General features: G+C 34.1%; 2 pseudogenes; one reads left to right on the forward strand and one right to left on the reverse strand.

Annotated features, from left to right (window-relative positions):
- Positions 1–7,152: 7,152 nt before the first annotated feature.
- LOC149576953 (putative anthocyanidin reductase) lies at positions 7,153–9,014 on the reverse strand (annotated as a pseudogene).
- A 34,543-nt stretch (positions 9,015–43,557) lies between these two features.
- LOC149576954 (allene oxide synthase, chloroplastic-like) lies at positions 43,558–45,098 on the forward strand (annotated as a pseudogene).
- Positions 45,099–72,089: the final 26,991 nt, after the last annotated feature.

A 72,089-nucleotide genomic window follows, 5' to 3' on the forward strand; every position in this document is an offset into this window, starting at 1 on the left:
ATAAATTTTGTAGAATTCTTACCAACTATTGGAAATCTCCCAAAGGCCGCTAGGACGGTTCTTAGAATGTTGTTAATTAAATCCTTGTTGCCTAAAATGTAATTAACAAAACATACAATCATTTACTATAGAGAAAAGATGGGCCTAAAATTTAATTAAGAAAGCATACAACCATTTACTATAGAGAAGAGATAGTTAAGTGTTGGGTGAACATTAGGGTGAGAAAGACCTAGTAGAAACCGTAAGAGTGAGTGAATGCTGCCGGGAATGTAAGGAGTGAGGAAAGGTCCTCCCACAGCAATTGGCCCAATTGTTACAAGATCTAAATTATTCTTGCCAGCGAATCTCCAAGCTGTCTTCTCTGCTAGTGTCTTTGACACGACGTAGGACTGTTGTGTTCAATGCATTAAAGAACCCACATTAGAAAACCTCTTCCGAGATTTATATTTCAATTAAGGAAACCTACGAATTAGGGTGTGGTCCCATGAGGGGGGCTTAAGCTCTATTTTCTAGGAAGTGGGTGGTCTCATGAGGAAAATATAATTTTTGCTACGAGATTATTTAGAATCTTCTCCTAAAAAGTAGAAGCCCCACATTTTTATGAACCAAGTGACAAAGGGGTGGGGCTGGAAATAGCCCCACCAGCATAGGAATGCTTTTTGTTGTTTGTCAATAATCTAAATTTTAGATTTTAATTAAAATGTAATTTTGGAGGGAATTTAAATTTTCAACTTATTTTAAATGCATATCTTCCTTAAATTTCGGAGCGATAATTTTGAGCAGCATAAATCATGGGACCGCTAGCTTTAAAATATTTCCTAAAAAATAGCAAGCAGCTTCTGCTCTATTTTATAAAAAGCCCCCTTCCATAGAACCCCAGCCTTAGGCCATTCAAGCTATACCCAAATTTGGATTCGTTGTGTTGAAATCCAATTAAATGCGGGCACTACCATATTTGTAAGTATTGTAATGAGATCAAATAAAGAACTAGAGGCAATATCCAAATAAGATCGAATGAGACTACTCTTTTAAATATCAGCATATAAAGTTAACAATCGACTTTGATGCAGTCTATACCTCGGGATCTTTGGAGGCATGGTTCACAGGAGTTGCAACGAAGAAGACGCCTTGGCAGCCCAAAATGGGCGAGTCAAAGCTACCTTCCACTCGCAGATCTGCATTGAAGGGTTTGAGCCTTTCATGCGCACCAGGAATTTGTCGTAGATAGGACATGTCCTCATTCCCTGTGAATGCTCCAATTTGATATTTCAAAGTCTAACGTTTGTAATATACCATTTACCCTAATCATGAACATGTAATCGTTAGAAAAACGGGGGTAATGGGTATGCCTGATGTAGGAAGAATGGTTGCGTGGACAGAAAAGTCTCTGTTGAGAAGCGATTTGACAAGTGAGGAGCCGATGAAGCCGTCTCCGCGCACTACGCAATACCTTGCTTCCATTTCTTATTCGAGTAACTCAGTATTCCAGTCAATGGGTGACCTGGTTTATATCTCTTTGTTCGTTAGGAAACTACAGGGAGCCTCTCAGGATATAATTAAACAGAATTGCCGGCACGACATATTTAAAACCGATAATCGGCAGAAAAGGACATATAGATAGCTGAAAAGCATATTTAGATGCAGTTCAGAAAAGGCGTAATTGAATTCGCTGCCGCCCGAGGGTTTTGTCAGCTAGAGAAGGGAGCGTCCGAGCGAGCATCCAATTCCAAAAAGATACTCGGAAGGATATTTGAAATGGAAAGTCTTTTTTGAAAGTACATAAGTTATTTGTGTTTTTGGGTCTATAAATATGGTGATATCGATATAGGATAATAGAACACCCTGGTTTGAGGGGGGCATCTAATTCAGCTACGAAGTATGAGCAAAGTGAGTGTTGTAAATTCGTGTGTACAAAAGTACGAAGTGTTTTATATTAGAACGCTTTTTATGATCTGTATGTATTTTTAACTTGATTTCAATTTTGTACAACAATTTATTTATAATTTTCTTATTTGCATATATTTGCATTAGACAGTAAAATTTGGTTTTCTTGCTTTTTAATTGAAGTATATAGAGTAATAAAAAAATATAAGAATAATAATTTTGTACTGGATCAATAATTATGCACCCACTTGTATTATTTAGTGTGCTGATCTGATACTAGATAATTGATCGCTTTTTCAGATTTAAGGAAATTGATTTCTATTAGCCTTGTTTCATTATGGACCCCCCTCAAATAGTGCTTTCAATAATTTGAAGGTTTTTGGGATGCAATGATGTTGAGTTTTTATGTTGCATGAGAAAGAACAAGAAGTTGTAAACAAAAAAAATTATGATCCTTCCATAAGATGACCAATTGGGTAATTTGTGTTCATGTTTGCCACTATTTTCACCATTGCATTTGTTATGCCTCTTTCATTTTTCTTTTAATTTTATTTTTTGTAATCATTGGACAACAAGACATTAAGAAACACCAAAATTGAAAATGGAATCAAAGGGAAGTAGGAAAGAAAAAATGTGAACATCAAATGAGAGGATTTATTAAAACAAACTATTTAGGGTGGGTAAAATATAGAACCTTAATAAAAAAAGGAGACAAAAAATGAATTAAGGTACATGTCATTATTTTTGTTGTTTTCGATATTAAAAAAGCTATTAAAGTGGGGGATGACCCAAAGACAAAGCTTAGCTCAAGATCTATTGTAAGTTATTACCAGTACACTTAACTTGATGGGGACACAACCCAAGCACTGAATGGACACAATAGGAAAAGGAAAATTGTATGAACTGTGAAAATAAGTTAGTACATTCAGTACAAAGAAAATAGACTTCAAAACATGCCCTAAGGGCTTACAATAGCATAAAACTGGAGATCATTTCTCCTTTTGGTACCTCCTCTCAAATTTCACTCCAAACTGCCTTTTACAATGCCAGTAATGTCCTTAAATAGACCCCAGAGGGTTAAGGACTAGAAGTACATTCTAGAAAGTTCTAGTAGGCATCCACCAACCAAGTAGAAGGCTCTAGAAGCCGCGTTAGGAGTTGGTGCAAATCTAGAAGAATCCAAAAATGGTAACCAAACTTCTGGGAGGCATAACTTTTGAACATAACTTCTAGGACGAATCGTTTACATTTTCGAAAATCTCTTGAAGCACTCTATAGCCCTATGGACCAGTTGTGCTCATCCTCCATTTTTTGGCCCTTTTTGAGGTCATTTAATGCCCCTAACCTGACTTTGAAGCATTCTTATGAGGTCTCCAGAAACTGAAAAACTGCAATTACTTTCAAACCGTGGGACCTTTTGACCTGATTCTTTTTCTGGAATGCTCTAAATTACAATTACATTCATCCAGCCAATTTACACCTTCTAGTTCACCAAAATGATGGCTTGATTACATACTCCTATTTTTTTGGCATTTACACATATCCCAAGGTGTTCAGATACTCTATCCTAGAACACTGATAGTGGAACTGTGAGAGTTGGAACCTTTATTTGACCCAAATGGGTATCCATAAATGAAAACACATATAACAGAAACTAAGTCTAAGTACATTTTTTTTCGGGTGACACAAGATTGCCCTTATACCTCTGGATGCTCCTGCATCATAACTACTGCCTTCTTTAATATAAAAAATTCCCACACTAACATATTACTATATCTATATATTTTGCAATATAAAATTAACATATTAACATAATAACATATAAACCTTGCCCAATTTAAATTATAGGGCATAACTAAGGTCCAAAAAGTATTAACCAAAAAATCACTACGAGCACAACAAATAACCTTAAACATTAAAACACAAAAAAATAGAAGTTTGATGTCTAGGAGAAGTCACAACCAATCATCAATAGGAAAACCATAGAGTGATTGATTAGTCTCCATATCCTTGGCATTATTAAGCTCCTCTTTATCACCCTGCATGAGGTAGAGAGCCATGGTTGTTAAATGCATGACACACATCGATAAATTCTCCACTAAATCAAATTCATCCTCTAGATCATCATTCTTCTTAATTAGGATAGTAATAAGCTCCTCTAGCTTGATATTATCTTCTTTTATAGTGGGATTTTTACCAATAGAACTTGGGCTTAGTGTTCCTTTCCTTTTATTTTTTTCCATCCTTAGGATCCTACTACTAATTATCACCAAGATTCCCAATCTCCTTTTTTATAAGGTTCTATATTCAAGTTTTATGACTAGGAAGGGGATTGTCCCCCATATCATATCCCAGCTTATATTCTTGTGTCTTGGCTTCTGTCTTGGAGGTGTTTGAAACATGGGCTTTGAGAATAAAAAATCTTGGGCTTAGGGTTTGTAAAATAGCTCCCCATATCTTGGGCTTAGGGTTTGTAAAATGAGCTAAAACCCATGTCTTTACAAATTATGAATTATAAGGATACTATTATGCATAATTGACCACCAAATGAAATTAATCTTTGACAGAAAATAAAAGTTCCAAACATACCTCCATATTTTTTAGGAACACCCTATACTAATGATGTTTTTATAGGTCAATTTCACACTAAAATCTCCCCATGAATTTTTGTACCAAATAAGTATAACCCTATTAGGAAAAGTAGGGATGTGAATTTCATTCAAGAGATTTCTAATTTCTTTATATAGCATTCCCTCCATCAGATTTAAATTACCAAGATTCAATCTTTTCTAATTTCCATTCTCAATATAATTTGCCACCTTAAGACTATAGTTGACCACACTACAGTCCTTTGATGGGGAAAACTTGGTGCGAATAAGTGGGGAATTCTCAATCCACCTATCCTCACATAATCTAACACTATTCCCATCTTGAATACTATATCTCACCCCACCTCTTAAGAAATTTCTACATTTAACAATAGTTAGCCAATTTCTAGATCTAGTTGGGAGGTCAATTGGTTACAACCATTGGTTAAAATATACACTCATTTTTGTTAACAATGACAAAAAAAAGTATTGTTGTTGTTAACATATAGAATTTTTGGTTTCAAATAGGAACAATTAAAAAGAAAAAGATTTGAATACATTATAAACTAGTTACCTGCCACATCCATCACCAGTTGGAAGGATACACAAAGATCTTCTTGGGATGACTTGGTTTCCTATATAGAGCAAGATTGGTTATTGTCTTCAATATAGAGATAAGGATATTAGCTTCTAAGATGTTAAGTCACAGTGCATATCAAGATTACTTGTTAATTTAACAAGTCATTATTGTAAGAAAGAATGGGATTCCTTGTATTGGATGATTGCAAGGTAAACATTGCAAACATATGTTGTTCCTTTGTCATCGCTAGGTAGCCCTTTAGCCATTAGTTTAGAGAATCACTCTATCTCGCATATATATACATTGTAAGTGGAAGACAACTAGTAGACACATAGATCGTATTATATTGTGACTATTAGTGCTAAGGATGAATGAATCTATGTTATTTGACCTATCTACAATTGTTACCATTGCACTTCTCTTTGGCTTTATTCTTGGCTTTCTTGATTACATTCTTGATAGTTTAAGTCATATGTGGAGAAGATTCAACTATGTAAAACAACATAGATATATCTCTTACTTGATCTTGAAGTCTTATCTATCTTGAAAGTTGTAGAACTCTTATGTTTTAATCTTACATGATTTTTTAAGGTTGGAAGAAACCAATGGGAACTAGAAAAATATGTGAGACTAACTCAAATTAATGAAATAAAAATAAAGGTGTATCCTCATTTTAGAAGGATAAGCCATTCACAATGATGTGTGTGTGTGTGTGTGTGTGTGTGTGTGTGTGTGTGTGTGTGTGTGTGTGTGTGTGTGTGTGTAGGTTCAATATTGATTGAAATACAAAATCATATAACAATTTTTATGTTGTTTTTCTCCAAAGGTATAAAGAAATTACAAAGCTAATAGTATACATATAAAATTCTCTTATGAATAGTAGAATACTATGGGTAATTAAGAATAATAATTATATAAAGAATGCATTATACATAGAAAATAATTAGAAGAATAACTTGGATTTAAAAAAAAAAAAATGTTTCTGAGACATAATTGATGGACTTAAAAGCTCTAAGACCAATCACAACATGTGTAGCTAATTAAAGTAATCAATTTTTCTTTAGCCAAAGATGCTACTGTAAATTGCATAATACAATGATGAGATCTTCATTGCATGGTGACAAAATCGCATGGATGATTTTTAAGAATCAAGGCATTAATCATCTTCACAATATTAGATAATATAAAAATTATAATTATATAATGTACAACCTCTTCTTACCTACTCATAGATTAATCTCAATAATACCCATTTTGCACATTAGTGACACCATGTAATTGTGTATTAGAAAAGTGTTATATTAGTTAAGTTATTATCAAACACATTTCTTACAAAATCTTTACATACTTTTGACATTATTATTATGACAAAGGTGCTCCGCCCCCAATTATTATCTATATTTATCAGTTATTATTCATAAGATAGTTTTTGTTCAAATAAGATTATAAATGAATAGTCAAATTCAAAATAAAATAATTGATATTATTGATTTGTATTATATGACATTCAACTTAAATTATGTTCTATTACTTTCCAACTTCAACAAAATATAACGAATTATTATAATTAGAATTCAAACAATTTTAAAATATTCTTTTATAAAAGTAATATATATTATATAATTTAAAAAAAAATCTTTTACAAAAATAATATATTATATAATTTATAAAACAACTTATTACACCATTTTTTAATATAGAATACCAATCCATAGATTATATTTATTGAAATACAATAAATATTTACTATAACACAATGAATTTTTACAACAATTTAAGTGTAATATGTGATTTTTTGTTGATTTCAATAATACATGGTAGAAAAAATATAATATGCGAAAAAAATCGTTAAATTTTAAGAAATCTGAAGAAAAAACTTAAAAACTTTGAAATGCATTTTGTAGAGAAAATAATCTGCACCTATTAAGAGAAGCCATAAAGCTTAATATTAAACAAACCAATCCAACATAAAAGCTTATTAAACTTTTAGAATGCATAAGCTTATTAAACTTTTAGAATGCATTTTATAGAGAAAATAACCCGCACCTAATAATATAAAACAAACCAATCCCACATGAATGCTTATTAAACAAATGCTAATCACTGCGTAGTTAACAAGCCTAGCTTTTTGTAAGACCCGATGCGATCGTCATAAATGTCCTCAATCCCGTGCCCCAAAGTGAAGCCCAAGTCTTTGAGCCTATCAGACTTGAAATGGGTATTTTGAACCACCCTCAAATTCATATCCTGCGACCTGAATTGAAGGGTGAAGCATGTCAAATCATAAGCTACATAAATAGATTAAAGCATAAGCTACATGATTGTGAAAAACACAAATATAGAGCTAGTTAAAAAACATAAGCTATGAATGCAAAAACGTAATAATAGAGCTTATTGAATCCCTACCTGTCTACAATCTTCAGATCTGGATAACGTTTTATGAAGAATTCCCAACACTCTTTAATAGAAAGTGCGTCCGCAGAGCATAAATATCTGCCATGAGCTGCGGGCTGCTCCATCAAAAATATGTTGGTGTTGCAAACGTCATTTATATGGACTACTGCAAATGTCCCAAAGGCCGCCGTGACGGATCCTAGAATGCTGTTAAGTAGATCCTTGTTGCCTAAAATGTATTTAACAAAACATATGATCATCTACTGTAGATAAAAGATAGGCCTAAAATGTAATTAAGAAAGCATACAATCATTTACTATAGAGAAAAGATAAGTGTTGGGTGAACATTAGGGTGAGAAAGACCTGGTAGAAACCATAAGAGTGCGTGAATGCTGCCGGGAATGTAAGGAGTGATGAAAGGTCCTCCCACAGCAGCTGGCCCAATTGTTACAAGATCTAAATTATTCTCGCCAGCGAATCTCCAAGTAGTCTGCTCTGCTAGTGTCTTTGACACGATGTAGGACTGTAATTGTGTTCAATACATTAAAAAACCCACATTAGAAAACCTCTTCGAGATTTATAATTCAATTAAGGAAACCTGCAAATTTGGGTTTGTTGTGTTGAGATCCAATTTAATGCGGGCAAATAGCAAATTAGATTTTATTTTTTTGTAACGAGACCAAATAAAAAGCTTAAGGCAATACTCAAATTGGGAAATGTTGTAGGAAGATTATGAGATGAGTGAGGGCCACTCTTAAACATCAGATATTAAAGAAGAAGTTAAGCTTAAAAAGGTAAGTATATTTTCATTATTTAATACTTTTAGCCTATGAATCAAGCCTTAATATATGATATTTAGATCGTTCGTCGAATGAAACACAATGAAACAAAGTACCCAAATTAGAAATTGTTCTTTGTTGGAGCGAAAGTAATTGACAGGGCTCCAAAGAGACTTGACAGAGCATGGATTGTTGTTGAGCTTTCCTTCCTCATCCAGTGGTGTCATGGCCCATAATGAGGTAGTGAAAACTACACGCTTCACTGTTTTTTATTTCAGACAGGATTTCAATACATTGATTGTCCCCTGAACTGCAACTCCCACAAACTCCGTCTGCACAATAATACATTGCCGGAATAAGAAGAAACCCGTACACTAATAATCAGCACTTTGATTCAGTCCATACCTCGGGATCTTTGGAGGTAAGATCTACGGGAGATGCAACGAAGAAGACACCTTGGCAGCCCAAAATGGGCGAGTCAAAGCTACCTCCCACTCGCAGATCTGCATTGAAGAGTTTGAGCCTTTCATGCGCACCAGGGATTTGTCGTAGATAGGACATGTCCTCATTCCCTGTGAATGCTCCAATTTGATATTTCAAAGTCTAACGTTTGTAATATACCATTTACCCTAATCATGAACATATAATCTTTTGAAAAATGGGGGTAATGGGTATACCTGATGTGGGAAGAATGGTTGCATGGACAGAAAAGCCTCTGTTGAGAAGCCATTTGACAAGTGAGGAGCCGATGAAGCCATCTCCGCCCACTACGCAATACCTTGCTTCCATTTCTTATTCCAGTAACTCAATATTCCAGTCAATGGGTGAGCTGGTTTATATCTCTTTGTGCGTTAGGAAACTACAGGGAGCCTCTCGGGATTTAATTAAACACAATTGCCGGCATGACATATTTAAAACGAATAACCGGCAGAAAAGGACATAGAGATAACAGAGAAGCATATTTATATGCAGTTCAGAAAGGGCATAATTGAATTCGCTGCCGGCCGAGGTTTTGTTTGGTAGAGAAGGGAGCGAAGGGAGCGAGGATCAAATTTCAAAAAGATAGTCGAAGGATATTTGAAAGGGAAAGTTTTGTTTGAAAGTACGAAGTTATTTGTTTTTTATGGGTCTATGGATATGGTGATATCTATATTGTATCCGTATTTAAACATCATACTAGGGAAATATTAAGTTCGGGAAAAATAAGTCAACTTTGCCTATTTAAAACTTAGTATAGGAATGAATCTTAGGGTGTGGTCCCATGAGGGGATCTATTTTTATGGACTGGGTGGTCCTACGAAATAAAATAACAGTTTGCTACGGGATTAATTGGAATCTTCAACTCAAAAGTAGTAGCCTCTACTTTTTAGGGTGCATATTTAAGCAAGTGGAAAAGATGGGGACTAGAAATTGTCCCACCAACTTAAGCTTTTCTTGTGCCACTTGTCAATCATATACTATTTTCTAATTTTTATTAATAAATTTTTTAACCATATTTATTTATTTAGTAAGTGAATTGAATATGTTAAAATTAAAAAAATAATGAAACCCCCTGCTTCCATAAAGTATGGGGCTTAAACTTCTTAAGAATAACTCCAATACAAAAATTCATGGGACCTCCCACTTTAAAATAATCCTAAAAAATCTCTAGAGTATTCGTTGAATTTTTTTAAGAAGCCCCCTCCATGAGACCACACCATTAGTGTGTGATGTTTAAGTCATTTGTAGGTATACGATGGTTTGAGGGAGGCATATAACTGAGTTGCAAAGTATGAGTAAAGAGAGGGTTGTAAATTCATGTGTAGAAAAGTAGGAATTGTTTTATATTAGAACGTTTAAATTTGACACTCTTCAATGATGTGTGTGTATTTTCAAATTAGTTTCAATTTTGTACAACAATTTATTTATAATTTTCTAATTTGCATACTTTTTTTTCTTTTTAACTGAGGTGTATAGAGTAATCTAAAAAATACAAGACCAATAATTCTATACTAGACCAATAATGGTGCACTCACTTGAACTAATTTTGTTGATGTGATATTAGATAATTGATCACTTTTTCAAATTTAAGGAAATTGATTTAGAGTTAATTTTTTTCATGACACTTTTAATCTCAGACTAAAGGTTCATTTTTCTCAACTACTATTCCTGCTATTAGACCTCGTTACATTATGGATCCCTTTCAAATAGTTCTTTCTATAATTTGGAGGATTTTGGGATGCAATGAGATTAAGTTTTTATGTAGCAAGAGAGAGAACAAGAAATTGTAAACAAAAAAGTTTATCATCTCTTCGTGAGGTGACCAATTTTTGGCAATGTGTGTTCATGTCTGCCCACTATTTTTGTCATTGCATTTGTTATGCCTTTTTCATTTTAATTTTTCTTTTAATTTAATTTTTTGTAATAGTTGAAAAATAGGACATTAGGAAACACCAAAAATTATAATGGAATCAAAGGGAACTAGGAATAAAAAAATGTGAACATTAACAATTAGAGGATTTATTAAAACAAACTATTTAGGGTGGGTAAAACATCGAACCTTAAAAATAGAAGAGACAAAAATGAATAAAGGTACATGTTATTTTTTTTGTTATTTTCGATATTAAAAAGATGCCAAAATGGGGGATCACCCAAAGAAAAAACTTAGTTCAAAATCAATCCTAAGTAATTACGAGCATACTAACCTACCCCTTCTTTAATATCAAAACTCACAAGTTAACCTATTACTATATCTATATCTATTGTAGTCTAGAATGAACATATTAACATAATTACATATAAACCTTGTCCAATTTAAATTCCTGAGCATAACTTAGTTCCAACAAGTATTAACCAAAAAATCCCTATGGTCACAATAAATAACTATCAACCAGAGAATGAACCTAAAGAAGATCATGTGCATGTTATGATGGTTTGATGGTGTTGATTATGAATTTTCTTAAATCCAAAAAAGTGGATGGACCCCACTTAAGAAAAAAGACTATGGAATATGATATAGAGGGGAGTGATTTAGATGAAGCATATGAATATAAAATTGAGGATGAAGAAGCTAAGTTGATGGATAATAAGAGAAAAAATATTTCCCTGGGGGATCGTCATCAATGAAAAGGAAAATAAATGAAGTGGATTATGAGATAGAGATTGGGACAAATGAGGATTTTGAAGAGGAAAAAGGGAAGAAGACTAAGGGAAAAATTGGTAATAGAATTCAAACTAGATGTTTGAAGAAGAATGAAAAATGTGTGAAAATCCCCTCAGATGATGATCTCCTGATCCAAAAAAAATGAGAAGAATGTGAAAGGTAAGAATATTTTAACTCAAGGGAAGGTGGACAATAAAGGCATTAAGGATGCTAATGTTGGGAAAGATAAGATGATAAATGATGATGAAAATCTAAATCCTAGTAGAGCCTAGGATGATCAAAGTTATATGAAGGGTGTCTTTGGCAACCTTGGTGAAATGAGAAGGGACATTAGCTTTATGAAGAACAAATGCAGGATATCAGAAGGGAGTTTGAACATCTTAGCAAGACTAATAGAGGTGAGATGGCTTTAGGTGAGCATTTGGATAGGCTCTTAGATGTGATTATCTTCATGTTGAAGAAGTTAAGAGCTTGATCAAGAGAGTCCCACCTCTTGAAGCCAAAAATAGAGCTATGGAGAAAATGGTGAAGGACATGCAAAAGAAGATTGATATAGTGGAGAAAAGAGTTGACAGTGCTAAGAATGGGTTAAAGAAATTTGCAGATCAAAGTTTCTCCATACTAAAAGTTTTCCCAGAGAATATTAATAATTTTTTGGATATGCTGGAACATGGGAGAAGCTAGGGTACAAAGGATATGAAAGATGATCAAGGCCCTAGCAAAAACACAAGGGAAAATTCTAAGACAAAGGTTACGGATGACAAAGAGATTGATGAGCTGAAGACCTCCGTTGTGAACATGAAAATCCTAGTTGATCAGGTTGTTGATTTACTGAAGACCTTATAGCTATCTCGATATTGTCTTTATGCTATCTTTTTCCTATCATTTTTCCTATATGATGTTTTTGGTTTTTTTTTTTTTTCTAGCTTGTCTAGTGTTTTAGTGCTAATGCACAATTTCTTATGGGCTTTCATTTCTTATCTACTTGGTACTTTGTAAAAGGTTTTGGTTCCTTTCAAAACCTATTTTTACTTAATCAAAACAAATAATGATAAACATTAAAAGATAAAAAATAGAAACCAGATGTCTAGGATCTAATTATCCTTCTTTTTCTTATCCTGATTCTCCAATAGAAGCTGAAACCAACCATGAACAAGAAAGTCATAGGGTGATTGATTAGTCTCCAAATTATTTCCATCCTTAAGATCGTTTGTATCACTATGCATAAGGTAGAGATTCATGGTCTCTAAATGCATGACGTGCACCTAAAAGTTTGACACTCGATCAAATTCATTCTCTAGGTATTCTTGGTAATTAGGGAAATAATAGTATCCTCCAGTCTGGCATTATCTTCTTTCACAACGAGATTTTTACCAATAGAATTCTAGGGCTCAGTGTTCCTTTCCTTCCATTTTCGTCCATCCTTAGGGTCCTTCTAGTGATTGACATAAGGATTCATAGTCTCCTTGTTCTAAGGTTCCATATTGAGGTTTCTTATTAGGGAGGTGATCATTTCTTGATCCCCCATACCATACCCCACCTTAGAATCTAGGATGTTAGCTTTAGTCTTGAAGGTGTCTGACATATGAGATGGCATACGATTTTACTAGCTAGTCATAGTAGTATCCTCACCTCTTTCTTTACTAGTAGCTTCCTCCTCATCATGTTCTCTATAGTTCATCCTCATAGCTTTCCTCTTACACCTAGGTTATTTTTTCTTCTTTAAAGTATTCTCAGTTGTGTTGTAACTAGGCAAACTCTCCTTACCGGGGGGTAAAGGGTTTCTTCTCTCTTAATCTCTTGCTATCCCTAGGGGTTTTCTTTCTACCCATTTCTCTAGCATTATCCACATCTATAAGCTATATTTTTTCCATTTTAATCTTCCTCATAGTGGAAGAGGGGGGCTTATTTCCAAGGATTGACCATAAGGGGTCAAGGTATGAGGGGTAAAAATTATTTTTGGTTGGGAAGGAGCCATGACTTTTACTTGAGGTTTAAGGCCCTTATCAAACCTAAAGAGACAAAATATTAGTTCTTGATGATAAATAGTGTAACTTTGACCCTCATCCCTCTTCTTACAAACATTCCAAATAGAGTCCTCTATGGAGTGCAATAATAGGTAAGGAAAGGAAATGATCTCTCTAATCCTAAAGTGATTAAGAATTGGAAAGAGGTAATAATATAAAATGTTGAACCTATATTCCAACATAATCTACCTCATTATAGCATGACAGATGACATCCCATGGTTCAAGAGTTTATCATGTGCAAATCCTCCACACAAAAGAAGAAGAGCCTCATCAGGTCTAAAGAGCATCCTTAGTCTAGTCTCATCTGCTATGCTTGGTTGCTTCTTCCATTTCTTCCCTCCTAATGCAAGAATCGTGACCATAACATAGAAATCCTTAGCAATTTCAAGAAAGAGCTCATTAATATTAACCATTCGTTCTTTCCAAGTACCAAAAAACTAGCTTGAAGCCCTCTTGTCATGACCTTCTACATATTCCATGAACGAAATCAACCCACTTTGACATAGGTAAGTCTAAGAAGCTTTGTCCCTTCTAATAACTTCCTTAATCCTTGGTAACTCAATATGGGAAACATTACTCTTCATAGTCTCGTCATCTCTCAACTCCACCAATAGATCCTTTAAGGCTTCTGACATGCCCATAGCTAAGAAAACCCTTCAATTAGAGGTCAAAAAATCAAATAGACTCTACTGCTTCAGAATTACAATAACATTAGGGATTTAAACAATTTGGTAAGAGTTGTAACTCTAGTATCACAAGTAAAAGTGGCATAAATGATATTCCTAACATACCACTTTCCACCTTTTCTATATTTGTTCTTTAAATGATACTCAAAAGTGCTTTTAAAATTAGAAAGTCTTGACCTTTGGGTTTGGGTATGTGCAAGATCATGGTGTACCAAACTATGGCCTTAAGTGGCAATGAAAAATCAACAAATCAGGTTTATGTCAACTTGACACATAATTTTGAAGTGGTTATGGACTTTATATCAAAAAGTTGTAAGAAAATAATTTGTAGAAAATTGAATGTAGTTTCTAAACTACTAGGCCTTATCAGGAGAAAAAAATAATTGATTGGTCAAAAGTTTGAATTTTAATGCAGTACTAAGAAAATTTCAGGGCAAAAATAAAAAGTAGGTGTATGTCTGACCACCTTAATCAAAATCAAATCATAATATTTTTTTAATATAATTATAGATATGAAAACTAGACTCATGCATGGATGTGACGCATATTTTTTGATATTTTTATTCCAAATAAATAATTAAATATGAATTTTCTACCAAAACTTTTTCGGATTAAAAAAAGTCCCGTGTCTGACCACCCTAACTAATAGAAAATTTTATCAAATTTTTCTTTTTTTGTTTTATTCTTATACTAGGAAAAGTATAGAATGTGACGCAACTTCTAGATTTAAAAAATGTTATACCGTTTGAAAGTTATAGCTATTTTTCATTCAGTATGTCAATCAACACTTTACAATAATCTTCATTGATAATTAACTAATAAATACTTATCGAAATCAGAATTTGATAGAAATTATATTGATGGAATCTAGAGAGCGATATTAAAAAACCCATTTCGTTTCATTCAATTTCAATCAAAATAACATTGTCAGACGGCTACCCGAAGTCTGAGTATCACTAAAACTCTCTATAAACACGTCTTTGGGGTTGACCGGGCAGGCTTGGTAAATACCAAGCCTGATCGGATATCCGATTCAAAATCGGATATCCAATTTCAAATTAGATATCTGATTTGACATCGGATATCCAATATGGCTCGGTAGTCAAATTCTAAAAATCTTCAAATTTTGGAGGGAAATTCGATTTAAACGTTCTAGTTTTTTATTTTTAAATTATTTCACTTATATTAATATGTAAAGGCATATTTTAATATATTATATATATATATATATATATATAATAACGTAATGTAAACATACAAGATATAATCTAGTAATCTATAATAATATCTTATGTTAATCTTATTACAATCTATAAATATAATATATATTATTATTATTTTTACTAAATATAATAACGTAATTTATATATATATATATATAAAATACGTATTATATATTATTATATTAATTTTATGTTATTAATATATACAATAACGTAATATTTTCATTAAATGTAATATAGATTATATATTATTATATTAATATGTATAATAATACAATATTTATATAACAACGTAATATTTTTATTAAATATAATATATATTATAAATTTTATTATATTAATATGTATGTTATTAATATATTTATATAATAACGTAATATTTTCATTAAATATAATAATGTAATATGTATATGTATATATGTATATATGTACATCTATATATATATATATATATATATATATATTATTATATTGATATGTATATTATTAATATATATGTATATTGTTAATATGTATATTATTAATATATAAGAGTCAAAGGTGGTCATAGGGTGACCTATAACCCTCTTTGACCCATTAAACGACAATATATGTCTCTAGGGGTCCTAGGACCCCTAGGGACAAATGTCGTCCTTTAATGGGTCAAAGGGGGTCCCTTTGACCCATTGAATGACGACATATGTCCCTAGGACCCCCAGGGACATAGCTGAATCATTCATATCGGTCAAAGGGGGTCATAGGGTGACCTATGACCCCCTTTGACCCATTAAACGATGACATATGTCTCTAGGGTTCCTAGGACCCCTAGGGACATATTCGAATGCGTATTATGGGTCAAAGGGGGTCATAGGGTGACCTATGACCCTCTTTGACCCATTAAATGATGACATATGTCCCTAGGGGTCCTAGGACCCCTAGGGACATAGTCGAATAGTTCATATGGGTCAAAGGGGGTCATAGGGTGACCGATGACCCCCTTTGACCCATTAAATGACGACATATGTCCCTAGGGGTCCTAGGACCCCTAGGGACATATTCGAATGGGTAATATGGGTCAAATGGGGTCATAGGTTACATTAAACAACGACATATGTCCCTAGGGGTCCTCAGACCCCTAGGGACATATTCGAATCGTTCATATGGGTCAAAGGGGGTCATAGGTCACCCTATGACCCTCTTTGACCCATTAAATGACGACATATGTCCCTAGGGGTCCTAGGACCCCTAAGGACATATTTGAATTGTACATATGGGTCAAAGGGGGTCATAGGGTGACCTATGACCCCCTTTGACCCATTAAACGATGACATATGTCTCTAGGGGTCCTAGGACCCCTACGGACATATTCGAGTGGGTATTATGGGTCAAAGGGGGTCATAGCGTGACCTATGACCCTCTTTAACCCATTAAACGATGACATATGTCCCTAGGGGTCCTTGGACCCCAAGAGACATATTCGAATGGGTAATATGGGTCAAAGGGGGTCATAGGGTGACCTATGACTCTCTTTGACCCATTAAACGACGACATATGTCCCTAGGGGTCTTAGGACCCTAGGGACATATTCGAATTGTTCATATGGGTCAAAGGGGGTCATAGGGTGACCTATAACCCCCTTTGACCCATTAAATGATGACATATGTCCCTAGGGGTCCTAGGACCCCTAGGGACATATTCGAATGGGTAATATGGGTCAAATGGGGTCATAGGGTAACCTATGACCCTCTTTGACCCATTAAATGATGACATATGTCTCTAGAGGTCCTAGGACCCCTAGGGACATATTCGAATTGTTCATATGGGTCAAAGGGGGTCATAGGGTGACCTATGACCCTCTTGACCCATTAAACGACAATATATGTCTCTAGGGGTCCTAGGAACCTTAGTGACATATTCGAATGGGTAATATGGGTCAAAGCGGGTCATAGGGTGACCTATGACCCTCTTTGACCCATTAAACGACAACATATGTCCCTAGGGGTCCTCGGACCCTAAGGGACATATTCGAATGGGTAATATGGGTCAAAGGGGGTCATAGGGTGACCTATGACCCTCTTTATCCCATTAAACGATGACATATGTTCCTAGGGGTCCTAAGACCCTATGGACATATTCGAATTGTTCATATGGGTCAAAGGGGTCATAGGGTGACCTATGACCCCCTTTGACTCATTAAACGATGACATATGTCCCTAGGGGTCCTAGGACCCCTAGGGACATATTTGAATCGTTCATATGAGTCAAAGGGGGTCGTAGGGTGACCTATGACCCCCTTTGACCCATTAAACGACGACATATGTCCCTAGGGGTCCTAGGACCCCTAAGGACATATTCATATGGGTAATATGGGTCAAATTGGATCATAGGGTAACCTATGACCCTCTTTGACCCATTAAATGACGACATATGTCTCTAGGGGTCCTAGGACCCCTAGGGACATATTTGAATCTTTCATATGGGTCAAAGGGGGTCATAGGGTGACCTATGACCCTCTTTGACCCATTAAATGGAGACATATGTCCCTAGGGGTCCTAGGACCCTAGGGACATATTCAAATGGTTCATATGGGTCAAAGGGGGTCATAGGGTGACCTATGACCCCTTTTGACCCATTAAACGATGACATATGTTCCTAAGGGTCCTAGGACCCCTAGGGACATATTTGAATCATTCATATGAGTCAAAGGGGGTCATAGGTCACCCTATGACCCCCTTTGACCCATTAAACGATGACATATGTCCCTAGGGGTCCTAGGACCCTAGGGACATATTTGAATGGTTCATATGGTTCAGAGGGGGTCATAGGGTGACCCTATGATCCCCTTTGATCCATTAAACGATGACATATGTCCCTAGGGGTCCTAGGACCCCTAAAGACATATTTGAATCATTCATATGAGTCAAACGGGGTCATAGGGTGACCTATGACCCCCTTTGACTCATTAAACAACAACATATGTCCCTAGGGGTCCTAGGACCCCTAGGGACATATTCGAATGGGTAATATGGGTCAAATAGGGTCATAGGGTAACCTATGACCCTCTTTGACCCATTAAACGATGACATATGTCTCTAGGGGTCCTAGGACCCCTAGGGACATATTCGAATCGTTCATATGGGTCAAAGGGGGTCATAGTGTTGACCCTTTAAACGATGATATATGTCTCTAGGGGTCCTCGGACCCCTAGGGACATATTCGAATGGGTAATATGGGTCAAAGGGGTTCATACGGTGACCTATGACCCTCTTTGACCCATTAAACGACGACATATGTCCCTAAGTGTCCTAGGACCCCTAGGGACATATTCAAATGGGTAATATGGGTCAAATGGGGTCATAGGGTAACCTATGACCCTCTTTGACCCATTAAACAATGACATATCTCTCTAGGGGTCGTAGGACCCCTAGGGACATATTTGAATCGTTCATATGAGTCAAAGGGGGTCATAGGGTGACCTATGACCCCCTTTGATGCATTAAACGACGACATATGTTCCTAGGGGTCCTAGGACCCCTAGGGACATATTCGAATGGGTAATATGGGTTAAATGTGGTCATAGGGTAACTTATGACCCTCTTTGACCCTTTAAATGATGACATATGTCTCTAGGGGTCCTAGGACCCCTAGGGACATATTCGAATCGTACATATGGGTCAAAGGGGGTCATAGGGTGACCTATGACCCTTTGACCCATTAAACGACGATATATGTCTCTAGGGGCCCTAGGACCCCTAGGGACATATTCGAATGGGTAATATGGGTCAAAGGGGGTCATAGGGTGACCTATGACCCTCTTTGACCCATTAAATGACGATATATGTCTTTAGGGGTCCTAGGACCCCTAGGGACATATTCGAATGGGTAATATGGGTCAAAGGGGGTCATAGGGTGACCTATGACCCTCTCTGACCCATTAAATGACGAGATATGTCACTAGGGGTCCTAGGAGCCCTAGGGACATATTCGAATGGGTAATATGGGTCAAAGGGGGTCATAGGGTGCCCTATGACCCCCTTTGACCCATTAAATGATGACATATGTCTCTAGGGGTCCTAGGACCCCTAGGGACATATTCGAATGGGTATTATGGGTCAAAGGGGGTCATAGGGTGACCTATGACCCTCTTTGACCCATTAAACGATGACATATGTCCCTAGGGGTCCTTGGACCCCAAGGGACATATTTGAATGGGTAATATGGGTCAAAGGGGGTCATGTGGTGACCTATGACCCTCTTTGACCCATTAAATGATGATAGATGTCCCTAGGGGTCCTAGGACCCCTAGGGACATATTTGAATGATTCATATGAGTCAAAGGGGCTCATAGGGTGACCTATGACCCTCTTTGATCCATTAAACGACAACGTATGTCCCTAGGGGTCCTAGGACGCCTAGGGACATAGTCGAGTCGTTCATATGGGTCAAAGGGGGTCATAGGGTGACCTATGACCCCCTTTGACCCATTAAATGACGAACCTCTTTGTATTATATATTATTATATTAATATGTATAATAATATAATATATATATATATAACAACGTAATATTAATGTTTATGCATTGAAAGATTGTATGTGTATCCCAGTTTGAGCCTTGTTCCCTAGCGTGAGGGTGGTCTCTTTGAGGCCTATGGTTGGGTGGAAAGCACCCATGGTCCTTGTTATTTTGTTGTGTTGCATATGCAGATTTGTGTCCAAGGGAGAAATGGAAATGGCTTGGAATGATCATCTTGCAGATTGATGTTGGATGAGAAAACTTGACATTGTGCCCTCATTTGTGAAGGAGGATTCACCAGCTTATTCATGTTCTCAACGATCATGTTGGAAAATGTTCATGCTACTCATTGTCCATATCTTTCAATGTCCATGTTCCTTATGATTTTGAAAAGTCCCTTATGTTGCCCCATTGTGATGGAAGGAGATTGTATCATTGTTACCTAATGTACGTGTAGAAGAAAATATTGATAAGGTTGTATATGCATGTTTCATTTGGAGTTTATATTGTTATGAAAGCATTGGTACGAGTCACATATTTGATTTGACATCATTGTTATCATTTGAAAATGTGAAAGAAAGTTTTCTCCTTGTGGTATTGTAAATGACTAGTTGATAATAACAATCCATAGATGTTATGTGATACCATTGATTGTATAAATTTAAAACTTAGTAGATTGCTTACAATCTTGTTGTGCACTCAATAATTTGGTGAGGAAGCAATGTTGATAGATAATGAGGATATAGTAATATACTAATTGTCACATTAATATATATTGTAATGATTAATGAATGTGTGTGCATTGGTAATGAGGATAATAAGTAATTCTGATCCCCTTCCCTTACATGTTAGAATCACGACCTAGTCCATATGATACAACTGACAGACCCTAATAGAATATTAGTATCAGAGGCTTGTTAGGATATGAATTACCTCACTAATTTATGAGTGTTGTATCTTGAACTTGCTCATTTGACTCGTGACGCTAACTTGAACTAGACTGTCATCCAATCTATTTGAAAACCACCTGTGACTAAAATGTTAACACCTTCACACTATTCACATGAGTCTTGAACTCCTATTCAATGATAACCTTGTTTTACAATATGTAATTTCTTATGCGACTTCATAAGCTAAAAAAAAAAAAAGAATTGTTGTGTTCTTACTAGTAAAATTTAGGGCATGACACATGATCCACGATAAATTGAACAATACTAGATACTAAATTAATATGTATATCATTGTGCACGTAAATGATAAAAATATATATCAAAATACATGTATCCATAGACAAAATTTTACACAAATATATATCAAAGATCATGTATCCATAGACAAAGTACTCAAATATATATATATCAAAATACATAGATCCATATACAAAATGTGGCTGATCCTGCCATCAGAATGTGTATAATATCAATGTTTCTATATACAATGTGGCATATGCCATCTCAAATTGTCTCATGATGCATCCTACGAAAACTATACTATCCTAGGGTGCTGGTGGATGATCAAAATGCAGCCTCTTCGCTGCACTAGGTGGATCGGATGCCTCCTACATAAACAAAAAAGGAAAACCCAAAGTTAGACTACTAAATTTATATGATTCTACGTATCTAACATTGAATTACTCAAATGCATAATGATCTTTTCCATATTGGAGATTAATACTATCAAAATTTCATAATAAATACCTCTCTCATCGACCTCCTGCGCTTGTCAGGAGTCCTCTCGTATGCCCTCGGCAATGCTGGTACCTCTGTGATTGTGGGATGTATATGTTCAAATAACTTTGTCAGATGAATCTACAATTTAAAATATAACATTATAATTCATAGCGTGCTAAATTTATAACATATTTAATCATGAATTCAAACTACAACTTACTATTGTAGGCTCCTCCTCAGGAGTGAGTGGCCGCGTCATCAAATCTACATAACTATCCCGTCGAACCTCATGTGCACTAGGAGTCTCCTATGAGATACAAAATAGTAGTTGTTAATATCATGGAAATTAGTTTTGAATTTATTTATGAAGATAAGTGATGCAAGAGCATCCCATGCTCATCAGGGGAACATTGAAGATCCAAGGCATTACAGAGGTAATGGAACATCTCTTGAAGTCAATTGGGCAATCCTTGCACCAATTATGGCTCATGGAAGCATACAAAGTTATAATGTTGGACTCATATGTGGAAGAAAGTTGTAATTGGGCATGAGATAGGATTTTAGGATTTCATATGGTAGATGTGTCATTTGATAGGTTCATGTAGGTTGTCATGATCATATCTTGTCATTAGACAAGTCAAAACGTTCTAGAATTGAGTTTTGGGGTTTGAACAAGCAGGCCCTGGTTTTTAAGCCATTTTAAGGAGGGTTTTGAAGTTTGGGTGTTTAGGAGTGTGACCAAGACCTATAATCTTGAAAATCCTTATTGTGTTGGTCCCTTTGTTGAAGCCTTGGTGTCTCTAATTCCTCCTTGTGTGTCCCAGAGTTGAAAGGTACATAAGTGGTGTCCAGAGATTTCTTGGTGAGGAAAGAAAGAGAATCAGTGAGTTGGCCCTTGGGAAGGAAGAAAACTTGTTGTGAAAATGCCTCCTAAAAATCAAATGGCTAGAGAACTTGAAGAATTGAGAGAAGAGTTGGCAAAAGAGAAAAGAGAGAGGAGAGAACTTGAAGCATCTAGAGTGAGGGAAGAAAGATAGATGAGAAGAGAGAGGCTAAAGCTTATTGCAAGGATAGAATCCTTAGAAAAGGAAAGGCAAGAACCTAGAGGAGAAGAGGTTAGAGGAAGAAATCATGGAGAGAACCATGAAGAAGAAGAAGTTGGTAATGCAAGGCAAGAGCATGAGACAATAGATGATCCTGAAGAAAGGAGATTTATGAGAATCATTAAGGCAGTACAAGGTAATGGTGGGAAGAACCATATTGATTTTCCAATATACCAGGGTAAAATGGATAGTGAAGAAGTGCTAGGGTGGATAGAGGCCCTTGAGAACTACTTTGATCTTGAAGACATAGAGGCAGATAAGAAGGTAAAAGTAGCAACAACAAGACTGAGAGGAACATCACTCACTTGGTGGACTAGTGTTCAGAATGAGAGAGAGGAAAGGTGGTGCAGGGCACCTAACCTATGTGGAAGGGGAGAACAAGTATCTCTGTTGCCGGACACCTTGCCACTCCATGAAAGCGAGGATTCAAGTAGATTAGGAAGTTGGAATAAAGGTTTGGTCCATATTTTACAAGTTGGTCTATGTTTTGTAATAAAGGCACATGTAAGGCCCACAAGCATTTTGGTGTGGTTATAAACCAAGTGACTCCATGGGACCAAAAGGCTTTAGAATAGGGTATTTAGAGTCTAAACAATATTAGCAAAAAGTGGTTGTTTGTTTGTTTTATGGTTGGGAATGCCTATATGGTTGTTCCAACGGTCATGTAGACCTTTATATATGTCATATGTGATCTCAGTTGAAAGGGGGAGATCAGAGTGTATGGTGGTTTGGAGAAAAAATAATAAAAACTTCAATTTTCTAGAAATTTACTTAGTTGCATTTAATAAATCCATATGACCAATTTTGAGTCAATGGAATAGTTTAGAAAGTTAGGGAATGCATAAAAACTATAGTTTGAAATTTGAATTTCAAATTCAAATGGTCATATTAGTTTTGAAGGGAAAGTAGTAATTTGGTATTTGTTTGATTAAATAAACCTTTGTAACCAACTTGGTCGGTTGGACAGGTGCATATAAGCCTATTTAAGTTGTAATGACCATATGCAAGACATGAATCATTATTGGTACAGAAAAAATCATAGAAATTGTATAGAACAACAATCATACTTTCCTCTGCATCAATTAAAAAAATAAAAATAAATGATACTTATACATACAATGGGGCTCTCTGTGCGAATGAAAATCCCTGATGATCTAGGACGCTGAATCTGTACAGGCTCATCGCCAGTAGCCACACCCTATATACAATAAATAATGTAATTAAATGAGATTACCACAAACATTTTACAGGAATGCATCAATATTTAATCAATTAGAAAACATCTAATTACCTTTCCTTTGTCAATGCATGCTGGCTCACCCCCCGCACTTTGTCCCCCCGGGGCAGGTGGTATCTGCAAGATAAAAGAAAGATTAGCAACCATATATGCTACAATATCAAATAGAAAAAAGAAATGCGAACACAACATAATGTACTGTAGATGTCTCAAGGCCAAATGAAATGGCCGAGAGTGTAGCATCATCTATCTGTCTGAGCTCCTCCTTGGTCATCAACTAAACATGAATGAAGATCACATACATGTAAAAGTCAGTATGGCTTAAAAATTAAAATTACTCTATTATAAAAATTAACTTTAAATCACATATGTCATAACAAAAAAATGTATACACGTATCGACACCGAAGGAGTCCATGCCTCTACATTCCCCTCCTCTCTCGCATCAGGGTCTGTAGCCTCTGCACGTGTGTTTGGTGTATCCTCATCTAATACAAAATGATACTCAGGAAGATCACCTATGGGACCCAGGCAAATATTCTTGCATGTAATGCAAGTGTGAGGCACACAAACATGTGATGAGCTAGCCGATGATGAACTGGCACCAACATCATCAACACGAGGAGGCAAGACTGACCTAGCCTGAGATATCATTAGGCTACTCAGCCTATGAATAGCTCTGATGGTCTGAGAGCTAGCCTCTGCCATAATATCTGGATGCTGCACTCGAGGAGGGGGGGAGATATCAGGGGGGGGGACAAAAGTGCCAAGTTTCAACACAAATTCTGCATATAATTTTTTAAGGAAATAAAATGGTATGTCTAAATTTCCATGTGGAGGGATATCAAAGACCATCCACCAACGGTCCCAAAAATTTGCACGGATGGCGTCATTTGTGCACCATTTAATCGATAGTTTGGTTTTTTTCGGGTCAACTGGTATACCCGTTTTTGGGTTAGCAGAAAGGCTTGCCAAATTGTCTTTGGTTATGTTGAGGGCCACGACCTCATCATAATCCAAACCATCATCAAACATCTGGTTCATTTCATCATGCCAACGAAGAGCGACATTTTTTTGGTTTGTAAGAGTTTCAATGTTATCCACTATGGTGTTTAATGTGGATAACATAGGAGCCAGTGCAGGTACATTATTGTATGTTCTATGCAAACCTCTCAACTCAGTGAGATTTTCATTTATCAAATCCTCGATTCGAGGAGGGTTTTGAGGAGGTAGAGGATCATTTGGTGGACGGTTTTGTGGGGATATTGGATCGTTTGGTGGTGGGTTACGAGGAATATTATTCCCTGCCTCAGTGTCATCATTTTGATCAGCCATTCCTATTGAATTGCAAAACGTAATATATATTAAAAAAAATCTAAATTTTAACCATTTTTTGTCAAAAAAACCCTAGATTCAACTAAAACAAACAAAATCTTGATAAAATCTATTAAATTTAGGTTAAAAATGAGTCGGGGGGGGGGGGGGGGGGGGGGAACATACCTGATATCTGATATTCGATTTGCTATCTGATATCCGATTTATTATCTGATATCCAATCTGACTGGCCCAAATTCGCATGAAAATAAGGGCCACGGGTCTGTGATTTTGTGTTTAATCCATGCACAGGTATCGGATATCCGATATTATAATATATATAATATAACATATATATTACATTTTATATTTATTATATTAATTTACTATATATTATAATATAAAATATTATTATTATACTATATTATTATAATTTATAATATATTATACTTTTTTATTATATATTATATTATTATAATATAATATGTTATTATAATATTATTATTATAGTATAATATTATACGATTATAATATAATAATAATAATATTATAATATTATAGTATAATAATTATTATTATAATAATATTATTATATTATAGTATAATAATTATTATAATAATATTATTATTATAATATAATAGTATGATATATTATTTAATATTATTATTATTATTTTATATCAATAATAATAATATTAAATAATATATCATACTATTATATGATTTTGATTATTAGTTGGATATTGGATTTAAAATCAGATATCCGATATCAAATTGGATATCCGATATGATATCAGATATCCGATATGATATCGGATATCTGATAAGGCTCGGCTTAACCTTCCAAGTTTGGTTCCTGGATAGGTAAAAAAAAGTCAGAGCGGATTTTGAAGCGCTTTTAGGCGTCTTCAAACTCTTTTTTTTTCACATCGCCACTTTTTGGCACACCATGATCTTGCACATACCCGTTTCTTAAAAATCTCCCTATATCTTTCGTTTGGTATCAAATACACTCTCATTTTAATCAGTAATATAATGTACTTTTTGAAAAAATCTAGACTAAACACATCATTAATTGATCATCTACCATAATAGGGACCAACTCATCTCCATTCTCTTTCTTCCACAATTTTTAAAAGGTCATCATGAAAAAGCCTTCTTTATTTTCCACAAGCAATAAAATCACCAACGGAAGGTCACATTCCATTTCCCAATTACATTTATTTATGAATCCATACCTATATGCTTCTAGGTCATCTACCCTCTTACTAATCATGAAGAATTGTGGTGTTAGCTAATATAGTCAGCAACATTTGTGCATCCCTAATTATTGTCACTAACTACCAACTTGCCTTTCTAGCCCCTTTAATTGTCTCAATAAAAAACATTGAATCTCCCTGAATTACCAATTTAGAAATACTCATACTAATAGCTATTTCCAAACCTCAATGGATGCCCGTGGTCTCTACCACATTTCTTTATGTCTTATCATGGTTCTCTACATAACCCTTAATAACATTACCATAGTCACACCTTAAAACACCTCCAACTATTGCAGTACCATTTCTGCTAAATCCTTCAAAGTTAAGTTTCCACCAATTTGTTGGAGGTGATTTCCATTATGTGCCTTTCCTTTCTAGAGCCTTACTATTATCTATTTTTAAATTAAATTGGAGGTATTCAAAACTTGTTCCCATTTCTTATCTAATTATGTTAGAGGAAGAGGGGGTGTGGGGGGTTCCAATTCTAGTTGAAAGAAAATTGGACCTTATAAGTTCCATAGGTATGTGTTGGAATTCTTTAGAATAACTGAGAGGGTGCATGAATTAATTATCCAAGGTCCATATGTACAAATAAAACTTTTCGTAGCTTAGTGAACCTATAAACATTTATCATCATGCATGCATCCATAAGATTATGTAATCACTTAAAACTTGTAGGTTACTGTCAAATCAATTTGCAGAAATGTAAACATGAAAAATAACAGATTCAGTAACACACTTGACACAATGATTTATGTGGAAACCCAATTTGAGAAAAACCACCAGTAACATGATAGTCTTTCTCACTCCTCTGAAGTGATGCCCTGTAAAAGGCCAACCCTATTTAAGGTTACAATGCACACTATTAAATGTGACCAAGTTAAAGGATTTCAATCACCCTATTAGGATGAGCCTTGTTAGAGGACTTTAGACCATTCATTTAGAATGTCATTTAGTTAAAGGATTTACAAATGACTTTTAGGTCAACCTTAATCCAAATTATTTACCCTAGACTGATATATTATTAGAGAGTAAAAATAAGGCTTGATCTAATAACAACTTATAACTCCATTTGCATATTACAGATCTCTATACTAGTGCTCCATTCTACTTGGCTTTCACACACTTCAACTTTGATAGCTTATTCACCCTTCAAGAATCTATACCAATAAGCCTTCTTGCTTAAGTTGCCAATGCAAACTCTTCGCTTAGGTTATTAAATGAAGTAATATCCTAGACTCCTTGTCTTCCATAGGTTCTTGCACATAACAACCTTTTCTTATTACTAGCCATCCCTATAAATAGAGAATTAAGATGCTAAATTTTGTTCACTCTCCATTGTCCAATTTAGGGTTAGGTTAGATTAGGTAGGATTCAATGAATCTACCCCTTATTTTATTTTGTCCCTTTCTAGAAACTTCTCCTTCAATTCTCTTTAAATTCATCTCAAAATGGTTTACCATAGATTTTGTGCCACTAGCTCATCAACCTTATCTTCCACATGGTTCACACAATCCAAGAAAACAAATTTGTCGACTCAAATCTATCAAATTCATGATCTTTTAAATAATGCTGATACTCAACATTAACCTACTTCTGATGGTTGGTACATACTGCATTGTTCGACATCCTCTGTAAGATTACTTGGCACAAACTAAAGTATATTAGCACTTGCATCAACTAAACTTTACTTAGCATCAACTGTTTTACTTGGCATACACTAAAATAGATTTTTACTCAGCTAAATTTGATTTTCGGCTTGACCTACACTAATTTTTCTTGGCACCTACTGTCCATTCAGTCAAACTTGGTAGACAAACTTTCTTTAACTTGTTCTTCTGAACTTGCTTAGTGTAACAAGCCTTTGCAACCTTAAGTAGATTACCAATGCACTATGATATCACTGTCTTAGCTTATTCTTATACTCCTTTTCATATCATAACTCAACCTTTCCTCTAGGTGCTATTATTACATCTTTTGATCAAATCCTCTTCATCAATCAAATAAGTGATAGTACTTAAATCATACAAGCAATTGTCTTACCAACAAATAGTAAGTTTGACATCAATGACAAAACAATTATTGAAACACATTTATCATATTTGTATGAATTTGTTTTCAATAATCTCCCTCTTTGGCATTGATGGCAAACCAAACTAATCAACCAAAGTAACTCGGTTAAAATTGTAAGACCAACAAAATACCAAAAAGAAAATAATTCCTTGTATTGAAATCTCTCCCTCTATCAGCAAATTTCATCTTCTGAATAAGTTACAAAACTCTATTGTGTCATCCTTATGACTCCCTCTGAATTACTTCTTGTATCTTTCCTCTTACTAGATAGATGTAATCAAAAAATACACTTTCTTAGTAGTCAAAATTTCTCCCTCATATTGTGTGTTAGGATTTCTCCCTCTTTGTTCAATGTCTATCATCAATATCTTTGTTTTGATCAATATCTATCTCTCTCATATCTCTCAATCTCTTCTATTTTTTCCTCTTTGACAAAAATGCCAAAGACTTGTGATCCTAATATGCAGATATGAAGTTCGTTAATTTCTCCCTTTGTAACTTTACTTGTACTAATTTGTAGTTTTAGCCCTATGATTGCTTTAGGCAGCTCCTAAAGTAAGATCCACTTTATCAATTTGTAACATATGGCAATCAACTTCTTTGATGTAGGGCACTCCTCTCATTTTCTTAGATAGCCTTTGATAGGGGTATCACCCTTAGTTTACCTCTTAGACACTCATGAGCATCCTTAGGTAATGCCTTTGTGAAGATATCAACAATTTTTTCTTTTGAGTAAACATATTCCATCTTCACCTTTTTATCTTGAACTAATTCTCTCAAGTAATGATACTTGATTGCAATGTGCTTAGTCTTTGTGTGCATGATAGGATTCTCTTATACATTTTAAAACTTTTATTATCACAATAAAGTATTACTAGTTCAATAATCTCTTCCTTTATACTTTTGAGTAGTTTTTTGATCTATACAATGTTTGTACAATTTATAGTAGCAACAACATATTCAGCTTCAGTAGTAGATTGTGAAATGCAATTTTGTTTCTTGCTAGTCCATGTAACCAGCCTCTTACCTAAGAAAAATGCTCCTCCATTGGTGCTCTTTCTATTATCAATATTTCCAGCCCAATCAACATCAGTATAGACTTTTAATTCGAATTTCTCATTTTTCTTATAGTATAGACCATATTCTTTACTTCCTTTCAAATATCTCATTATTCTCTTCACAAACATCAAATGATTCTCCCTGAGATTAGTAGAGAATCTTGCAACTATCCCTATAGATAAAGCAATATTAGTTTTTCTATGTACTACATATTACAATTTGCCAATCATAGACCTGTATAATGTTTGATTCACCTCAACTGAATCATCATTCTTTGACAACTTATGTTTTGTCACCATAGGTGTACTTACTAACTTGGAATCCTCCAATCCAAATGTTTTTAGTATCTCCTTTACATACTTTGACTGAGTGATGTATATACCATATTTCATCTATTGTACTTGCAAACCCACAAGGAAGTTGATCTCTCCAAACATAGACATATCAAATAATTGCTTCATTTCATTTGTAAAAGCCTTACATAAAGAATCTTGACCTCCAAATATGATATCATGAGTCAAAACTTTTAGATAAAAAAATACCTTTTCCTTTCTTTGTCTTCAAGCATAGATTGCTATTATCATCAGTCCTTTCAAATCTTATCTTCACAAGATAATTATGAAGTCTTTCATATCATGCTCTTGGTGCTTGCTTCAAACCATATAAAACTTTTTGTAATCTACATACCATGTTTTTATTATTAACATCAAAAAATACTTCTAGTTGCTCTATATAAACTTCTTCCTCTAATATACTATTCAAAAATGTAGATTTAACATCCATTTGATAAACTTTAAAACTTTTGTATGCAAAATAAGCCAGTAGAGTTCTTACTCCTTCCAATCTAGCAATAGGGGCAAATGTTTCTCCATAGTCAGTTCCTTGTTCTTGTGCATATCCTTTGCAGACTAATCTTTCCTTGTTCCTTATGACTTCACCACTTTCATCTATCTTGTTTCTGTATACCCACTTGGTGCCAATCACATTTTTTTCTTCTAGTCTAGGAACTAGACTCCATGTTTTATTTTTCTCAATTTTTTCAATTGCTTCTTCCATGGCTTTACTCCAGTCCACATCTTCTAAGGCATCTTTCACTATTTTGGGTTCTTTCATGCTTACCAAATATGTATCATTTCTAAACTTGTTCTTTGTCATTGTTCTAACATTTTTATCTCCAATGATTTGTGTAGTAGGATGATGTCTCTTTACATATTTAGACAATCTTGGTTCAACTCTAGTTTCTTCATTTGGTCTTTCAATTTTTGAATCAATATGTACATCTCTATTAGGTATTTTAGCATTTCTTTCATGTAGACTAATCTCAAAATCAGAATGTGCCTCAATTTCATTCTGTAACTTGACACTTGAATGTAGCTCAATTATTGAATGCAACTCAACATTCATAGTATGTGATTCAGCAGTCACTGAAACTTGATGTTGGTTTGTAACTTGATTTGTTGCATCTTCTTTAGCTTTAGTAGGCATACCTTCATAAAAGTATACAAATGATTTTTTATTCTTGTGGTTTCTTCATAGGTTTAGCCTCATATACTTTTGTATATTTATCAAATTTCATATTTTCACATTCCACAACTTTTTTAGTGTTAGTATTTAAGCACTTATAAGCTTTACTTCTTATGGAATAACCTAGGAATATAGCTTCTTCACTTTTTGCACCTAGTTTACCATTCCTGAAATCTTTGAGAATAAAGTATTTTCTTCAAGATACCTTAAAATAATTTACATTGTGTGAGTATCTATAGAATATTTCAAAAGGTGTTGAATGAGTACCTTTCTTGACTTGTAAACAGGGTAAGTGGAAGAAGTTGAGTCTCACTTTTGGGCAAAAAGTGGAAGTGTGTTTCCTATTTTTGAAATTTCTTGTCAATTGATGTCAAAATTTGATGCATTTAGGGATTGAATACAAAAGACTTAAGAAATAAAAATTGAAGTTTTTAGAATCTACTTTTTGAATATGTAATTTATTTGTGTACCCATATGATAATTTTTTTTTGGTGTGGATCTTTAAAAACCACTATTTTCAAAATGTATATTTTAGGACCATACCACACTCGTGTACAAACACCATAATTTGACACAATTAAATTATTTTTTGTAAATCTTTTTAAACAAAGTTACCTAACACACCAAAGATTGATGATAATATTTTTTCTTAATTTATCATTGATTAATTTTATTATTATTGATTTTTAATTAGCTATAAAGGAAAACTTTAAAACCTCTCATCTATAGACAGCATAATTTGATCAAAATGTTACTTTTTTCAAAGGTTCTTTTTTTGACATCAAAATAATTATATGTAGATTGATGACATATAAATTAATTTAAGAAATATCATAAAATAAAAAAGTTATCAAAGTTTTAGTGAACCTCACTATTTTACATTTGAGTACCACCTTTGATTAAAAAATAATTCAAAAATAGTAAATAAAATCATAACACTAAAAAATTTATATTTCTGAACTCATGACAGTGAGAGCTTTAATGGATTTTTGTTTTGTAAAAAAAATTGACCTGGAAGACCCTCTAAAAATTATGGTAGGGCATGAATTTGTTAGTTCAATGCCTTAGACAAATCTTGAGAGGTCAAGGTATAGGCTTGATCTCACCAAGCCTATCCTAAACCAAAATCAGAGGGAAGGAAAAAAATCTCGCCCCATGTTGTAAAAAATGGGCCCCTGTTATTTGAAATTAAGAAAATGGGTATCCGTTTTGAAAAATTAAAAAGGACATTTAAAATGCATTCAAAACCTCAAAAATAATTTTAAAAAACATTTTAAAAATGGTTACCAATTTTTTAAAGAAAATGGGTACCCATTTTGAAAAATTAAAAGAGACATTTAAAATGCATTCAAAACCCCAAAAATAATTAAATTTTTTTTTTTAGAAATGGGTACCCATTTTTTAAAAGTAAAAAATGGATAACCATTTTTTAAAAGTAAAAAATGAGTACCCATTTTTTTTTAAAGTTAAAAATGGGTACTCAATTTTTTAAAAAATGGGTACACATATTTTACTTTTAAAAAATGGGTACCCATTTCTAAATTTATTTATTTATTTATTTTTTTTAAATGGGTACCCATTTTTTGAAAATAAAAAATAGGTACCCAATTTAAGAAAAATAGGTGGCCATTTTTTAAATCTAGGATCAAGAACCCAAGCCTAAAACATGTACCTATTTTCAAAAATAGTTATCTATTTCTAAAAAGGCACGATCTCAATCCATATACTTCTGCGGATTTGAGACCCAACTTCTTGCTTCTACCCCACAGTTCAAGGTATAGACAACTATACTTACGACTTCTCTCCAATATTTCAAAGCAACATTTTTCTCCATCATGAGTGTCCTAGCACAGTCCATTGTAGACATGTTCCTCCTTTCAATAATTCCATTTTGTGGAGGGGTTCTAGGAGTAGATGTTTGTCTTTTGATTCCTTTGTGATTAAAAACATCTCAAACTCATTTGATGTAAATTCTCCTCCTCTGTCAGATCTCAAACATTTTAGACTTTTACTTTTTTCCTTCTCAACTCTTGCTAAGTACTATATAAAAATTTGGAAAGCATCTAATCTATTTTAGAAACATAAAATAAAATAATTCTAGAATAATCATCAACAAGTAGAAAAATGTACTTATCTCCTTTGTAGCTTTGCATTTCAATTGGTCCACACAAGTCAATATGAACAATCTCTAGTATTCCTTTAGAGGTATGAGTTTTAGTCTTCAAAATTGACTTTGTCATTTTTCCTAACTGATATTGTTTTCACATTATATTATCAGGCTTCTTTAACTTAGGCAGACCTCTAACTTTTCTCATGTTACTAATACTAACCAAGTTATCAAAATTAACATGACATAACCTTTTGTGCCATAGCCACACATCATCAAATTTTATAAATATACAAGTAACATCCTCTATATCAAGGTAGGATAGATTATTCCTAGTTTGATCACCCTTTTCAATAAATTTTCCATTAGAATCAAATATCTTGGCAATCTTGTTTTCAAACTGAACCTTACATCTTGAATTATTTAGTTGTGACACACTCAACAAATTATAGTTAAATCCTTCAACATAGTAAGAATTTTCACATAAAATCTTTTCTGCGAGTATGATAGAACTTTTTCCTTTTATTAAACATGGTGTGTCATTACCAAATCTTACACTATTTCCATCATATCAATTCAAGGTAATGAACTTACTTTTATCTCTAGTCATGTGATGTGAACACCCACTGTCAATGATCCATATGTCATTCTTGTTCACACAAGACATAAGTGCAATTATCTCATCTTCATCAGATTTTTCCTTCATTGCAACATACACCACTTCATCATCATGTTCATTGGATTCATCTCTTGTTTCCTATTCAACAATATAGCAATACTTCTTGCCTTTGTCTTTGTAATAATTGTTGTCTTCATCTCTTCTACTTTTGTACTTGTCAACACTTCTGTAGTTCTTCTTCTCTAGACATCTAATAGTAATATGACCAACCTCATTGCAATTGAAACAAATGATAGATAGTTTACCTTTAAACTCTCCTTTACCTCTGTGAAATCTCCGTGCCAATAGTGCTTCAAGTTGATCTACATCCTCCTCATCTGTATCACTATCAATGGACACATATTTTGTCTTTTTCTTCTTCACATTAGGTTCTTTCGATGACAACTTAGCTTTGCTAGACCTTTAAGAGTTAGAACATTCCCTGGTATACATCTCAGTTCTTGAATTGCAAAAACTCTAATAGCATATATAGGCAATAGTGTTCTTTAAAATTTTCTTAGTACAATATCATCATCTATTGTACTATTAGATCCTCTTATTGCATCAACAACATATTTTATCTTTGAGCAATATGGAGCAACATTTTCACCTTCTTCCATTCTCATATCATCAAACTTACCTCTGATACTCTCAGATTTGGCTCTTAGAACATTCATCTCTCCTCCATAGATGATTTGTAAAGCATCCCACATTTTCTTTGCACCATCAAAACTTTTGATATCATCAAACTCATCATAGCTTAGGGCATAGGAAATCTCCAATAATGCCTAGTTGTGTTCTCTCTTCTTTTTCAAATCCTTAGCAGTTAGGGATCTAGTAGGATTAGCATGCTCAATAGTAATGGTAGATTGTTCATGATCTCCAAGTCCTCCAAGGTGTAGCTTCATCAAACTTTTCCATGCAGGAAAGTTATCTCTATTAAGCTTAGATACTTCTCTTTTTGACCTTCAAACTAGTCCTCTTAAGCAAATGGCTCTGATACCAATTGTCAGAATTCATTAGAATAATAGAGGGGGGGGTTGAATCAATTATCCAAGGTCCAGATGTACAAATAAAACTTTTCATAGCTTAGTGAACCCAGAAAACATTTATCATCATTTATGCATTTATAAGATTATGCAATCACTTAAAACTTGTAGGTTACTGTCAAATCAATTTGCAAAAATCTAAGTATGAAACATAATAGATTCAATAACACACTTGACACAATGATTTACGTGGAAACCCAATTTGGAAAAACCACCAGTAACATGCTACTCTTTCTCACTCTTTTGAAGTGATGTCCTATGAAAGGCCAACCCTATTAAAAGTTATTATGCACACTGTTAAATGTGACCTGGTTAAAGGATTTCAATCACCCTATTAGGAGTGAGCCTTACTAGATGACTTTAGACCATTCATTTGGAATGTCACCTGGTAAAAAGATATATAAATGACTATTAAGTCAACCTTAATCCAAAGTATTTACCCTAGACTGATACAATTATTAGAGAGTAACAATAAGGCTTGATCTGATAACAACTTACAACTCCAGTTACATATTACAGATCTCTATTTCAGTCTTCCATTTTTCTTGGCTTTCACACACTTTAACTCTAATAGCTTGTTCACCCTTCAAGCATTCGTACCATTAAGCCTTCTTACTTAACTTTCCAATACAAACTCTTCACTTAGGTCATTGAATGAAGCAATACCCTAGACTCTTTGTCTTCCTTAGGTTCTCGTACATGACAACAATTTCTTCTAACTAGCCATCCGTATAAATAGAGAATTAAGATACTTTTCCATTCATTCGCTATCATCCAATTTAGGGTTAGGTTAGATTAGGTAGGATTCAATGAATCTACCTTTTATTTCCTTTCATCCTTTTCTAGAAACTTCTCCTTCAATCCTCTTTGAACTTACCTCAAAATAATTTACCATGGATTCTATAACACCATCTCATCAACCTTATCTTCCACATGGTTCACACAATCCAAGAAAATAAACTTGTTAGCTCAGATCTATAAAATTCACGATCTTTCAAATAATGCTGACACTTAGCATTAACTTGCTTCTGATGCTCAACACATACTACATTTCTCGACATCCTTTGTAAAATCACTCCACACAAACTAATGTTTACTGGTGTTCGACATCAACTAAACTTTACTTGTAGAATTTTACCCAACTCCAACTAATTTTCTACTTAGCTTGCACTAATTTTACTCGACACCTACTATCCATTTAGTCAAGCTTGGTAGACAAAATTTGTTCAACTTGTTCTTCTAAACTTGCTTAGTGTAACAAATCTTTGCAACCTTAAGTAGATTATCAATGCACTATGATATCACTGTCCTACTTGATTCTTGTACTCCTTTTTATATTATAACTCAACCTTTCCTCTAGATTCTATTATTACATCTTTTGATCAAATCCTCTTCATCAATCAAATAAGTGATAGTACTTAAGTCATATAAGCAGTTGTCTTACCAACAAATAGAAGGTTTGATATCAGTCACAAAATAATGATTGAAACACATTTATAATATTTGTACCAATATGTTTTTAATAGTATGTGGGTGACAACCTCAGGGGGAAAACCTCTCTCTAAAAAGGTGATAATTATGTTCTTTCAAGATGTTCCAAAAGATATAAGGAGAAATGGATTTCCACAAGATTCTAATTAGAGGATGATTGGAGGAACATTTCAAGTTGAGTATGAATTACTAGGTGTTATTGTAAAAACCCAAGAAATCCCTAATGAGTTAAAAATATTTGTCCAAACATCATAGGATTAAGAATAGTGAACTAAGAGGTCATGGATGGCTTCTTCCTCACAATTACATAGAGTACATTAGTTAACTAGCTAAAACCCATGTCTTTGGATATAATCAATTGTAAAGATACTATTAAGTATAACGAACCAACAAAAGAAAATGATCCTTAGGAGAAAATGGGAGTTCCAAACATACCTTGAGATTTCTTAGGAACATCTTGAACCAATGATGCTATGATAAACCAATTTCATAGTAAAATTTCTCCAAGAATTTTTGTTCCAAATAAGCATATCTCTATCAAGGAAGGTAGGGATGTAAATTTCATTCAAGAAAATTTCAAGTTCTTCATTTAAAACTCCCTCCGTTGGGTTGAGACTACCAAGATTTAGTCTTTTCCATTTTCCATTCTCAATACAATTTGCCACCTTGAGATCATAGTTAGCCACACTATGATCCTTTAGTGGGGAAATTTTTTTTCAAATATGTAGGGAATTACCAATCCACCTATCCTCCCAGAATCTAACATTATTCTCATCTCTAATGTTCCATCTTACCCCACATCTTAAGAACTTTTTACATTTAACAGTGCTCGACCAAAATCTAGATCTAGTTGGGATGTCAATTTTTGTACAAACATTGGTTAAAATATAAACTTGTTATTTTTAACAATAATTTCTTTTAATTATTATTAACATATAGACTTGTTGGTTTCAAATAGGAATAGGTAATAAGAAAAAGACCTAAATACATCATAAAGTAGTTACCTCTCATAAGCATCACCAATTGGAAAGATACACATTAAATATCTTCATGTGATGACTTGGTTTCCTATATAGAAGAAGATTAGTTATTATATTCAACACACAGAGAAGGACATCAACTTCTAAGATGTTAAGTCATAGTGCATATTAAGATTGTTTGTTAAGTTAGCAATTCATTGTTGTAAGCAAGAGTGGGATTCCTTGTAATGGGTGATGGTAAGGTAAACATTTCCAATGTATCTTGTTTCTTAGTTATGGATAGGTACCTCTCTAGAGATTGGTTTAGAGAATTACTCTATCTCACATATATACACATTGTTAGTGGAAGAAACCTTGTAGAAACATAGATGGTACTATATAATGTTTATTATTAGTAAGGATGAAAGAATCTATGTTATCTGACCTATCTGTAACTATTATCATTGTACTTATCTTTGTATTTATTCTTGGCTTTCTTGTTTATATTATTGATAGCTTAAGTAATATCTAATGAAGATTCAACTACAAAAAAAATCATAGATATATCTCTTACTTGATCTTTAATTCTTGTCTAACTTGAAAGTTGTAAAACTCTTATATTTTAATCTTACATGAATGTTTTAGGTTGGAAGAAATCAATAGGAACTAGAAAAATATGTGAGACTATACTCATCCTTATGAAATTAATAGAAAGGTGTATCCCTATTTTGGAAGGATAAGGCATTCACAATGATATTTTTTTTGGTTCAATATTTATCAAAATAAAAAACCATATGAGAATTGTTATGTTTTTTTTCTCCAGAAGTATAGAAAAGTTACAAATATAAGAATATACATATAAAATTCTCTTATGCATCTATAAATGTATTTTTGAGTGTATCACTTGTAAGAAGTTTTCTAAATGAGATATTTCAATTCTAAGATTATAAATGATCAATAAGAATTGTATGATAGAAATGTGATCATTATGTTAATGTGCATCTGTGTGTGTGTGTGTGTGTGTGTGTGTGTGTGTGTGTGTGTGTGTGTGTGTGTGTGTGTGTGAGAGAGAGAGAGAGAGAGAGAGAGAGAGAGAGAGAGAGAGAGAGAGAGAGAGAGAGAGAGAGAGGCCAAATAAAATCTTCCTTTTCAAAAGTAGAGTGGGTGGTATGTTTTTTGATCTATTCTTAGTGTAGATGAGTAAAATACAATTTAAAAAAATGAATAGCTCCTTCTTCTGCAAGAAGGAGAATTGATTGTAATTATTTAATTATTGGCATAATACATTGCAGTTTACTATCTACTCATAATCGATGTTCCTATAAATAATTAACATGTATTTATTAAATATTTCCTACACTATATAAACTTCTATTAAATTATTAATAAAATCAAAGGAATAGTTGATCTTGTTTATCATCTCTTGCATATGATATAAGTGTGTGGCCACCCAATTTTACATCCTCATTTTGCCAAAGAGTGTGGAGTTATCTATGGACTCAAATATATTTCCATGAGTTCCATTAAGTTATTTCTAGTATAATTTTGTAGATGATTTCGTTCTTACATGTTCCATTTATGAGTTTTTCAGTTATTGATATTAACATACCAGACTTTCTAGATAGTTTGCATAGAGTTACAAAGATAGTTTTGTTCAATGAGTTCATTGTTGGAGAGTTAGCTAAGTGGGCTTAGTAGTATGTGTTTGGATATACATAGATTCTATGTCTATTTTCATAAAAAAAAAATTATGAAATTTTACACAAGTTACAATTTTTTTGTTGTGGACAGGATCTAGAGTTGTCTAGTTGTATCTTTTCAAGATGGAGTTAAAACATGTTCAACTAGCTTGGTTTTTTGTTAGAGAAATGTTTGATATGGCATGATTGTTTTCCTGCTTTGTGAAGAATTTTGATGGATAACATGTAGGTTATTCCTTGGAAGTTGACCATGTTATATTATTGATGTAATTTGCATTGTAGCATGTGGAACTTTATTGTAATATCTTGTGATGGTCCTATATTATTAATTGTAAATTATGGAAGCCTCAAGGCCAACTCAATCAATTATTAGGAATAGGTATAATGGAAATGTGTTTCCTTATTTGTTAATTATGATATGCTGTCATACATAATGTCACTAGTAGAATTGACCTCTTTTTTCAACAAAAAATTGTCAAATTTTCTACTGAGATTAGTCCAAAGATCCACAATTAGTCTTGTCAGTATTTTTCCTATCAAAATTTTGACAATTTTAGATAGAGGTCAAAATTTATACACCCATATTGGTCAAAAGTGGCCTTGACAATTGATCAATCTATTCATCAAATTTTTGACTAACATTGGTCAAAGTTTACACACCCATGGAATACAGATGCCAAACCTACGATGACATGTTGGTCAACATGTTCGTCAAAAGTTTGAAAAATACTCGTTGAACTTTCCACACCCATGCAACTAGAATTCCATACCCACAATGACATGTTGATCAGCATGTTTGTCTAAATTTTCATGAATCTTCATTATTTTTAAAATAATGAAATGGTAGGCACACTCTCATTAGTGGGGGGCTCACGCAATATTCCATATCATACAAAGTTATTTCTCTTTTTCTCTATTCCATTTTGCAGTGTAACAATTTCAGACATGTTAGGGAATAGGTTCAATGGTTATATTCCAGAATCTACATGCTCTACCCCTCATTGCCTAGATCTCCTAGACTTTTCAAAGAATAGACTAAGTGAGGCTATTCCCTAGACTTCAATGCAAGGCTTTTGGAAGTCTATTTGTAGATATCCTTACTTTATTTCATATTGAGCATTACCAAACATTGGTATGGACTAGCATCATAAATTGGTTAGAAGCATTGATAGTATTACACTCATTTTATCTGGGTAATGCTCATAGAGGTGAAAATTGTTTGTACAGGTTATGACTACACAACTGATTCTCATAGGCTAAAATTTTTTCCCTCTACTTTGAAAGAGAAAACTCTAAGATGGTTCATGGGATTAGGAACTAATGCTGTAGTAGATTGGGATGGAATGAATAACTTGTTTCTTGCTAAATATAAAGATTATTGCTAAGGAAGTATGGGAGGAGATGATATATTCCAGATGTAGTAGAAAGAAGATGAGACTTGTGTAGACTATGTTTCAAGATTCCTCTATAACTTGCAAAGGAACACTACACATTAGCTCATTGGTCCATCTCAAAAGGATCTTTTTCTTAAGAGGAGTAGAGGAAACCAATGTATAAGCCCCTGACCTTATGGCTAGAGGAGATATTACACAAAGAACGTAGGAGGATATTAAGAGGTACTTTGAAGACTACTCTGGCTAGTGTATCAAAATTGGATCTTTCAAAAAAAAAATCTGAGTTCAAGCAAGAGATTATTAACAATGTTATAGCTCAGTTGGGTACCATGCAGGACAAGAGGAAACATGAAGAAGCCAATGCTATGTTAGCCAAGTTCTACTTCAATCTCAGGAGTAGAAGAACAATTGTAAATGTAAGATGGTTGCTAATGTAGAAACTCAACTATATAGGACAATGGAGTTCAAATAAATTGATGATAATGGATATATACAATATGTTTCTCAAAGAAGACCATGGGCTTAGAGAAAAGGTATGCCTCAAGAGCCTCACCAAAATTTTGAAACTTATAATAATCAATGGCAAAATTGTAATTTTTGAAAGCAAAATCATTGGAATCTTGGCTTACTTAGTTTCAACCCATGTATAATAACCAATCTTGGAAACATTCTCCACATGGCCAATGAAAACAACCAAGTTGGAAAGCCCCATCACAATAGAAAAAATGGTGATAGACCAATCAAAATTGGTAGCCACATTCCTGTCAATGGCAAGCCCCACAAAATAACTGGCAACAGTCACCTTAGTGGTGACCTAATCAATAATATAATGCCTTGCAACAACCTGAATAGAAAGCTTTATTGCTTCCTCCTCTTGCAACCAATACCAATCCACCCAAGAAAACTTAGTTACATACTCTGCCAACACCATATCTTAATAAAATGCATGCTCAGAAAAAAGTGTATTCGTCCAATGATACTCAACAAAAAACCTATTCCATCAATGATATTCACCTAAGGTGAGGAACCACTCTTCCAAATCCTAAAGGTTTAGTAATAAGTGAAGTTTCTTATGAGGATGCTTTGATTTAATATTTCCTCACAATCACCAATTGTGATGCTTCCTAAATCTCATAATCCATATTATATTAATGCTACCTCTAAATGTTAGGTATTATGATCTATGGGTTTCTGGTGGAGGACTGGCTAAAGACCATCTTGGACAAACCAGTTAAGGTGGAGGGGGAGGATGTGGACAAGGATGTTCCTGAGGAAAAGAAGGAGGACAAGCATGGGCAAGAAGAGGGAGGCTAGCCCTTATTCTCATATTTTTTATGTTGTTTTTATGCTCATAACTATGAACTTGGCACCCCATAGGATTTTAGTTTTTTATGCTTATGTCAATTTATAGCAACAATTTGTTTAGGTGTTGTTGGTCTAGTTTACATTCTTTTCTTCATATTAGCTTAAGGACTGGTAGTACTGTGAATTATGTTATGGACATATCTTGTTTTTTGAAGTTTAAAGATGGCATGGGATAGATAATTGGGAGGTAATCTCCAGCTGATTCTTTAGCCTTTTTGTTATTTGGGGTTAGCCCCCCATTTTTATTGGGTGCTATCTAATACTTCAAAAACTATTATAATAATTCTAACTGAAAAATATGTTAACCAAAACTGTAATTCCAAGCCTACCCCTATCCCTAATTGTTTTAGTGTATGCCACTAATCCTATCTTTAAAACCTAAATCATGTCACTAACAATGTCCATTATATTATAGATACTCTCGACGTAATATTAAACCTAATGCTAACACTATACATGTTTTAACAGTAGTTGTAAACTATACATTTTCACATTGCCAAACACCTTAATTAACCCTTACCTTACTTGTAATACTACCCTATTAGAAAGAGTCTAATATGATCCCCAACCTTAACCCTATATTTAACATTTCCCATTATACTAATCTTAAGTCTAGAAGCAACATCGTTACTCTTACCACACCCTAGTTGTTAATGTAATGTTGTTCCTAACCATCTTGTTAACCTTGTCACAAAGGAAAAATGAAATGTTAGATGGAATAGAAGAGCCACATGTCAATAATAGAAGCACAATTATAGAATCAATACATCAATTTTCCCAATATTAGGAAAGCTTAAAAGTCATTTTAAAAGTAAAATATTTAGATGCAGTGTAAAATAAGAAATAAAAAGTCATTTGAAATTAAAGGTGGAATAAAAGACAACAAAGTAAATGAAATTGATTTATGCACAATGGGGAACATTATTACATGTAAATATTAATTAAATAATTGACCCCTTCTACGCACATATTAGGACATCAATTAAATAATTAAAAAAGTTATTTAATTAAACTTAATATAAATTACAAATTAATCAAAATAAATATAAAAATGATATTAATTAATGATAATTTAAAAAAAAAAAAAAATCACTCAAAATAGATGAAAAATAGCTAAAATTGATCATGTCACAAGATAACAAAAAAAATTCAAGAGATAGACTAACCATTTTTTCAGTATTTATAGAACTAATGAATACAATGATATTCTACTTTCGAAAGAAATAACAAGACTTTTCATAACATGATCTTCTAGAATGATAGATACTGATTTTGATATTTGATTAACAAATAAAATATGTAAGCAACGTGTATATCACTAATCCATTTGTTATCAACTAATTAAATCTAGTATTTAAAAATTAAACATGTGAAAGGACATATAATTTAGTAGATTAACAATTAAACATTTATATTTCATCATAAATTCAACGCTGTTGAAATTAAAATATCTCCCGCGACTCGGGGATATCATGGAGCACGTTCCCGCGTTCTTTACGAGCATCGTCTTGGTGTTTTATATCTGCCAGAATGATAGTGAAGTCGATCACAAACATTTTAAATCACAAATCAAAATCACCGATGATCGGGATCCTCAGTGTGCCGCAAATTTATATTAATTTTCCCTTCATTAGACGGCAATTGAAACTCAGGAATTGTTGGTTAACCCAGCATCTTTTAAAGTTATATAAGTAGTTATCTTCGTGCTCCTATCCACAGAAACCGATTTCTTGTTATCGTATTCAGATTCCCAAGTTAATGTTTGATTGGAGAGTTGAGAGGGAGAGGAGGTTGAGCATGGCTTCTTCTAACGATGAAGTAGTTCAGGAGGTCCCTGGAAACTATGGTTTGCCTGTCATCGGAGCCATTGCCGATCGTTTCGACTATTTCGTGAAGGAAGGAGTCGATAATTTCTTCAAGAAGCGTATTGAGAAATACAAGAGCACCGTATTCAGAGTCAATATGCCGACTGGTCCTCCTCTGTTTCCCGATCCCCGCGTCATAATGCTGCTGGACGCCAAGAGCTTTCCCGTACTCTTCGATATGAATAAAGTGGAGAAGAAGGACGTCCTCACGGGAGTTTACATGCCCAGCACAAACTTCACCGGCGGCTACCGACTGCTCTCTTATTTGGACCCGTCTGAAGAAAATCACACCAAGTTCAAGAATTTCTGCTTCCATGTACTCAAGACAAATGCAGACAAATGCTTCCCGGAGTTCGAGCGGGCTGCTGGAGAGATGTGGGCTAAGTTTGACGAACAATATGCCGAATTCGGCAAGGCCGAATTTAACAGCGAGAATTTGCAAATGTGTTTTAATTTTCTCTGCAGGTTTGTGCTCAACAGAGATCCATCAGATGCGGGAGCTGCCAGCTTGGGAACGAAGTGGATTGGTCTTCAGCTCGCTCCAATTGGAACCACTGGCGTGTTTCCCAAGATCTTGGAGGAAGTCACAATCCACGCGGGCCCTCTGCCGTCACTGATTGTTCGCGGGGATTACAACAAAGTCTACGATTTCTTCTGGACGTATGGGAAAGAGGCGCTGGATGCGGCGGAGGAGCAGTTCGGACTAAAGCGAGACGAGGCGTGTCATAATTTGGTGTTCAACATTTGCTTCAACGCCTTCGGAGGAATGAATTTTTCCCCAGTCTCATAAAACACATTGCAGCGGCGGGTAAGGAAGTGCAGGCAGCTCTGGCAGAAGAAGTGAGAGCCGCCATTCAAGAAAACGGAGGATTGAAGATGACAGCGCTGGAGAGCAGGGCGTTGGTGAGGTCGACGGTGTACGAAGCGCTGAGGATCGATCCGCCCGTGCCGTTCCAATACGGACATGCGAAAGACGATTTGGTGGTGGAGTCGCACGATGGGAGATATGCGGTGAAGAAAGGGGAGATGCTTTGCGGGTATCAGCCATTTGCAACAAGAGATCCGAAGGTGTATTCCGCGGCGTTTTATGGGAGAAGAAGGGGAGAAGTTGTTGAAATATGTGCTGTGGTCAAATGGGCGCGAGACCGAGGAGACGACGGCGCATAACAAGCAGTGTGCGGGGAAGGACTTGGTGGTGATGATGTCAAGGCTTCTGGTGGCGCATATGTTTGCTCATTATGACCAGTTCGAGATCGAAGCCACCACAACGAGCAAAGTTGTTCTCACATCCCTGCAAAAGGTCACTTGTTAATTTTCAATGGGCCAGTCTCATTAGTTTTTCTCTTTTTAGTCTTTCTATATCTTTCCATTTAATAAGGGCGTCTATAATGTTAGTTAAAAAATGTATTTGAATTGGTGTAGTGTGGTGGCGTGGCGTGGCGTGGCGTCTGGTTTAAATCGTCATTCTAAATATTATACATTAAAGAAAAATATAAGTTTGAAAAAGAGAGAGTTAATTTTGATTATTTAATATTTTTAGTTAGGGAAAGAAGTTCTAGTTTGTGGTGTTTAAGTCATGTGAACTTAAATAACACACTAAATATTGATTTGTGTAATATTTTAATGTAGGTTCTACAATTATATTCGTTCTATTTTACATAAGTGATTAGTGTTTGTCAATCATTTTGAATATAATATTGTTTAGTATGTAGTTTAACTTGTGTATAAGAATTAGCAGATGTAATGGTTGATATATTAGGAAACCATAACTTAGACAAGAAATATTACAAAAGAGTCCTCATTAATATATTTTTATTTCTCAAAACTAGAATCATGATTGAACTAGAGCCATTGCATTTTGCGAGGGTTAAAAAATACAAGAGATAGGTGCATGTTTGTTTTTGTAGTGTATATTAAGAAGTTCAAATAGTTACCGAGAACATAAGTTGGATTGTAACTAACATATGTCAATGTTGCCTATGAGACAAACATTGCTTACATGTAGAAATGACAATTTTGTCAATGAATTTTACTTTAGAGACAAAAACTACAAGCAAAGGATGGGTAACTATTCAATTGCAAGCACATTAAGAGAACTAGATGTGTTAGTCTAGTTTATATAACCCATAGGAGAAATTCAAGTTGAAGTGATGAAATAAAAAATTATAAAAGCTAGACCCCCTAATTGGAAATGGTGGACCCCCTCTCACCCACTGACACCTTTTGAATGTGTTATTGCGGATAATTGGTGAATTGAGGATCTAGTCTCCAAAGTCGATGACTCTAAATTGTTGGCCTCGGAGCCAGTTAAATGTAAACATTCCACCACCCTCTAGTTCAAACTTAATTTTGATGGTTCTATAAGGGGGGTTCAAGTTGTTGCAGGTGGCATTGTAAGAGACAACCATGGAAACCTCATTATGGCCTATTCCCGCAACTACGGAGAAAATAGTAGAAATTTTGGTGAAGCTATGGGTCTACTTTGGGGGGTTAAATTTGCCAATCCATGGGATATTGAAAATTTGATTGTAGGGAGATTCTCAGCTAATTATTGAAGCTTTAAAAGGAATAAATAGAGTTGGCTAGACTATATCCCAAATAATTAAAGATGGTTGTAGTTTAATGTCAAACCTCTAGGATGTGTCATTTCAACACATTTGTCATGAAGGCAATGGTGTGGTGAATGCACTAGTAGTGATGGGACATGAAACTATGGACATGTGCACTAGGGAAAATGTGAATAAGCTTTTCGCTCATATTCATGAATAAATTAATAAAGATACCAAATGTTGATTAGATCTTTTATTAATGCTATTTATATGGCCTTTTCGATGGTAATTATTACTGGGGATGGCTTGCTAAAAGGTTACCGTATAAGCATTAATTCCAATAACACTATGGTTGGTTAGTGAAAGGGTGATAAAGTTGGAAAAAATTGCCTAAATTGGTACACCAATTTTTGTGTGCTTTGTTGGTATCATGTTAGAAGGGAAAGGATGGGGAATTTTAAAATTAAAGGTACTCGTATCTAAAAGAAAGCAAGTGGGGTTTTAATTAATGTGGAAACTACCAAAGATAATAATGGGTTTTTCATGGACCGAGGTTGTTGAGTGTTTTTATTTCTTGATGTCATTGTATTTGGGTGTTCATCATTTCATTTTCATAAGTTACAAGTTTATGGGTGCTCTATCTAGTTTTTCTAGCCTTCATCCGAGCTGAGCTAGGGTTATGTCGGATATCTCCAAGGATTTAATTGAGGACCTTGGTGAGATTGAGGAAATGGGTAGGAACTTTGTTCATATTGAGTCAAGTTCTATTAAAAACTACAAGGAGGCGACATGGACATATTTGAGAGAGGGAGGTTTGGTGTTGTTTATGTAGTGCATTGAAGTATATGATGAAGCAATGTCTATGTAGTTTGTAAACTCTTGGACTACTAGGAGGGTGGTCATGAATAGGATCACATTTGAGATCAATGAAGATGTCTTAAGTAGGGTTGGTGGTTTACACCTAGAGGGCAGAAAATGGAGGAAACAAATCTGTGTCATTTATGAAATGAGTTTCAATCAATTTTTCTGACTTAGAGGAATCCATGTGCGTGATTGTTTTGGGTTTGTTAGAATAGAGCTTTCTGATCCCTCGAAGGAGGTATTTTATTCTATTATGCAATATCTCATGCTTGAGCATAGATTTTAGATTTTCTACTACTACCATTTCCTCATATTAATTCATTTTCATAATTAGGACCTCATATCCTTCCCATTATTTCTTTTGTATTCTATGGAACTCAACATATTTAGGGTTGGGGAGAAGATTAAAAAGGGCAAATCCTAGACTATCATGCACTAGGCCTTTATGTATAAATTATATTATTTTCCTAAGAACCTTTGCCCCCATCTAGCGTATAAATGTGAAAACGGTTCTTCCTAATCCAACTCTTTCTACCTCCACCCCATAAATCTTTATTGAGTCATTGTCCATGTAATGTCCCCATTTTAGCAGTTGACCAAGTGTGTGTGCATTAGCCTTGTTCTACATGGTCCTGAGGGCTAACAGAGGGTTTAATGGGATCCTGGAGTGTTTTGGCCTAGTCATTTCTAGTTTGGGCCAAAATGAAGTTGATTTACTCAGTTTCAGGCATACTTACTATTTTTAGTAAGTCGGCAGGACATAGTGCAAGTCAATTTTGGTGATTGGATTCGATACTCCTCGGTGAGAGCTTTCCGATGAGCTATCACTCGCATTATTCGGAGTCCGATTGCTAATACATTTTAATGCCTGAAGTTTTATTAAAGTAACGTCTAATTTAATTGTAAAATATTAAAGTTTTACTTTAATATTTATTTTATGGTGATGTGTACCCAAGGGAGACATAAGGGGTATTTTAATATATGTTTTATATATTACACATATTTTATCCCACATTGCCCATATGAGTTGAGCGGACCCTTGGAAATAGAATAAAAGGAAGCATTTGTGGCTTCATTAGGCAGGTTGAATATGAGAAGAAATTGGTGTGTGAGTTGCAGCTCCGTTCTTGGCATTTGAGGACGTCTATCCTCTCTTGTAACATTCTAGACGTCATTCCCTTGGGGTTTGGCCTTTGGAATTCTTTTTTATTGGCTTCATTGTTAGGTAGTTTAGTTGCATTTCTGGCTACAGGCAGATTTGGTATTTTGCTCATATCTTCTTCACTACTTGTCCGACGCTTATGCCGCTTTGAGGGAATGGTATTATGAAGGTAGTGGACTGATTGAAGGACAAAGTATTGTAGCAGCAAATTCGAAAGCATGGGCTGTAGTATTATATCAATACTGCTGAAGTAATTAGTGAGTTGATAAATCTGCCATGTATTTGGTTTTATGAATTATGAAAATAACATTTTATTAGCAGTAGTTCATTTCCACTTTGCATATCATTGTAGTTTCTTTCTTGCTTATGTTGTATGATACCAATTCCATGCATGAAACACAACAAACAAATAAACGTTTGATTTTCGGAGTTATAAGGTGTTTAAAATATTAAACGGAGAAATAAGAAGTTGAATGCAAACTGTTTGACATAATTCCTTTCAGCAATTTGGTTTAGTTTTTGGGACATCTAGGGGTGCCCATTATAGTCCATTGTGGAAATTAAAACCTTGAAATGCACCCTCCTAAAGCAAATCAAAATGGAGAAGTGCATCTAGATTGTGGACTCAGATGTTGAAATTGATGGTGGAAGGCAGAGAAGCCTGAGAAATAAGAAGAAGAGAGTCAATTTTGTCCTTGTATGTAAGCTTGAAAGCCCCCATTGCTCTAAATCCACTGATAGTGGTAGCCAAAAATTACCTCAAAAAACATAGAAGAGCAAGAGTTCCCAGAGGTAATATGTTAGAGAAGAGGAAGAAAAAATTGTTATTGAGGGAAAGGGTGAGGATAATAGTAAATTGAGCACCCTTCCTTCTCATGTATCTGATGCTCATATGAACAATACCCCTAATATTATAGGGGGCAAGAAGGGGGAGATTCTCACCTCCCCCCAATGTCATACCAAAAAAATGATCAAACCCTTGAGAAGGACACCCAATGGTCCAAACCTACTGGTGTTCAAAATAAAGATTTGGGGGTCACTAACATAAACCTTAAAAGGATGGAGGAAAGGAAGGAGATCCTAAAGTAGAGGTTTGATGAGGTCACTAGGTTTTTTGTGAGGGTTATGGACTTAATGGCTTCCACCCTACACCTACTACATGTAGAGAAAGAGGGCTTGACTTCTGCGGTGGGAGTGGACACTACAGGTTTTCTTTACAAGTCTATGGCAGATGATTGGGTCTAACTACAACTGGATAAACTGAAAGGGAGGGAGAAGAAAAAGGGGAATTAGTTCCCCCTTTAGTTTAAGTTTAAGTATTTCTTATGCTTATTAGTATAACACTCACTCCATGAGGCTTCTATTAATGGTGCTTTTATTGACTCGTGTTTATTACAATATTTATATATTTGATGTTGTATATTGTCTATAGTTTTCTTTCTCATAGCTGTTACACTTTAGTTTGGGTATTTTGAAATTGAAAAGGGGGGTTAGTTAATTTTATTTTCCTAATTTTTAGTTGTTGCGTAGCTTGCTGATATTGGGTTAGCCTCCATTTGTTGGACTGCTTTCAATTTCAAAAATAAATTGTAAAAGAATTGTCAATGAAACTTTTAATTAAAAATGAACAACAAAATTTGAAATAAATAAACAAGATAGTTGTATAGAAGAATAGTTAGCTTGGCAAAGGAAAACGTTAATAATCTAGTATTGTGTGAAGCATATTGATTGATAGCACTAAAGAGAAAAATATATAAAATCACTCCAAAGAGAAACACAATATTTCTAGAACAAAATAATACAAAAATACCACACATTTTTATGAATGAAACATTTTTAACTACAAAAGTTATTTACAATATTTTTTGTGTTGCTAGCCAATGTCTAGTTTAGATCTAAGCCATTTAAGAATACTTTGTTTGTTAAATGTTTAATAAGAATTAGATATTCTATTTTAAATATATAACAAATAATTATTTTTAAAAAAATATTATAACATTTCTAATCTAAGTTTTTCCTATCTTCAAATGTAAACAATTTAATGAAATAGAATACTATGGGTTCTATGATTAATGTTTGGAAAGCATATATATATATATATATATATAGGATAATTTATTTTTTCTAATAGAGGTCTATCAATAAAGTTAAATATTGAAAAATATATTCTTCATTTCAAACAAAATAATAGTAGTAAAATTTAAAATAGAAGAATTGTCCTTTACAATAATGCCTACAACCTTTTTTCCTAAATAGAGGAGAAAGTGTGTACATATACATATATATATATATATATATATATATATATATATATATATATATATATATATATATATATATATATATATATATATTTCAAATATGTAATCATTATGCCTTGTTATGTAATAAGGTTAAATGGAGGGTCCCTAAAGATGATTTTATGTCTTTAAGATAAATGAATGGGGGTTGCATGAGTGGGAAAATATTGGCGTTAAACTATTGATTATTTTAAATGTGTATAAATTACACTATGGTTATGCAGTTGTCAAACTACATATACCATAAATATATAATGTAACCTCATTCAAAAAAAAAAAAGATATCCAATGTTTGATGTGCTCTCACAAATAAAGTTGTGAAGAAACTCTTCAAATCCTATAAATAAAATGAAAAGTCACACAAGGAAACCCAAAAACATAACTTTGCTCCATTCATTTTTAAAATCATTTTAACTTTATTAATGCAAAAGTATTTATTAAATATTTCATTTTGGATTTATATTTCCTTATAATTATGAAAAAAATTATACACAATATAAGTTTAACACCATTATTATTTGTCATTTAATTCACAACATCAAAATCATCAATATTAATTTAATATTAATTAAAAATATTATATTTTACTAAATTAAATAATTAATTATTCTACGTTAAATTCACATTACTAATACAAATTTATTGTTATATAATATAAAGAATATCACTGACATTAGTATAATATTAATAATATATTTATTACTAATATCGATGTAATTAAACATTAATTTAATTATACCATCTATTATAACATAGACTACCATGGGACAATCAACCAAGCACTAATCAAAGCAAACCAGAACAAAAGGAATCACAAAAATTTAGAGTTGTTTTAGTGACAATCCAAGTGGGCAACATAAAGCATAATCATTTATATGTGGATGATGGCTTGGATGGAACTAAAATATTGTGCCTTATATTCATTTTCAACTCTCATTGAATACGTTAATACACACTTCAACCTACCAAATTAGGCAGAATTGATATCTACGACCTACAACCACATGAGAGAAACAAACTATGTGTGTACATATACATGCATATGCATATATATCTGCCTATATGTATCATGATAAAATGCAACACATAATAAAGGAAAAATGAGACATTCTGTAGGCCTCAAAAGTGATTATCATGACATCATCTCTTATCATATAAGTATTTTTTATTAAGGCTAAAACATGGTTTTTATAGGGGACTGAAAACACCCAATCATTTTACATATCACAATAGAAGTTAAGACCAAAAATAAAACAATATTCTGATCAGAAGACATACCTAAAGCCACAACTAGTAGTACTTGGAAAAACCAACACTAAAAACAACAAAACTTAAAAATGTACAACCTAACTAAATAAAAAAAAACAAAAATAGACAATAGTAAAGTGGAAGGAACTAGGCTAATTATTCTACCTTACTTTTTAGCTCCTATTGAATACTTTTTTATCTTCTCTATGAGCTCTTTCATGTCTTTCTAGTCAGTCTTAGTCTCTTTCTTCTACTTCTTCTTAGTGTTGGAAAAGGTACATTTTCCAAGACCAACCTCCACATCTTCCTTCTTAACATCCTCTAAGTCAAGCACAAGCTTCACCTCTTTTCTCCAATTCATGTGACTCAACACCTTATTGATACACTTAAGCATCATATCCAACAAATTCTAGCATCTATTCAGTGCATTTTTTGTTACTTTTCCCATTTTCTATTATCTCCATGTTCCCCTTCTGCTCCATTACCTTCTCTTTCTACCCTTGCTCATGCATTTTTCTCTACATCTCCTCCATTTTCCCTTCTAATTCTCTATATTTTAAATTCATCATTTTGATGGAGAGAAATGTCCATTTTTCCAACCTTAGCAAGTACAAAGAAACAACTTTAGTAGTTTGTAGAACACCATGAAGAGGATCATCACTAAGGTCTTTGATGTCAGACTCTACCAACTTAACATTGAAATCCTCCTTATCCACCACTTGCAACATAGGAATTCTTGCCTTCCTCTTTTATTTTTCCTCCCAAAAGGCTTTATCCTTTTGAATCTCAAACTATTTCATGTTGGGAGATAAGACCTCATTCTAGATTTCCCTTCAATATCTCTCAAGGAGATATACACATGATAATCAATTCATTCTTCATAAACAACAAAGCTAATGGCTTCTCTAGTTTCTTGACCATCTGGTTAATTCTAAAGAGGTAGATATTCTTTAATATTTGCAGCCACATGACTATTCAAATCATCCTGAGTTACCTCTATTGGAAATATAGATGAAGTAATTGAGAGGGGAGGGGTGAATCAGTTACCACAAAAATCAATTCCAAAAATAAATCCCTTAGATGTCTTTACTTACTGCTGATACTTGGTAAACAGTGTAGGAATACTATAACTTGGTAGATTAACTAATTACTGATCATCTAGCATTCATAGTTATTAATATGCTTGCAAAGATTAAAATAAATGAACACAAGAGACACCAGATTTAATGTGGAAACCCAATATGGGAAAAACCACCAATTAACTAGTCACCAATTTTCACTCTTCTGAAGTGAGCCCTGTTAGGAGCCAACCCTATTAAAGGTTACAATACACACTATTAGGTGTGACCTTGTTAGAGGATTTAATCACCCTATTAGGAGTGGCCTAGTTAGAGGTCTTTAGAACAATTCAACTGAATTGTCACCTTATTAGAGGATTTAAAAAATGGCTGTTAAACCAACACTATTAAGAGATTCTAGATTCATTGTTACAATGATTAGAAAGCAACAATGAGGTGACCTGAATGATATGTAACTTATCTTTTGCTGATTATAGATCTCTGTTCTGCTTTACTAGATCCTTACTGATCGAATACAACTTTGTAGCTCCCCTAGGATATCTAGCTATTCTGCTTTACTGGATCCTTACTGATCACATACAACTTTGCAGCTCCTCTAGGATATCTAACTGTTCTACTTTACTAGATCCTTACTGATCGAATACAACTTTGTAGCTCCTCCAAGATATCTAATCCTTCATTAGAATTTGCTCAATATTCACTTATTCCATCCTCACACATACACACATATATTTCAATTCACAACTTGAACATCTAAATATATACCTTTCAGATTATCAAGTCGGCTGCACAAAACAATTGAACTTAATATCAAAACAATAAAATCCTTCATTGGCCAACCTAGCTCGGTAACCACTGCTCCAGAATGGTTTCTAGTGTTAACCAAGTGAGGCTCTGTAAACACTGCAAACCCTACAAAAATCCTTTGTAGACCGAGTAAACTTGGTTAGCACTGACCTTCCTTTGCTGACCTTATGAGCTCAGTAGAAGCTAACTCTCTACCACATTTCCTTTGATAACCGAGTGAGCTCGGTAAACATTAACTTTTCTTCATTAACCTTGGGAGCTCGGTTAACACTAACTTTCTGCTACAAAATCCTTTGATGCTCGAGTGAGCTTGGTAAACATTAACTTTTCTTCGTTAACCTTGGGAGCTTGGTTAACACTAACTTTTTGCTACAAAATCCTTTGATGCCCAAGTGAGCTCGGTAAGAATTGACTTTACTAAGTAATATTTAGGAACAATCAGTAGACACTATAAATTGGTTTGCTAATCATCTAAGCTCGGTCGATTATGTTTGATGACTGATATGACATTTGTGTAAAGACAATACACAATTAACAAATGTATTGAACAATCTCCCTCTTTGGCATTGATAGCAACACAACATGTCATAGAAGAATGAAATTTAAAAACAAGTCTAACAAGTCTTCTTCTGTTTAGAACAATTTTCTATGTTAGATAGCAAACTCTCCCTCTTTCAGTAATCTCCCTATGTGAGGGAATTCCATTACTTCTCCCAAACAAATTTTAGAAAGATATGACAATAAAACTCTCCCTCTTTGACAACACATGCCAAAGACAACACAACTCAAATAAATTTTAATGTACCTCGAATACCAATTCATATGCAATATTTTTTTATTATGTTACATCAACTAATAGATCTTCAACTTGGTATGCGTTGATGCATCACTAAAACTTCATTTTTAGTGAACTTCAGATAGGGGAGTGACCCTTAACTTACCTCTTAGATACAAGAATGCATCCTTAGGTAATGGTTTTGTGAATATGTCAATAATTTGTTCCTTTGTATGGACATATTCCAATCTGATTTCCTTATCATGCACCAATTCTCTGACAAAGTGATATTTTATTGCAATGTGCTTGGTTCTGGAATGCATCACTGGATTCTTAGATATGTTGATTACACTTGTATTATCACAAAACATAACAACTGGTTCTTTGATTTCTACCTTCATGCCTTCCAACAATTGTTTAAACCAAACAATATTAGAATAGTTTACTGCAATAGCAACATACTCTGGTTCTGCTATAGATTGGGATGTACAATTCTTCTTTTTGCTTGTCCAAGAAACCAACTTTTTTCTAAGAAAGAATGCTCCTCCACTTGTACTTTTTCTGTCATCAAGGTTTCCTGTCCAATCAGCATCAGTAAACACTTTCAAATCCAGATTACCTCCAAATTTGTATCATAAATCATAATCTTTAGTTCCTTTCAAATATCTCATTATTCTTTTGATTGCCATCATGTGATTTTCTCTTAGTTTTGCTGAAAATCTTGCTACAATACCAACTGCAAGGGCAATATCTGGTCTAGTATGGGCTACATACTGCAACTTTCCAATCATAGATCTATACAATGTTTGATCTACTTCTTTTGATTCATCTTCCTTGGTATGTTTTAATCTAGTACACATAGGAGTCCCAACTAGTTTACAATCTTCCATACCAAACTTTTTCAATATCTCTTTGATGTATTTTGATTGAGTGATGTCGATACAATTTTTATTCTATTGAATTTGAAGACCAACAAAGAATTTGATCTCTCCAAACATAGACATTTCAAATTCCTTGTTCATTTTTTCTAAAAATTCTTTGCAAAGATCATAATTCCCTGTGAAAACAGTATCATCTACAAATATTTCTACCAAGACAATCTTATTATCTAATCCTTCCTTTATATACAAGCTACTGTTATCATTAGTTGTTTGAAAACCAATCTGAATAAGATAGTTATGCAATCTTTCATACCATGCTCTAGGGGCTTGTTTCAAACTGTACAATGCCTTGTGTAATTTGCAGACCATGTTCTTCTTATCTGGATCAACAAAACCTTCAGGTTGTTCAATGTAAACCTCTTCATCCAATATACCATTGAAGAATGCTGACTTGACATCCATCTAATAAACTATATCAGGTTCAGTGAAAATAAACCTTCTATAATCTTTTGGTTCCCTTTTTCTTTCTTCTTCAGTCCTTTCTACAAACTCATCAACTTTCACATGTGCACTTTCTATGACTTTTTAAGTAGACAAGTTCAAACATCTATATGCTTTACTTTTGCAAGAGTATCCCAAAAATATTCCTTCATCACCTTTTACATCAAATTTTTCTTTTCTAGATTCTTTCAAAATGTAACATTTACTTCCAAATACTTTTAGATAACTTACATTAGGTTTATAGCCATACCATAGCTCATAGGGAGTTTTGAATGAGTCCTTTTTCAGCTGTACTCGATTCAAGGTATGAACTGCAGTGCTGATAGCTTCTTTCTAGTATTTAATAGCAATGCTCTTTTCAATCATTAAGGTTCTTGCACAATCCATGATAGATCTGTTCCTCCTTTCAACTATTTCATTTTGTTCAAGAGTTCCAGGGGCTGATACTTGTCTTTTGATTCCTCTTTCAATGCAAAAGTTATTGAACTCATGTGAAATGAATTCTCCACCTCTGTCTAACCTCAAGCATTTCAATCTTTTCCTTATTTCCTTTTCTACTCTTGCCAAATACCATTTGAACTTTTTAAATGCTTCTAATTTTTTCCTTAGATACATTACAGTCATCATTCTTGAGTAATCATCAACAAAAAGAATGAAGAACTTTTCTCCAGTATAGCTTTCAATTCCAATGGATCCACATAAATCAGTATGCACAATTTTTAATATATCTTCAAACTAATATTTTTTGCTTTTAAAACTAGTCTTTCCCATTTTAGCAATCTGACAACTCTTGCATAGACCGACCTCAAGTTTCTTTATGTTAGGAATGCCTCTTAATTTCTTGAATTTTCTTATCTTCACCAAGTTATCAAAATTGACATGACACAACCTTTTATGTCATAACCAACTTTCTTCAACTTGAGCAATAAAACATGAACATTCACCAAGTTCAAGATAAAATAGGTTACCTTTAGTTTGAGTGCCGGATCCAATCAGATTTCCTTTGTCATCCAACAGTCTTGCTTTTCCATGCATGAATTCTACTTTGAATCCATTATTGAGTAGTTGTGCCACACTCAACAAATTATGCTTTAGTCCTTCTACCCAATAGGCATTATCACATATAAGTTCTTTGGTTAGAGAGATTCTTCCTCTTCCTTTTATACAACAAGGTTCATTGCTACCAAATCTTACACTGCCACCATCATAGTCTTCAAAGTATTCAAATTTAGTTTTATCACCAGTCATGTGATGAGAACAACCACTATCTATGATCCATGTATCATTTTTGCTCATATGAGAAATGAGTGCCATTTCCTCATCATTATCAGATTCATCTTTCACAGCAATGTAGACAATTTCATCTTCTTCTTCATCATTAGAATCATTAGAATTTTTAGCCATAAAACATGTTTTCTTACCTTTATCCTTGAATGATTTGAAATTTTTCTTGCCATTTTAGTTGTAGCCTTTCTTCTCATCTTTGTTCTGCTTGTTTGGGCACCTAGCAGCAATATGACCAACTTCTTCACATGAAAAGCAGATTAGAGGAACTTTACCTTTATATTTTCCTTTGCCTCTAGAATATTTCCTTTCTAGTAGAGCTTCAATCACTTCAAGATCACTGTCTAAACTTTGGTCTGATTCATCTTCACTTCCTGACTGAGATTCCTTTTTCTTTTTTCTTTTCTCCTTGAGTGAAAGCTTGGCTTCAAATGCTAATTAAATGTTCTTGGAAGTTGGAACATAATTGTCAAAGTTGTCTAGTTCAAATGTAGTTAATCTTCCAACTATGGCCTCTAGATTTATCTTGTGATTTTCTTCACATCTTCTTTCTTGAATTGCAAACACTTTGATTGCATAAATGGGAAGTAGAGTTCTAAGAACTTTACTTATTATTGTCTCCTCCTTGATATCTCCTCCAGATGCTTTGATTGCACTGACACATGCTTTGACTCTTTCAACATATTTTGCAATGTTTTCATCCTCTCTCATCCTCATCTGATCAAATTGTCATCTCAGACTTTCTTCTTTGGCTCTTCTTACATTATCATCTCCTCCATAGATTTCTTTTAGCTTTTCCCACATTTCAAAGTCAGATTTGCAGTCCTTGATGTCATCAAATTCTTCATAACTCAGAGCAGATGCTATATCTATCATCATAATGTTGTGGGTTTTCTTTTCAGTAATATCATTGACAGATAGTATACCAGATGGTTCTGCATATTTTTCATCAAGGTATTTTAGTCTTGTATCTCCAATAGAAGCTAGATGAAGTATCATCAACCCTCGCCATGCTGAGAAGTTGTCCCTATTAAGTCTTGAAATTTCCCTCTTATAAGACATCCTGATCTTTGGCTTAGATCCTTGAAATCTTGTCTTGTAAGCACCAAAATCTTTGATACCTATTGTTGGAAATATAGATGAAGTAACTGAGAGGGGAGGGGTGAATCAGTTACCACAAAAATCAATTCCAAAAATAAATTCCTTAGATGTCTTTACTTACTGCTGATACTCGATAAACAGTACAAGAATACTATAACTCAGTAGATTAACTAATTACTAATCATCTAGCATTCATATTTATTAATATGCTTGCAAAGATTAAAATAAATGAACACAAGAGACTCTTGATTTAACGTGGAAACCCAATATGGGAAAAACCACCAAGTAACTAGTCACCAATTTTTACTCTTCTAAAGTGAGCCTTGTTAGGAGCCAACCCTGTTAAAGTTTACAATATACACTGTTAGGTGTGACCTTGTTAGTGTACACTAGAAATGTGTCACACTCTAAACCATTCTATCCCAACGATTCCATGAGTTGGAATGTTTGGATGCCGGCTTAGAGCTCCCTATCCACGAAGTGTAAGAGGCTAGTATTCAAGCATGAAGGCTCTTAGCTAAGCCTTTGAAATATGCTTCTTGCTAGTAAACCATGCAATAGGAGGTTCTTTGAGACAAGAGAAAGAGTGCAAATATCTCAAGGAATCCCTCAAGTATGTAATGCAAGATGGAAGACTAAACTAGAATGGAGATGCAAGATGCAACTATGCTAGAATATGAATGAGAGTGTTACAATACTGTTATTTAAACTATGCGAGATAGATTATTGCAAGGAAATAACTAAACCTTCCTTTGCTGACCTTGTGAGCTCGGTAGAAGCTAACTCTCTGCCACATTTCCTTTGATAACCGAGTGAGCTCAGTAAATATTAGCTTTTCTTCATTAACCTTGGGAGCTCGGTTAACACTAACTTTCTGCTATAAAATCCTTTGATGCCTGAGTGAGTTCAGTAAGCATTAACTTTTCTTTGTTAACTTGGGAGCTCGGTTAACACTAACTTTCTGCTATAAAATCTTTTGATGCCTGAATGAGCTTGGTAAGAACTAACTTTACTGAGTAATGTTTAGGAACATTCAGTAGACACTATAAATTGCTTTGCTGATCATCTGAGCTTGGTCAATTCTGTCTGATGACTGATTTGACATTTGTGTAACATCAAAGATAATACATAATTAACAATTGTATCCAACAACCTCAATTTATTTTTCTTTTACCATCAGATACATTATCTCATTTTGAGCTAAATAGAAAGAGAGATGGGAACTCCTAGCATTTCTATCTCCCAATAATCTTTCCACTAACTCCAAATTTTCTTCTTCTTTCAAGTTATTCACTTTCATCTCTTCTCCCCCTTCCCTTCAATGTCACCTATCTTTTCTTCACTCACTTTATTCTTCATTTTTAGAGACAAGTTCAACATATTTAAGTATAGCCTTTGTCCTTTTTTTGGTACTAGGGAAATCTTCTTCAAGCTCCCCTAAAATCCTTTTACCTTTCCCCATTTTTACGAAAAACTTGATTATATTCATATAAGTGTGTTAGTCTAGATCAACATAAATAATAAGATAAGTGTAGTAGTGATCAAAATATTAGTAGTCTCTTCTTAGTAAATTAGAAAATCATTACAATAAAGATAATCACCAACTTAAACAATAGAGGAACATAAACATTGATCTCATAATACCAAAGTATCCATGAAAATATCTAACTTCATATGTCACTAGTATCACCGTGCAATTAAATAACTTATAATTTAAGTTTCATTGTTACACCTAAGAAAGGGTTGCTAAATAAAATTATATTTATTTGAGATTTTTTATTAGATTATATAAAAAGGATATAAAGGAACATTTCAAGTAATATTTAAATAATATTACATTTCAAACTTCGTTTTATATTTAGAAAAAGGTGTTGATCTCAAATTGGTTTTGACAAATGAGTGTCTATACACTTAAGTCATTTACTTAGTTCATGCCAAACAAGTAAGATATGTTGAGCATAACATATAAGATAGTGCATGCCGAGTAAAAGGTGAGTGTCAAGCCACTCAAGTGTTGAGTCACTGAGATGCTGACCAGATAGTATGTGCTGGGTGATTCAAGTGCCTAGCAAGCAGTGCATGTCGAGTCATTCAGATGTTGAGTTATAGCATTGAAGTTACAGTTAGTGCCAAGCACTAGGGACTTCAGATGTCAAGTAATATAGTTTTGACATAATTTTTTGTATTGGCACAAACTACTATATAAACCATTTTTGACCTGACTTAAGTATTGTTTTATGATCTTTGTTCATAAGGACAAATCTTAATTGTGAATCCTTATGCATTACATGAATCCAATGATGAAAAGGGAAGGTTTAAGCAGAAATATGGTTGAATCACTACCATTGATTCATGCCTAACCCTAAATCATCTTAGTCTTCTTAAGCAAGATAAAACCTAAACTGTAAAAGGAATGCTAAGGAGAGTTGTAAAGAATTTGCATGCACAAAGAAAGCATTCATGGTGATTAAGGTGTTATGAATTGAGTTACATTTTAGAATTAGTTAAAGGAGAGAAGAGGACAGGAATCAGAGGACAATAGGGGTACATCTAATTAGAAAGGATCAACTACACCTTAGTATAGAGATTATCTAACATCAATCAAGATAGTGCTAACAAAAGGATCATTCCTTAGACATTTTAAGAGGTGAATCAATTAAATCTCTTAATAGAGTGGTTTTAATAGGCTACTATAAATCCTTTAATATCATGCTTACTTTATTGTAAGTTAGAGTCCTCTTACTAGGCACACTTTTAGTAGGGTGTTTAAATCCTTTAATAGGATACGATCTAACAATCATGTAAGCCTTTAATAGGGTAGACCTTTCACAAGGTAGATCATCTTTCATGGTCAAACACTATAACCTTCATTAGATACACTTTATTACTGTAGTAGTGAAAATTTGTGGGTGTCATCCCCACCCCAGTTTTACCTTCTCCTTGGAGGGTTTCTGGGTGACCAAATATCTTGTGTCATACATGTGTTGAATATCTAGTTTCATGCTATAGATGTATATGCTTAATTTGGTATTTTAGTTTATATGCACAGACTTTGAGATGGATCAATGGTGAATAATTTTAGAGGTTAAAAGTTTGAAGTGTTGATTCACCCCCCTAATCCACCTCTGACTTTACATCCCTATTGTATTTCTAAAAATTGGTATTAGAGCATAGTTTTCTAAAAGAAAAGTTTTGTAGCTTTGAGGAAAGATCTTAGAGATGGAAGTCTACAAATTGGGAAAGACTATTGAGAACCCAACAATTAAAATTAAACTTTCCCTACATCAGATGAATGAAGTAAGAGATGAGTTAAAGAGAAAGAAGGAAATTGGTATTTAAGAGAATGACACACAATACCAAGATATTGACACTACTGAATTATTTGCAAATGGAACCTCTAATAAATTTGATGTAGTAGTTGCAAATTTGGTGGAAAAGAATGGAACCTTAATTAAAGAGGTTAAAAATCTAAAGAGAGAACAAGAGATCCACTTGATATTGCTATCTGAGGTGACCGAGTAGAAAAATAAAGTTGAAGAAAAAAAAGTCATGATTGAAGATGACAAAAGGATTTTGACCAACAGACTAGAAGAGAAAACATCAGAGGTAACTAGGATTGCTAATATGCAATTGGAAACATTGAGTCAAATGATGATTGCAAATCATGAATTGAATGCAAAGGATATTGAGATCACAACACTGAAGTTGTAGAATGAAAAACTAAGAAATGATCTAAAAATGAGTTTTCTGATAGTTTCAACAAACCTTGTGAAGTCATCAAATACTATGAACAATTGACGTGATCCCCTAGATCCAATAGTGATACTTATGGATTGGGACACACTAGTACTAAAGGACAATCATCCAAAAGTAGTGAAGAAAGAAGTAAAAAATGTAAGAACTCCAAACCTACTTGCCATAATTGTGGTAAGATAGGTCATATTGCTAATGTTTGTAGGAGCAAGAATGCAAATCAGAATCCTAGGTAGAAGTTCATGCATCATTACCATAAATGCAACAAACAAGAACATCAGGCACATGAATGTAGAACCAAGACCATAAGCTCACAAAGATTTGAAGGATACTGCTATAAATGTTAGAAGTATGGATATAGAGCATATGAGTGTAGATCTAAGCTTAAATGGTCATCAAAAAAGTAGACAAAGGTAAAACACAATGGAAACTCTTATAGTTGGGATTATAATACTAGGTATAGTTGTCACTACTATCAAGAATATGGACATGTTGCTAAAAATTGCATAAGAACACATTTCAGAAGTGACTATAGTAGATGGTTGAGTCAAACAACATGTTTTAGTTGTTTCAAGACTGGACACATAAACACAAATTGTCCAACAAGGTCAAAGGCACCAAATAGTGAGTTTAACAAAGGTAAAGTAAAGGCAAATGTTGAGAATGTTAGAGATGAAATGAATAAGACATGGAAGAGAAAGGAATATTGCAACACATCAAGTGTAGAAGGGATCACTTCACCCAATGGGTTAGGTGATCACACCTCCTTCATTTAAGAAATCAAGAGGTAAGTGGGACTAATATCTAAAACGATATACTTTACATCAGTTCCAAGGATTTACTTCTTAAAAGATTATATATACACATAGAAAGATGCAAAGTGATGTCAAGAATTAAGAAGAAATCATTTAGTTTTGTTAGTTTTCATGTTACTTCTGAGCATGAAATGTTTCACTATGGTTGCCGAGTGGAAAGGAAACTTCATGGAAGCTGAGTGAGTTGAAATCTTTATTGAAGCCGAGCTTACAGTTGTGTAAGAACTAAGAATTAATTGCAAGGTTCTAAGGTCTATATGATTAATTTATACTCATTTGTCGTCATTCAAATTTGAAGGATAGCATGAAGAGCTAAAGACAAATTGGAGAAATTATCTCAAGCATTTGCAAAGGAATTCAAAAAACCCTCGACTTCATCACTACAGATTCACAAAGGTATTTATTATGTGTCAATTTACATAGTTTGAATTTTTGCAAAATCTTCTTTTATGAAATGGCATCTAGTTCTTTAGTAGCCAAGGTTGTAGAAGGAAATGAAGTTTTTAATGTGCAGTTGATAAGCAATGAGATTAAACAACCTAATTTTATAGCTATTTCAGACATAGCTTATAAATAAGATCCATTATGTGCATTCTCAATGATACCACCACAAGTGTAAATGATTCAAGATGTTCGATGTTACTATACATGTAAGGTTGGAAGCATGGGAGACATATGGGAAATTATGTGAAAATAAAACATTGAAGGAAGAATTCAAAATTGTTGAGAAGAAAGTGTTAACCCATGCCCTAGATTTCCCCAACATTTTGAAGTAAAAATGGATTAAGATAGTTTTGCGTAGGATATATGACAATTCTATATGGTTAAAGAATGGACTAGTCAAAATCATCAAGAAAATTGTGCATAGAGTTAAAGGGTATTTTTTGTGGTTTCATAATGCATGCCCCATTTTTCTTAGAAATGGGGACCCCCGAGTTTATTTTTTAGCTTTCTAGTTCACTATTCTGGGTTTGAGTCTTTTTAAAGGTTTTTTCTAGTGTTTTGGCTTAGTCTGGCTCTCTATCGAAAAACCTAGTTGCCAAGAAATGGAGATTTTTAGGAAAAAAGAAAATTTTTAATTATAAAGAGCGCACTAGTGCACCTAGCACACTGCTAAAGGTGTGCTAGTGCACTAGTCACATAAAGAAAAACTACATTCCTCTTGGAAGTGCACACCTGCGAACCTGTGTAGGTGTGTACCTCCAAGAGGTGTACTCAATCTTGAGCCTATAAAGCTCACAACCTCACCCCTTTCCTCACTTCACTTCTTTCCTCTAAGTCTCTAGCGAGTGCACCTTTGCACCTCTAGAGGTGCACTATCACTCCATCACCTACACAAACAACACCAACATGCTAAAAAAACTCCAAGGTAAAGGTGCACAAGGTTTGCACATTTTTTTCGCAAAACTTTAATAAAAAACTTAAATAAAACCTAAAACAAAACTAAGTAATCACCTAGTGAAAGGTGTGCATGTGTGCACCTATCCAAGGTGTGCACATGTGCACTTTTCAAAAGGCAAAACTCCCATATGCAAGTATTGAAAAGTGTGCACACTTAGCACACCCCACAAGGTGCGCTAAGTGTGCACGCCTTTCAAGACTTCTTTTCTTTAGCACATTATAAGGATGTACACCTAGTGCACCCCATGAGGTGCATTAGGTGTGCATCCTTAGTGTTGAGATTTTTGCTAGGAGAAGTAACACCTAGTGCATCTCTGAGGTGTGCAAGGTGCGCCAATTTTTTTTTTTTTTTGTGTTCTAGAGGTTTAAGGAATATTTTTAGGTGTTTTGTTTTAGATTTTGGATTTTAACATTTCTGGGTTATGTTTTTCTCATAATTAGAGTTTGTTTGACTTATTTTTTTCTTGTTTTGGACTAATGGATATTGGTTTTGGGCATATTAAATGGATTCATCCTCATCTTCCCTCACTGAAAAGATGGCTCCAAAACTAGTAGACTTCAAATTCCAAGGTGTTCCATCTAACTCACGCTTCCAGGTTGAATATTCCAAAATTTGAGATACTGAGCTAGGCCATATCAATTGGAACACATTCCTAGTTTTATGCAACAACAAACCAAGAGGTCTCCTATGGTATCTACACTTATCAGATCAGGGCTAGTTAACGTAGAGTCACACCTAGTATTAATATAGTCTTCAAAGTTGATTATGGCATTAGTAGAGAACTATGTTTTAGAGGAAAGGGTTGTGAAAAGTATAATTGGGAAGATAATCCTAGATCTAAGACCTAAGAATATAGAGAATGTGTTCCATCTTTCAAGAGCAGATCAGTACATTAGGTTAACATATCATCAAGCAGAAAGTTGGTATAGAGAGCATTGAGAGGAAGCATCATAAATCATTCAATCCTTGTATCTCATCAATAAGACTCCTATTGGATGAAAAGAAGGCAAAGTAGATATGACAAGGGGCTATATGAAAGATGATATTGAACATTCTATAGTGCTCCTGAGTAGAGTTATGAGATTACTAGCAACTGGACACTTGAATATATGGATGGTACACTTCATTGAGACCATCAAAACAACAAAGATGCCAATTGATTGGGCTTCAAATCTTAGTGAGAATTTAGATGAGTACCTAGTGGTAGTCAAGAACAACCAAAGGTTCTATATGACATCTTGTCTAGTGTACCTGTTAGTCGCAAGAGCAATATATTATCTGGGATTGTTCAAAAGGGGCAACTTGCAAGATGCAAACACATGGTCTTATGTGGTATATCCCCAGTTGGTAAGGAAAAAGATTTCAGAGCATAGTAAGAAGTACAAAATAGTGAATGATGCCTTCATTTTCACAATCATCTAGTTCATTGAGGGAAATTATGTGAAAAGGATGTCAGATTAGATAGTGGAAAAGTTTACAAAAATTGATGCCTATTACATCCAATTTAAGACATTCACCTATTTGAGGGTAGAAAGTACAACTATCAATCCAAAGAAGCTCCCTAGGTATTTGTGTGATAGACTTATATTTCTAGAGACTACACAACTCTTGTCTACATATGAGAGAGTAAGGAAGCAACATAAGAAGACCTAGGTATGTCCCATCACTATAGGTCCATTTAGTGTTAGCCAGAAGAAAGATATCACAACTTTTGAATTTGAGTGGGATCAATATCCCTTGGAGGATTATAACTCTCCTTGTCTTTGTTTTGATAACATTGGTAGAATTCAGTACTTGGTGGGGAAAAAATTCCAACATAAAGATGCCATAGACGATTATTGGATGAATGTAGTGGATGACTATGAAATCCAAATAAGGGATTATTGTAGGATGACTCTCTATTTGGTAGATAGTGCCTTGAAAATAAAGGTCCCATTAAAGATCATGCAATAGGACACTAAAGAGGTCCTGGATCCCTTGTACGATAGAGATAAGATATCCAATTGACCTATTATGAATGCAAAAATTGATAGAGAGGAAAACACAAATATTAATCATAGGGCAAGGCATGCCATCCAATTAACCAAGCATTGGATCGAGAGACCATTCAAGCTAGATGTATGCAACTTACTTATATGTATGGATGTACTACAAATTCACTATTCTCTTTTGCAAACTATGTCTCTTGAAGTGGTACTTGATCTAAATATGTTTTGATTTGTTTGAAACACTAGAATCTCACAGAGTTTGATATAACTATAATTATTGAAAAATAAATGAATGATGTATCTAGCTCCTAGTTAAAAGGCCCAACTAAAAGTCTTTGAATCTAGATAGCCTCATGTGTAGCCATATTGGCTTCCATATAATTGATCGAGCTACAAAACTCATTACATTTGTATTCTATTTTCTACACTACCAAGGGACCAATCCTAATCCCAATCTAAAACTATACCTAGATTTTTTTTATTTTTCTTATAGATGTACTACCTTTACTACCTAAAATCTTTACTCCAATTTTCTGAGTATACCTTAGCCCATGATTAATTGTACCTTAGATATACCTCAAAACAAGCTTCCTAGTTATCCAATGCGCTAACTTTTCCTCTTGCATAAACTAAGTGAGTTCACTATGACAAAAATAGCTTGCCAAGTGTTGGCAAGATACATAAGAGAGAAAATTGATTTTCTATATAAAGATAGATCTACTACCTCCAATATATAAGCATTGTTATTCTTCTATTTTTTCATAAGTGGTATGGAGATGGGATTATAGTCCTCCATCATGAGTTTCATAAATTTACGAGCTATGTACTTTCATCAAGTCGATGGAAGTCTATTTTTACCATAAATCCAATCCTAAAAATTAATAAATCAACAACATTTAATCATCTTGTCCTACAATATGCTACTTACAATGTAGTATGAGATCCATGAACCTTCTTATAACTAGGTCATCAACATAGAACACCAATATGAGAGGCTTACCATTCATTAAATGCAATCCAAGGTTAGATATGCTTCTCTCTTAGTGAGGCTCAAATTCTAGATGTAACTATCAATATGTTCATACCATATCTTTAGAGCCTACTTGGGCCAATATAATACCTTTTTCAAGCAACATAAGTGGGAATCCCTCCCATGCACCTAAAAATCCTTCAATAATCTATATAGATCTCTTCCTCTACTGAGGAAGGAAATCTTTACATACATCATGATGCAGGAGCATCCTGGGTGTAAGAACAATCTTGCATCACCCAAAAATATTTTCTTTTTAGTCTTTTCTATTTTAATAAGGACTAGTAGATAGGGTGGTTACTATTTATGGGGACTTGCTAATTTTAGTAATTTTTTCATACGAGCTTGAAATATTTTCATTTTTCTATATGAAGGTTCATTTTAGAGTTATAAGCCTACCGTAAAAATCTCATCGCTCCAACTTAAGTATCAGAGAAGTTATTGCGAATTTTCAGTGAAAAAATTTGCAGAAAAATCTTCATGCTCACCGTTGGAGGCCTTAGAGTGCCCAAATGAGGTCTAAAATCTCAACAAAATGACATCAACATTGTTTCAATTCTATATATCAAAAGCTTGCATTTCTAAAAAGTGGTTATAATAGCCAATCAGAGCAACGATTCGAGAGTTATGGCCTTCCAAAGTTTGGCTAGGTACCCAAAATATCTAAAATTATTGTCAAAGATGTATTTGGCTAACTCTATATGTATGGTTAGGGTCTGTCGGCCCTCGGTATTAAGTTCCATTGTCTAGAACCTTCCTAAGTGGCATAAGATTACCTATTTAAGAAAGGCCCAAACATTGTCTAGGACAACTCTAGGTAATAGTTCATAGTTTTGTCTTGTAGATTATTGTAATGAAGGCACCCATTTGAGTTAGCATATTGTAATTGTGAATTCTTTAATTCCACATTTGTGATGATAATAACAAGTTTGTATTTTGTTCTTTTATTTATTTTTGTTTCTTTGTTCCTATTATGAGTTTATGGTATTAAGGGGAGCACCCTTCATCAAGTGGTATCAAAGCTAGAGTTCCTGAGTGTATGGATAGATCACTAATTGTGAGGCAGTTTGCACCATGACCGTGGTTTGGGCTGAATATGTAGATAGATTTCCAATTGTGAGGCACTTTGCACTAGCGTTTCAGTAGAAGTGTGAAAATGCATCCACAAAGAGATCATGGTGGAAGAGTCAACAATGTTATAGTTGAGGATTTTATAATCCTCTAGAGGCAAATACAAGCGATGCAAGAACAGATTCATAGAGGAATGAATCTTTCCATAGGAGATGATGAAAGTGATGATGAAAGAGAAGAAGAAGGAAACACAAACATAGACCTAGACGTAGTAGAAGAAGTTCTTAACCTAGAGGAGGTGAAGCTTTTTAGGGCCATTTCCTGTATTGGAAAAGGACCTAACTTTGATGTTCCCTCATTTTTGAAAAATATCGACCCAGAGGAATTGATTGATTGGATCAATAAATTGGAAGAGTACTTTGAATATGAAGATATTGAAGATCCGAATAGGGTCCAATTTGCAAAGGACAAACTTAAGGGTCATGCAAAGATCTAGTGGTAGGAGATCCAGTTGGATCAAAATAAAAGAGGAAAGGATAAAATCACTAGATGGGATCAGATGGTAGCTAAAATGAAGTGATAGTTCATTCTCGTGGATTATGAGCTTGATCTATTGAAGAAAATGAAAGGGTTGAAGCAAGCGGTAAACTTTTTTCAAGAGTATATTGAAGATTTCTACTGAGTTCTCATTAGAATTGGCCATCTAGAAGCTAATAAGGAGAAAGTTTCCCATTATCTTAGTGGGTTATGACCAAGCATTCATGATGAGATAACTCTTGTTCAAGTGACTAGTATTGAGAAGGCATATCAGTTTGACCTAAGGGTTGAGGAGAAACTACGCAAAATGTTTGATAAGGAGAATAGTGGAAGAGGTTACAGTGGAAGATCTTATGGAGGTTGTAATAATTATCAGGAGGAAAAAGGATGAGACTAGAAGTAGTAGTTAGAACTAGAGGGGAAATAATTTCAATAATTTCCATGATCATGAAAATAGAGTTCAGAGAGGAAGAGGTAGAGGAAAAGGATATGGAAGAGGAGGTTTTTGTGGGAAATATTTTCACTATAGAGAAGAAGGGCATAAAGCATTTTAATGTTCACAATGCCAAGGAAGGATAGATTGAAGAATAAGAGGCCAAGCTAGAGTTGCACATGTTGATGAAGATGCCAAATCATCACATCCTAAAGATGCTAAAAGGGGAGAAGTCCTAGTTAATAGAAGAGTCCTATTGAGTGGTGAGAATAAACCTGATTAAAGAAGGAGCTTGTTTCACACAAGGTGTAGATGTGAAGATAAGTTTTGTGATGTGATCATTGATATTAGAAGTACTGACAATTTGGTGTTAGAGAAAATGATCACGAAGTTGAAGCTAAAGAGGCAGAAACACCCACATCCATACCTTATTGCTTGGGTGCAAGATGACCACAAGGTCATGGTCAATGAGCAGTCCCTAGTAAAGTTCAAGATTGGAAGCTACTAGGATGAGGTACTATGTGATATCATACCTATGGACATATGTCATATGTTGTCAGGTAGGTTGTGGTAGTTTGACATGCATGCTATACATGATGAGTGAGCAAATACCTACACTTTGACCAAGGATGGAGTGAAACATAAGTTGAAGTTGTTGAAGGATAAGGATGAAAATGTATGTAGTGCTGCCGGAATATGTTTTGTTGATGGAAAAGAGTTTCTCAAAGGTATGAAGCATGAGCATATGTGTTTTTCTATAATTCCAAAAGATAGTAAAGAAGAAGTAGAGGAGGTGCATGTAGAAGTTGTAGATATGTTGGGTGAGTTTTTTGATATTGTATTAGATAATACACTTGATGGATTGCCCCCAATGAGGAAGATTAGTCATCAGATGGATTTGGTTCTAGAAGCCATTTTTCCAAACAAGGCAGCACATAGAATGACACCAACAGAAAGTGAAGAGTTGAATAAACAAGTTCATGAGTTGTTGTAGAAGGGGTTGACTCAAGAGTGTTTAAGCCCATGTTTTGTACCAACAATATTAGCACCAAAGAGGAATGTAGAATGGAGGATGTGCATAGATTCTCACACTATCAAAAAGATCACAATCAAGTATAGATTTTCATTGCCAAGGATCAATGATATTATGGACTATTTGAGCAGAGCTAAGTATTTCACAAAGATAGATCTAAAGAGTGGGCACCATTACATTCATATCAAAGAAAGACAAAAGAAGGACTATATGATTAGTTAGTCATACCTTTTGGGATAACTAATGCACTGAGCACTTTCATGAGGCTCGTGAATGAGGTACTAAAGGAGTTTCTAGGTAAGTTTCTCATTATTTACCTAGATGATATTTTAATCTTTAGTAAGACATTGGAGGAGCATTTGTTCCACATTCACAAGGTGTTTTATAAGTTGAGGGAAGAAAAGTTGCTGATAAACCTGAAGAAGTGTAGTTTTGTAAAGGAGTTGGTGTACCTAGGATTTATAGTCTCAGCAAAAGCACTAAAAATAGACCTAGAGAAAGTAAAGGCTATCCTTGAATGGCTTGCTCCAAGGAGTGTGATAGAGGTAAGATATTTTCATGGACTGGCTAGTTTTTATAGAAAGTTCATAAGAGGTTTTAGCAGTATTTGTGGACCCTTGACTGAAACAATGAGAGGGGATAGGAAAGAATTTAAGTGGAATGTAGAAGTAGATAAGAATTTTAATCTGTTGAAATAGATGGTTAAAGAGCAACCTATTTTAGCATTTCCTAATTTTAACAAAGTGTTCTAAGTAGATTGTGATGGTAGTGGTACTGCAATAGGAGCTGTTTTGAGAAAAGAAGGTAGACCTATTACTTATTTCAGTGAGAAATTGAATGATGCAAAAATAAAATATTATGTTTATGATCAAGAATTTTGTTCAAGCACTGAAGAAGTTGAGATGCTATCTTCTTCCTAAGGAGTTTGTTTTTTATGCTGGTCATCAAGCTTTGCAATATTTGAATAGTCAAGGAAAATTCAACCAAAGGCATTTGAAGTGGGTTGAGTTTTTGCAGAGTTATACATTTGTTTTGAAACATAAGAGTAGGAAGTCTAATAGAGTTATAGATTATCTTGGTACAAGAGAAATTTTGTGGAAAGAAATGCAGATAAAGGTGGTTGGGTTCAAGGAACTTAGTACTTTGTATCCAAATGATCCTTATTTTGGTGAAGCATGGAAGGCTTGTACAGAACCTATTACACTTGATAGGAAAAAGTAGTTGGATTTCATGATACATGATAGTATGTTGTTTAAAGGAAGCCAGTTGTGCATTCCTAGAAGTTCAATGAGAGAGAATATAATCAAGAAGAAGCATAGTGGGGAATTGGCTAGACTTTTTGACAGAGATAAAACCATAGTTTTGGTTGCTAAGAATTAATACTAGCCATAATTGTAGCAAGATGTGAAGAAATTTGTATAGAGTTACAGAGTATGTCAGATGGAGAAAGGAGTGAAGTAGAATACGAGGTTGTATTATCCATTACTTGTACTAGAGAAGCCATGGGAGGATGTCAACATGGATTTTGTTCTTGGATTATAGAGGACACAATGCGAGCATGATTCTTATTTTGTGGTGGTTGACAGGTTTTGAAACATGACACATTGTATTCCTTGCAAGAAGACTAGCGATGCTATTCATGTGGCATAGTTATTTCTTGGAGAAGTGGTGAAACTACATGGTCTTCCAAAGAGTATAGTTTCATATCAAGATACCAAATTTGTTGGGCATTTCTAGCATACATTGTGGAAGAAGTTTAGTTCATCACATCACCCATAGATTGATGGGCAAAAAATATTTGTGAATCATAGTTTGAAAAATTTATTGAGATGTTTGGTTGGAGACAAGCCA

Source organism: Cupressus sempervirens, chromosome 1, assembly GCF_028749045.1.
Source record: "Cupressus sempervirens isolate cs-2001-9-10 chromosome 1, ASM2874904v1, whole genome shotgun sequence".
In the NCBI taxonomy this organism is placed as follows: Eukaryota; Viridiplantae; Streptophyta; class Pinopsida; order Cupressales; family Cupressaceae; genus Cupressus; species Cupressus sempervirens.